At 36.1% G+C, this 72,089-nt stretch overlaps 1 protein-coding gene across 4 annotated transcripts; it reads right to left on the bottom strand.

Annotated features, from left to right (window-relative positions):
* Positions 1–31,135: 31,135 nt before the first annotated feature.
* LOC131044333 (haloacid dehalogenase-like hydrolase domain-containing protein Sgpp) lies at positions 31,136–61,747 on the bottom strand. Of its 4 annotated transcripts, none has more exons than XM_057977635.2 (6): positions 61,503–61,747; positions 61,016–61,217; positions 32,265–32,379; positions 31,992–32,146; positions 31,582–31,843; positions 31,136–31,483 (listed from the first exon to the last, which is right to left on the bottom strand). In XM_057977635.2, exons 2-6 carry the CDS (start codon positions 61,210–61,212, stop codon positions 31,328–31,330), a joined length of 885 nt encoding a protein of 294 aa, XP_057833618.2. In that variant the 5' UTR covers positions 61,213–61,217; positions 61,503–61,747; the 3' UTR covers positions 31,136–31,327. The 4 variants fall into 4 exon arrangements, with proteins under 4 accessions (XP_057833618.2, XP_057833622.2, XP_057833620.2 ...); XM_057977639.2 differs by having other exon boundaries at positions 61,016–61,120; positions 61,503–61,740; XM_057977637.2 differs by lacking the exon at positions 61,503–61,747 and adding an exon at positions 61,333–61,352.
* Between the last annotated feature and the right edge of the window lie 10,342 nt (positions 61,748–72,089).

The following is a 72,089-nucleotide window of genomic DNA, read 5'->3' as shown; positions in this document are numbered from 1 at the left end:
AATGCATTCAAGAGAATCTTCAAGTATATGCAAGGAACTATTAGTTACAGCCTGTGGTATCCAAAGAAAGGAGACTTTTCTTTGCAGGCTTATACTGATGCGGATTGGGTAGGAAGTATAGATGATAAAAAAAGTACAAGTGGAGCTGCTTTTTATTTAGGAGACCGATTAGTATCATGGCACAGTAAGAAGCAAGATTAAGTGTCATTGTCGACTGTTGAGGCAGAGTACATAGCAGCTGCTACATGTTGTTCATAATTTTTATGGATGAAGCAGACACTGAAAGACATACAGGTGGAGATACCGGAACCCATTCCAATCCGATGTAATAACTCAAGTGCAATCAAAATCTCCAAGAATCCAGTAATGCACTCAAGAACAAAACATATTGCAATTAAGTATCACTTCTTGTAGGAGAAGGCAACAGACAAGGAGGTCATAGTAGAGTATGTTCCCACTGATGAGCAAATTACTGACATATTTACAAAGCCACCTCCCCTTGGCCCATTTGAGTATTTGAGATAAAAGATGGGAGTTGTCCCACCAACTGGCAGCACTTGAATGCATAGGATACTACATGATTCAGGGGGAGTCAACCATTGCTACTATCTTATGACTCATGAACCTTGAAGCATGGACATAGGGGGAGAGTGTGTCTTAATCAGATGTAGTCAAGGGAGATATTATTGGTATCACACTAAGGTTCCCTTTGCCATTGATGTCAAAGGGGGAGATAAATAGGAAAAGAAGATGTTGACATCAATACCAAAGGGGGAGATTGTTGGCATCGAGTTGTCATTGATGTCAACCAGTATTGCAAGTAGGCTACCGATAGAGGTATGTCATCCGGTATGAAGAAGACTGTGCCAGTATAGTGAAACAAAAATAAGGTATTGATAATATTAAATGAAGTCTTGTCAACCGGTATGGTGAAAAACAAGTAGTTGTTGAGACTTCTAGTGACTTCACCGGTATGAGGTGAGCTGCATGTGTATGTGAGCATGTTGAGTGATAACCGGTAGAGGTTAAACTGGTCTGGTGTTTGGCTACCTATTTATGATGAAGAGGAAGAATGGTAAAGTAATCACAACCCACCAGAGGTGAAGATGTGCTACCGGTGTATTGTGCACTATCGGTTAAGAAAGAGAAGAAGGTCTCACCGGTAAAGGCCTGTACCGGTATGAGTTTGTTGAAGGTTTAAGTGTAAACCGATTGTGTGCTGATGAGATAAGTGTATGACCATTGTGATGCCATGTGGAGCTAAGGTGGCACACATGAAAAGGTTGGTGAAGCCTTCATCAACATGGTTGTTGAAACAGCTAGTCGACATTAATGAAATAGCCAAAAATCACAGGATTGTAACTAACTGATGCAGCTTGAGGAAGGAAGAATAATAGAGGAAGATCAGGGAGTATTTGGCACCTAGATCAAAGCAAATGAATTAGATTGCAAGAAGATCTCGAGAAGGAAACAACTGAGCTTTTTATGAGTCGACAAATTTCAAGGTAGAAAATCATGTACGAAATTGCTATCTTTAGCAAGTATGCATTGGATAATGGAAAACATGTAAAGATGCATTTCTCGAGTACATGTGATCGATCATACTAAATCGTATCTCATGTAGGTTGTGTCAGGTAAAGGAAGCCCTAACCGCCCCAAGTTTGAATTGATTCTTGGTGGGAAAGTTGAATTTTAAATATGATGACATGAGACTGTGATCACTGCTGCTGTAGAGTAAATACAAGTGTAAAATTGTTATCTGAGAGATGAAGAGAGAAACACTTCAAGTGTTTATGAGCAAAGGTCTGACTGATAAGGAGAAGCAGAGTAAACCGGTGTAAGGAACAACTAGTGGAGTGTGCATTGACAACAAAGGTGACAAACCGATAGAAGTTGTGCTTGATTAAGAGTGATCAATTGTGAATTGAAGGTGAAAAAACATTGTGAGAGGGGACTTAAACAAGTGGTCAACAAATTCAATTTGCAGAGTGAGTGAAGAGAATACAGACCGGCAAGGCTGAAATCGACAGAGGGCAATATTGTAAGGTTGCAAAACTTCATTAGCAACAGTGATTTCATTTGTATATTAGAGTTTTATGCAGTTTTCACTAAGTTGCATCTTAGTGCAGGGGTTGTATCTCCTTTAGGTTATAGCCTATAAATTGTGCAGGGGTTGGTGCTCCTTTGAGTTGGTGCTCATAAATCAGGGGTTGGTTCTCCTTGGGTTGGTGCCCTAAATATTGTAATCAGAGTTTTATTGTGAGGCTGGATTGGAGCATAAGATCTCCAATAGCTATTCTCACTGAGGTTTTTCCCACTTTGGGTTTTCCTCATATATATCTAGTGTTGTGTGTTGCATATTTGTGCATGCAGTATATTAATGTTTTAGCAAATACTTTCACACACCTTGTTAGCACTTTTTGAGCTATCGATTAGCATCTTGTTTGTTTTATACATTACCAGTATCTCCTTATTGAATGAAAAGAGTTTAAATCACTAATTCACCCCCCCTCTTAGTGATCCATTATGTCCAACAATTTCTAGCTTGGCCCCCTGATTGGAGTCTTGGTTTGCAGGACCAAGGTGCACCACACCCTAGTCCCAAATCGGGACCAGGACATACCACACCCTGGTCCTAAATCAAGTGCAAGGCATATACACCTTGGACCTCCTAATCAAACACCAATTTGGCCCCTCTTAATGGTCACATTATGAGAGCGATAAATTAGATCCCATGTGGGCTTAGGTGAAAATTTTAATTCATTTTTTTATAAGAAAGTATAAAAGGAGGTCTACCCCTCTCATTTTAAACCTAACAAATTCAAGATCTCAATTACAATCTAGAAAATTCAAGTGAGAAAGCAATCAATCTTCTATGAAGCATTGGAGCAGATGTGAAGTCAATATTCAAACATTGGAGATGACATTATGTTCTATATTTTATGAAGACAATCTACATGAAACCCTAATTCCTTGTGAAGATAAACAAAACGCCATTAAAGGTATATCATTAATGTTTCATTCATTTTCAATCTTTCCTTGAAAAGGAAAGTATTTTATTGCAGTACTTCATTTACATGTTCAATTCAATTTCATGGTTACTTCTAAAACTGAGGTTTGACCTAAGGCAAACCCCTATTCCCAAAATTCCCCCCTTTTCACTGTGTGCAGGAACAAGTGCAAAGTTGCATTAGGAGGATCGACAAGATTTGTAGAGACAAACAGGTTTAGCTTTCGACCGCAAGAAATTTGGAGGACCATGGTGAATTGATACTCACATCCTGAAAAAATAGATCAAACTTTTGGGAACATATCCAAGTCATCTTCTTCCACTCATATCCAGGTTGGTGGCTCCATACGACATTTGTAGCTCACTGTTTCTATCAAATTTCTTCAATAATTCACTATCTTTCCCTAATCTTTAACAATTCAATTCAATTTAAGGAGGATTGAGCCCTATCAAAGAAGCCAGGAATCTGATCAGAATCTTGTTATTTCAAGGCTAGATCTATTAGATTCCTCTCCTTCTTAATGTATTGGTAAATTAGACTTGTTAGTGGTTTTATTATTCCAATATAACCCTAACCCTAAATTTTACACCAATATAGTAGTATGGGATATTGATCTTGTCGATTGTGAGATAGATTTGGAAGGGGAACTCTGATATACTCTTGATGATATAGATTGTGCAAAATATCAAAGTGAAGAATATAAGAATAAATTCAATAAGGCTGAAAGGATAATTATCAAGATAAAAACTCAAATTGCAGAAAATAAGGAATGCAGAGACAAACTTTGTAAAGAAAATTTGCACTATCTCCCCCACTAGATTAGTGTTAGGAAGCATTTTTTCCACCTTAGCTTCCTTTCATTTTCCTCTTCTAATTCTTCAATTTATTTTCTAATTTCTCCAACTCTTCTTCCAAAACGGTTTTTTACACATTAAACTTTTATCTTCTTTATTTGCTCTTTTATCAATCTTTCCCATAACTATTTAATCAAATGTCAATAATAGCCACAAATAGAATTTCTTCTATAACTAGAACCTCTTCCCCTTATCATGTATCGTTGATCCAAGAGGATATTCTCCATTAAAATAGTTCCAAATTTCACATCGTACCCACATGGCGAATAATTCCCCAACCACTCAACCTCCGATATTGCCTCATTACCATTGCACCACGAGATTCGTGCTAGTCTAATTGGGGTGGCCGTTTTACTTAAACAAACAAAGTTTTGGTTCAATATGAGCCAAAAGGGGAGGCCGACAGTTCAACCCACCAACCTCTCCACTCCATGTTCCACTCTTAACCACTGTCGTAAGCAGGATCTTCGGGCCTAAAATTGACTTTTTGAGTTTTGTTGAATGGTAAGCTGAGAGTTTAGAGATCGAGCCAAACCCCATTCGTCCCCCATTTGCTAATTTAAACAAAAATCAAATAAATATAAAGTGCCTAATTCAATAAAGTTTGAATTACGAGATTTTTTAAGGATTATAAGGGAATTTTAAATGGCATTGTAAAGCCCAAAAATATAAGGGCCATTATTTTAAAAGGGGTAGGTTTATTTTGAGTGTTCAACTCTATGCACCAAAGGAGATTCATATTATTGCACTCGAAGGAGAAGAACTTTGTAACTCTTTGTAATTGGGAGACTTGGAACTTTGTCCAATTGAAGGCCTTCTAACCACTTTTGGAGCATAATTAAGGATCGATCACTCTATTGGAGAGAGACCCGGAGACATAGCCATGTTGGTGAACTCCGTTATCGACTTGTGTTCTTGTCTTCTCTCTTCTTTCCTTCTTTTGTTAAATTCATCGCTTTATTATTGTTGTGTTTCTTTAAGCATTTCAATTACACTTTAAAATCCTTCAATTTAATCGTTGTATAAGTTAACATTACACATGAAACTGTCATAGATCCTAATATAAACAGATCAAGTGGTATCAGAGCTTGTTGTGACTAGCGTTTGCAGAGGTGAATGATAATGAGAGCCAAGAGCCAACAAGGTGAAGGCACACTTGCAGAATACAACCTAAAGATCAGAAAAAGAAGGATTTTCCCACGTTCAGAGATGGCAGGTGAAGAAGGCCAAACCAAGTTCGATGGGGAAGCCTTGCAAAAGGCATTTATTGATATGAAGTCAATGGTTGAATTTCTTTTCCAAGAAAGACAAGAACGGCATAAACAGGAGAAAGGAGGCATGTCGAAACCAGAGGATAAAGCCAAAATATCAAAAGGTGGTGATTCCCCACCAAAAACTCCTCCTTCTCCTTATTCTTCTCCTTCTCCCCCTTCTTCTCCATTTTCTTTTGTTAATCATTTTAAGGGCACACATAAGACTGTAATCAAACTTGATGTAAAATTTGAATTACCTAAATATAGTGGGGAACTAAGTGCTGAAAAACTTAATGACTGGATAAAACAAGTAGAGTTTTACTATAGGATACAAGTCCTGCTAGAAGATTCCTCTAGGATACAGTTGGCTACTCTCTGTTTAGGAGGTACTGCTCTCACCTGGTGGGAGATTAGGACACAAGAGGAGATTTCCCATCATGGTAGAGTAAGGATGTCTTGGATGGACTTTGTTGATGTTGTTAAAGATCAATTCTATCTTTAGGATACATGCAAGAGTATGCCCACGAGTTTAGAAAATGGGCAATAGCATTGAATGTACCTTTGTATACCCAAGATACCCTGCTTAAATATATAGGTGGTTTACATTCCTACCTCCAACACACTATCCTCATGTTGAATCCTAGTAATCTGGATCAGGTATGTGCCCAAGCTACTCATATTGAGTCTAGGGGTAAGAACAGTTTTAGTGAAAACTTTGCTAAGAAATCATCCAAGAAACTACCAGAGGGAAAACAAAAGGATAAAGGTAAAGGGAAGAAGACAGCTACAGTAAAGAAAGAGGATGTTAAGCCTATGTGCTCTCATTGTAAGAAAGAAGGGCATAAATATGCTAAGTGTTGGAAGTTACATTCGGAACTAAGGCCGAAGCGATACGGAGGTAACAAAGGTCTGAAGAAGACTACTATAGTGATCCAACAAGATCTTGGATCTGATTTTGGAGATGAAACTCAGATAGTTGCTACTGGGATCCAAGGTATAGTGAAAGGTAAAAATCTCTCATCAAATGCAATTGTTTCTAATGTATGTACAAGTAAAGAAAATTCTCTTCCTAATGTGGATAAACAAAGGAATAAACTTTTTCACGTTCATTTGGTAACTAAACACACAAGATTGATACTCCATTTGATACTGGTTCACAAGTCAACTTAATTTCTAAAGAGGTTGTGAAGAAATTGAATCTAACTACTACTCCTCATCCTAAGCCCTATCCACTTGGATGGGTATGTAATGATTCACAATTGCAGGTGACAAAATAGTGTAAACTACATTTTGCCATTACTGCTAATTTCATTGATGAAGTAGAAGTAGATGTTGTACCTCTAGATATTTGTGGGCTTGTTTTATGAAGTCCATATCTTTTCGATAGATAGGGAATCTTTTATAGGGGGGAGAATAAGTATCATTTGGTCAAAGATGGTAAAGAGTACATAGTTAGATCGCATAAAGTCAAAACTAATATTGCATTAGTAAATGTTGGTCAAATGAAAAGATTAGTAAATGCGAGTAAAAACTTTGTACTTGTGCTTGTAAAATCCAAGGATGATGATAAATCCGAGTCATTTAAGGGGTGTAAACCATAACATAAGGCCGAATTGGTCAAAATTGTATCTGTATATGATGGCCTTTTTTAGGAACCAAAGGGATTGCCCCCCAAGAAAGAGATCCAGTGTGAGATATATTTGCAGCAGGGGGTGCCTCTTCCTAATATCAACATGTATCACTTATCTATTGTACATAATGAGGATATCAAGAAACGGGTTCAAGAGTTGGTCGAGAAAGGAGTAATTTGACCAAGCACTTCTCCATGTGGCTCGCCAATTGTCCTAGTAGCGAAGAAGGACGAGTCCTAGAGGATGTGTATTGACTACCACACCTTGAACAAAATCATGGTAAAGAACAAGTATCCTCTTCCTCGTATTGATTATTTACTTGATTAGCTAAAGCATGTGGTTTATTTTACTAAGCTAGATTTGCAAAGTGGTTATCATCAGATTAGGATTGCAGAAAATGAGATTTGGAAAACTGCATTCAAGACTAACCAAGGACTATACGAATGGTTGGTAATGCCTTTTGGGTTGTGCAATACACCAGCCACTTTCATGTGTGTAATGAATGATGTATTTTGTCCTTTCATTGACGAATTTTTAATAGTCTATCTAGATGATATCCTTGTATTTAGTAAGTCTTGGGATGATCATGTAAGTCATGTAAAGAAAGTTTTTGATGTTTTGAGAAAAGAAAAACTCTATGTAAAGATGTCAAAATGCGAGTTCGCAAAGACATCTCTAGTGTACTTAGGCTGTATCATAGGAAATGGTCAGTTGAAATTCGACCCTATGAAAGTCGAGGTCGAGGTAATTGTAAAATGGCCTAAGCCAAGTACAGTAACTGAAGTTAGAAGTTTCTTAGGTGTTGTTCAGTACTAGAGAAAGTTTATTTCTAACTTCTCCTATATAGCATCATCGTTGCATGCATTGACAAGTACAAAGACAACTTTCTAGTGGGGAGGACCTCAACAGAAGGCTTTCAACACTTTGAAGCAGAAGTTGAGCATTGCACCTGTTCTAACTTTGCCATATCTACAAAAACCATTTGAGATCGAAATTGATGCAAGTGGGTTTGCCATGGGAGCAGTTCTAATGCAAGGAGGTAAGCTGGTATGTTATCACTCTAAAAATTTCACAGCTACAGTCAGTAACTATCCTATTTATGATAGGGAACTCTATGCACTAGTTTAGAGTGTTAAAAAATAGAAGCATTATCTAATGGGAAAAGAAAAAATCATCCACACTGATCACCAATGACTTCAATATTTGCATTCACAATCAAAATTGAAGCAAACTAGGCACTTTAGGTGGATGGGATTCCTTCAAAAAATTTAGTTAGTAATTAAGTACAAGAAGGGTGTCCATAATAAGATAGCAGATATGCTTTCTAGGCCTCTTGTCATGAATGCTTTGGTTATCCTTCAGGGAAGTTCCATGGTTCACGAAAGTTTTCAAGAACAATATGTCATGGATGAAAACTTTAAGGATATTTATGCAGCTCTAATCAGAGACAAACAAGTAGAAGAAAAGAACTACTATTGTGAAAGATAAACTATTGTATAATTTAGGAAAGTTATGCATTCCTAAAGGTGAACAAGCACAAGTAGCTAGAGAATCTCACACATCATTGATTGTTGGACACTTTGGTGTTAGCAAGACAATGACTCAGTTGCAAAAATATTGTTATTGGCCTCACATGCAAAAAACTGTAACTAAATATATCAAAGGATGTATAATGTGTGCAACCAGTAAACCCAGTAACAAGAAGTTTGGGTTGTACACACATCTTCCTGTTCCATCTCAACCTTGGGAAAGTGTTTTGATGGATTTTGTTGGAGGACTTCCCATATCTAAAAAGGGACATGACTATCTATTTGTAGTAGTTGACAGATTCAGCAAAATGTGTGTTCTAATGCCTTGTAAGAAACAAATCATAGCCGAACTGACAGCTCATTTACACTTCCAATATGTATGGGTCCATTTCGGGCTCCCTACTTCCATTGTATTAGATCGAGATTCTCGATTCTTAGGAGAATTTTGGTCCGCATTGTGGGATCTCATGGACACAAAGCTAAAGAAAAGTATAGCTTTCCATCCTCAGACTGATGGACAAATACAAGTGTTCAATAGAACAGTTGTACAATTGCTTAGAGGCTACTACAACAAACATCCCAAGTTGTGGGATGAGAGTCTACACTATGTGCAACATGCTTACAATCATGCAACACACTCTTCTACAAAAAGATCTTGTATGTGCCAAGAACACCAATGGACTTCGCCTTTGGAAAAGATGATGTTGAAGATGGACGTCATGAGGCAAAGAAGGCTTTGAAGTTCATTCAAAAAGTCCAAGCAGTTCATCGAGTAGTAGAAGCTCAATTGGAGAAGAGCCAAGCCAAATACAAGGCTCGACATGACAAGCATCACACAGATCATCATTTTTTCAGGTTGGTGACCATGTTTGGTTACATATCAGAAAGGAAAGAATGCAAGGTGAAGGTAAAAAGCTTAAGCCTATCAGATATGGTCCCTTTGAGATCTTGGAAAAGATTGTTACCAATGCCTTTGACCTTAATCTTCCTCCATATATGCAAATTTACTCAGTTGTAAATGTAGAAAATCTGAAGTTGTACGAGCCTCCAATGATTCTGGATGAAGAGGTTGATGTTCAGGTCCCATCAGTTGATGACCTTTCACTTGAGTATATGTCAGAGTTGCCAGAGGATGTCATTCTTGACAGAAATGTCAAATCTTTGAAAAGAGGTGCTATTGAGTACCTTAAGGTTGGACGTAAAGGGATGCATCCTGGAAAAGCACAATGGATGGAGGTTGAAAGAGTGAGGGAGTTGTATCCTCACTAACTTTCCAAGTAATCAATCTTTCGGAGGTCCAAAAGCTTTCTAGTGGGGAGGATTGATCCAGGAGGATATTCTCCATTAAAATAGTTCCAAATTTCATGTGGCACCAACATGGCGGATAATTCCAAACACAACAATTTCTAGTTGTATTGTTCCAAAATGTCAGTTGGGGGATTCAAAACTCCAACCACTCAACCTATGACATTGCCTCATTACCATTGCACCACGAGATTCGCACTAGTCTAATTGGGGCAGCTGTTTTACTTAAACAAAGTTTTGGTTCAATATGAGCCAAAAGGGGAGGTTGATGGTTCGACCCACCAACATCTCCACTCCATGTTCCACTCCTAACTACTACCGTAATCTTCAGGCCTAAAATTGACTTTTTGAGTTTTGTTGAATGGTAAGCTAAGAGTTTAGAGATTGAGCCAAACCCCATTCGTCCCCCTTTTGCTAATTTAAACGAAAATCAAATAAATATAAAGTGCCTAATCTGATAAAGTTTGAATTATGATATTTTTGAAGGATTATAAGGGGATTTTAAATGGCATTGTAAAGCCCAAAATATAAGGGCCATTATTTTAAAAGGGGTGGGTTTATTTTTAAAGATTACATGTTGTAAATAGGAGATATGGATTATTTTTAGAATCATTTGGTTTTAAGCCAAATTAGGCAAAAATGGTATATAAAAAGAGGGGTAAGTGGGGAGTTTGAGTTAGTGGTGAGTTGTGAGAGAATTTTTCTTGGAGAGTTTGAGTGTTCAACTCTGTGCACCAGAGGAGATTCATATTGTTGCACTTGAAGGAGAACTTTGTAACTCTTTGTAATCGGGAGACTTGGAACTTTGTCCAGTTGAAGGTCTTGTAACCACTTTTGGAGCATAATCAAGGATCTGTCACTCTGTTGGAGAGAGACTCAAAGATGTAGCCATATTGGTGAACTTCGTTATCAACTCGTGTTCTTGTCTTCTCTCTTCTTTCTCTCTTTTGTTAAATTCGTCGCTTTTTTATTGTTGTGTTTATTTAAGCATTTCAATTACGCTTTAAAATCCTTCAATTTAATCATTGTATAAGTTAACATTACATGTGCAACTGTCATAGATCCTAACATAAACAGATCAATCATACATGTAATTTTCTTTTAGAAATGATTTAAAGTTTAGCCTCTTCAAAATGTATGATCCTTGGTAGCTATTTTCTTTGTCCTTCATTATGACTTACTTATCTCTTATAGTTTAGAATTATTGTGACCTCTACTTTCAAGAAAGTAACTCCACATGGAAAAGAAAGTAACTCCACATGGAAGAAAACTAGAATTTTATTTTCTCAAGAAATGTGTGTATTTTCAATTACCAAATACAATACAAAATCGAAGAATATAGTTGTAATTACTATGTGTTTTATCAAAGAAATGGTTTGAAAATCGTTTGGTTTGGCTCTTGCATTTAATTCCATCTAGCAAGTTGAATTTCTTAGGATGTCTAAGACAAGCTGATCCCTCTTTTGTTCAATTCAATGTCGGAATACTCAACAAAGGTAGACACACTTTACACAATTTTATGTTTCCAATTATGATTACACAACCTGTGGCTTTGTGGGTGGCTTCAATAGAAACTTTGATCTATTAATATCTCATCGGGGGTTTAGTTTTATTTAGATTAATTTTTCATTAGTTTATTTTATTAGGTTTTTCTGTTGCGACAGTTTTGTATAACAGTTTACAACTGTTTTTGCCTCCTCTTTATATCTGCTTGTTTATTTTATTTTGTAGTAACATTTTTTACGGGAATACAAATTATATTCAAATTGCCATTCTTTCCATTCTTTTTTCTATCTGCTAACAGAGATTCCAGATTGTTATTTTCTACCTGGGCTATCAGTGGTATCAGAGCTTTGGAGTTTGGAGTATATTTTTATGTGAAGCATCTGAAGATTGCAGCTTTCTACAAAATCAAAATACAGAAACAAAAATTGATTCAGGTGAAATCAATTTATTTATTTTTACAAGAATTTTATATCTTGTTATATTTGGTAAAGTTTGGCAAGAGATTTTGAGCAATCCTATAAATTTGCAAATTGTGCAAATTCTATATACATTTATTTTCAATTTACAATGTAGTCTATTGTTTCATTGATTTGGGAAATATTAACCGGAAAAGATATTTGGTTGGAATGGCATAAAAAAGTGGAAAATGCATTAATTTTTAATGATTTATGGTATAAAATATGTGATGGAGATACCCAACCTATAGAACCAACAGATGTTAGGGAAAAAGAAATTTGGAATTATAAAAATTCAAAAGCCTTGGCTTTGATAAGAGCTTCATTTAATGGAGATGTATATCGCCATATACAAGGATATTGCAAATTTGCTTGGGAAGCCCTTGACAAGTTAAAAAAATTATTTGATTCTCATTCAAAATTAGAATTTATTCAGTTACAATTAAAATTGTTCAATCTTGAATTAAAAAAATGTGATGTTATGAGTTTGGCTTCTGAAATTAGAGCCATAAAACAAGATGTTAATGCTGTCGGTGGGAAAGTTGATATTTATCTCACTGCTTTTATTAAGGCACTCCTTCCAACACATTCTACTTATCTAGAGTCCCTTCAAGCAAGTAACCAATTGAAAACCATTACTTTTGATTTATTGGTTGAAAAAATAGTTGAACGTGAAAAAGCTTTTGGAAGAAAAATAAATAATACTAATGAAAATGTTTGTTTTGCTCACTAAGAAAAACCTCTAAATAAGAGCTCTTCAAGAGGAGGTTATAATTATAGAGGCAAAGGTAGAGGTCAATGGAGGAAAAATGATAATCAAAATGATAGGCAACATTTATATTGTAAAAGATGTGGTAGAAAAGGAAGTCATGAAGCACATGAATGCAAGTTGTCATGGGATAAGACAGAAAGTTTTAAAGAAAATACTTTTAAGCAAAAAGATAAAACAAAAGTTTATAATGATGATAAACATTCAGATGATAAAATTCCAGGAGAAGCCCAATTCACTTGTGATAGTGATGGTGATCAATATGTGCTTTCTATTTCTAACTTTGCATCTAATTCCTCATGGTATGATTCTTGGATCTTACATACTGGAGCCACACAACATATGACATTCCAATGTGATTACTTTGAGGAATTTCATGAAAGTGCATGTGGTTCAATTTATTTAGCTGATAAATCAAGTCTCAAACCTATTGGAAAATGAACTATTCGATTTAAGTTGCCTAATCTTCCAGACTTTGTGCTTCATGATGTATTGTTTATTCCTCAATTGCAACATAATTTGTTATCACTAATATTGATTCGACAACAAGGCTACTCTATTTTGTTAAAAGATGGGCAAGTTGTGAAAAAACAATCAAATAATCAAGGTGTATTCACTCGATGTGAGGATGGGAGATTATTAAAACTAAATGGCACTTTTTTTCCTAAAATTTTTGCATATCTTACTGAAGAAGGTAGTCTATCTCCTGTTCTTTTATGGCATGCAAGACTTGGGCATATTGGTTATGATAATATTCACATCCTGCAAAAGAATGGTGTTGATGGCTTACCTGTTTTGCCTAAAACAATTGAAAAATGTGAAGCATGTATTCTTGCCAAGCAACATAGAAATTCTTTTCCTTGCTCCACTTGGAGAGCACAAAGAAAATTGCAGCTTATTCATTCTGATTTATGTGGGCCTTTACCAGTAAATTTTGTGGGAGGATCTAATAAGTATTTCATGTTGTTTATTGATGATTACAATCGCATGACTTGGAATTATTTCTTGCAGCAAAAATCAGAAGCTTTTGAAATTTTAAAAGGTTTCGTGTTATAATTGAAAAACAAGCTCAATCTCAAATTGGTACTCTTCAAATAGATAATGGTGGAGAATTTACTTCTCTAGTTTTTTAGGACTATCTATGTCAAAATGGGATCCAACATCATCTTACTGTTCCAAGTACTCCTCAACAAAATGGTGTTGTTGAACGAATGAATAGAACTATCATGAATATGGTTCGTGCAATGTTATATTTTACATTTTTGGGCTGAAGCAGCAAGAACTACAGTTTATCTTCGTAATAGATCTCCATCATCTGCATTACACCAATTTATTCCATATGAAGTGTGGTTTGGATATCCTCCTTCTATTCGAGATCTTCGCATTTTTGGTTCCACTTGCTATGCTTTAATTCCCAAGGACAAAAGAAGTAAGTTGCAACATCATAGTATTAAGTGTATTTTTCTTGGTTATTCAGAATCTTCCAAAGCATATAGGTTGTATGATGAAGTCAACAAAACTTTCTTTATTACATGTGATGTTGTATTTGTTGAAACCTCCAACATTGCTGAAAATGATGAATGCAAATTCAAACAGCTACAATTACAAATTTTTCTCCTTGGATAGAAAACTCTTGTGAGATTCCACATATAGAATCTATATCTCCAAGTGATCTAATTCATGTTGCTCCATCAATAAATGACCAAGAAGAAACCCTTCATGATGAGCTTGAACTCTCTGAACCATTAACCACTAATACAACATCTAGTAATGAAATGGTCACATCTTTTGTGCAACCAAAATCTTCTCATAAGTGGGCAAAATAGGTTCAACAAACATTGAAAGATTTAAGACCTGATGAAATAGGTAAAACAGGTACAATAAGCTCTTACAAAGCAAGGTTCTAAGCTCAAACCAATAGTGCAGATAACTTGGAGACCATTGGTAAACTCAATCTCATAATTGACTCTAAACCATCATCCTATAATGAAGCCAAAAATATTACAGTATGGAGGAAAGCTATGCAAGATGAGTATGATGCTCTTTTGAAAAATGACACATGGGAGTTGGTTGATCCTCCACTTGGTTGTAAACCTATTGGCTGCAAGTGGATTTTCAGAAATAAATATAAAGCAAATGGTACACTTGACAAACACAAAGCCTGACTTGTTGCCAAAGGTTATGCTCAAAAGGAGGGCATAGATTATGATGAAACCTTTGCACCTACAGCAAACTGAACCACCATTCGTGCTTTGTTGGCCCTTGAGCTCAATATGGGTGGAAAATTCACCAAATGGATGTTAAAACAACATTCTTAAATGGTGATCTCAAAGAATCAGTTTATATGACTCAACCAGATGGGCATGCAGTCAATGGAAAAGAAAATCAGGTATGCAACCTTGTCAAATCATTATATGGTTTGAAACAAGCTCCTCGAGCCTGGTATGAAAAACTTACCAAGTATCTCTTAAAGTTGAATTTCCAACATTTTGAATTTGATGATGCCACACTTTTTGTTAAAAAACTTGATAACATTATTGTCTATCTTGTTGTTTATGTGGATGATTTATTTATCACTAGTCCTATTGAGAATAATATTCAAAATGTGAAAGAACAACTGAAGCAAGGTTTTGATATGATTTGGGCCAATCTTCATTACTATCTAGGTATTGAGGTAGCTCAAACACCTCATTTTATTTTTATCACCCAACAAAAATATATTGGTGAACTTTTGCATAAGTTTGGCATGGTTGATTGTAAGCCCCTTAGTACTCCTATGGAGCAAAACCTTAAGCTCTCTTTAGATGACCCTTCAGCATTGGTTGATGCAACTATCTACAAGAAACTTGTTGGTAGTTTGATTTATGCTACAACTACCCGTCCGGATATTTCTTTCTTTCAAGGTTTATGCAACAACCTAGAGAAACTCATTGGTTAGCTGCCAAACACATTCTTCGCTATTTGCAAGGTACTCAACACTATGGGCTCAAATACTCCAAGACAAACCAATTTTCTTTGGTTGGCTATTCCGATTCCAATTATGCAAGTGATTCCACAGATGGAAAATCTACATCTGGGTATTTAATGTATCTTGGATCTGCTGTCATCTCTTGGAGATCTAAAAAGCAATCTATTCCAGCCGCCTCTTCTTCCGAAGCTGAATATATGGCTGCCTTTGAAGCAACTCGGGAAATCTTATGGCTTCAAAGAATTCTTGAAGACTTGCACACACCACAGATTTCATCAACTCCACTCTTCATTGACAATCAACGGAATGGCTAAAAATTCAGCATTTCATGATCGCACCAAGCACATCAATACAAAGTTTCATTTGATTAAGGGGGGGATGTTAATATCTCATCAGGGGTTTAGTTTTATTTAGATTAATTTTTCATTAGTTTATTTTATTAGGTTTTTCTGTTCCGCCAGTTTTGTATAACAATTTACAACTGTTTTTGCCTCCTCTTTATATCTTTTGTCTCCTCTTTATATCTATTTGTTTATTTTGTTTTGTAGTAACAGTTTTTACAGGAATACAAATTATATTCAGGTTGTCATTCTTTCCATTCTTTTTTCTATCTAACAGAAATTCCAGATTGTTATTTTCTACCTGGACTATCATGATCATCTTCGCACAGTGGTGGCCTTTCCTCTTATTCAAATTAGCCCATTCCCCACTATTAGCTATGGTATTCACTGGGGAACCTTCGTCTTTGACAAATTGCAATCTATCTTCTTTTTCAATCCATCTTTTGGTTGTAATTTTCAAACGAAGGCCAATCTTCAGGCAAATTTTCCTTCGTAAATCAATTATCAAACCCTTTGTAATTACCATTTCTCTATGAATTTGACATTTCATTGATCCTCAATGTTTCTAATTTGCGACCTAAACTCTCTCTAATTTTAGCTGTGCATTTCCTTATTTTCATTCCAATGGCTTTTTAATAATGATCTTTTTTCCCTTCTATCCTTCCTTCAACAATGCCTCAACCCAATCTTCAATCTGCACCTTCCACCTTTCAATTTTCTGCAGCTTCAAGAACCAATGCAGCGGCCTCAGACCAGAATTTATAGATACCAAAGAATTCTACAGATTGTCTAAATAAAACAGCAACCAAATTTATTTTTTTTCTATTTTTGGTCTTGATATCAATTGATATATGAAGAATTTAAATTGGTATTCTTCATATTCACAATATAGAAAGATGTGTCTCAGATATTTCTCAGATATGTTTGGTGTGATTAGATATAATTTATATATTTTGAACATTCCATGCTATTAGTTCTCCACCAAAGTTAATGAGCGATATATATCAAGAAGTAGGATTCAAAAAGATTGGTCAGTCATGCCATTGTTTATTTGAAAGTTAATGAGTGAACATGGAAGGATTTATGATTCAAAAAGTTGCTCAGTCATACATGGTTTCAGTAGTATTTAATGAGTTAAATAATGTAATGTATTATGTTCACCCAACTGTTTACATCCTAGAAACTAAGAGTTTTGCTAAATTTTTAACCACGTACCGTACAAAAAAATCAGGAGCTTCTTTGGGCCAATGGTCATATGAAACTTTTTGTCTATGTTGCTTATTTTTTTGTTGCTTGTTACTATGTTGTGGAAGGTTTTGGAGATAAATTTTGGATAGAAAATTGGAGTTAGATATGCAAGGGGAATGTAAAAACTGATGAATATAATCTTAACACGTGGGAAAATTAATGTTAAGTAGTGGCTTCACAATGTGAGTCACCCTCCATCCATAGCTGAAATGGTAGATTCTAAACTGTTGCTACTCCACTATTCTTGCGGAAGATTTTAAAAAATGGACCGGGCTATTTTTATTTATTATTTATTAGTGAATCAATGGATCACCTAACCCTTAAAAAAGCTAAACAGTTTTACCCTCACACGGGACAATATAATTCAACAATTTTACAAAACATGGAACTAACAATTGGAAATTTATGCTCTGCAAAAAATATTAGAAAATTTATTTGATGGCAACACACACAAGAGCACAAGAAACAAACGTTAGTGTTAGCAACAAAAGATTATCCTAAACAGGCATATCAAGAGAGATATTAAGCATGAAATAGAAAGCATATAAACATAGAATAAAATAGCTAATCAAGATGCTCATAGTTGCTCCTCCCTTGTTCCTCTCCTCTCCAAGTCCCAAATGAGTGTAGCTCTCAGCTTTTAACACTAGCCATGGATGCCATATGGAGATTCAAGATAGTTGAATATGATAAGCAAATGCTATGCAAGTGTAGATAGTGATGCTATGAGAAAGCTCTGTGCTAATGCCAGTATAACAACAATACTCTAATGCTTCCTTTTTTGCTTGAGGAGAAGGGTTCTATTTATAGAAGAAATGGGGAAATGAAGGGTTAAGATTGAGTAATCTTAACAAGGGTTAGGATTGAAAGATATTCAATCCATGTGAGACTTTCAACCCAATCTCATGTTGACAAGTGTCACCATGAGGAGACTTGAGAGGAGTGATAAGGAGCATTAAATGCTTGAGGGGACATGATGGTTACCCTAGTCAAAGAAATAAATGCTTTGAAGAGACACATGGGTTACATGAGGGTTAAGTTAGGGGTCAAAGTCCTTAACCATGGGTGCAAATGGAATTAACCATTAATGGTCATATAAGAGCCATAAGTGGTTTGGAAGACTTTAGAGGTTAATTTGTTGAACACACAAAGCATTAATTGCTTTTCAAAGACTTTGGAGTCTTTGAGAAGTGACTCCAATTTGCTTAGGAATGTGACAATATTTAGGAGATGGATTAGGTTAATTAGGAAGGGTTTAGAAGAATCTAGAAGGGGTTTAGGCATGCAAGTGGATTTTGTAGGAAAATGCAAGTGGGAGAAATTTTGGTATTTTCAATTAAAATAAAATCATTTATTTCAATTAAATGGTGTAATTTGCATTTGGATAAATATTCAAATAAATATTAATTTATTTAAATGAGAAAAAGGAAGATAAAGCATTAAAATGCTTAAAGACTTTGAGGGAAACCATAAAAGGCTTGAAGACTTTAAGAAAAACCATTAAAGTCTTAAGAAGACTTTAAAGGAAGCCATTAAGTTTGAAGACTTTAAAGCCATCAAGTTTGAAGACTCTAAGGGAAACCATTAAAGGCTTAAGAAGACTATAGAAGGAAGCCATAAAGTTTGAAGACTTTAAAGCCATCAAGTTTGAAGACTTTAAGGGAAACCATTTAAAGGTTTCAAGTGGGTGAGGATGAATAGGATTTTAAATAAATAATTTATTTAAAATAGTTGTGCAACTTGCTTTTGTAGGAAAATACAAGTGGGTGGAGGATAAAGGTGATTTAAATAAATTATTTATTTAAAATAATTGTGCAACTTGCATTTGTAGGAAAATGCAAGTGGGTAGAGGATAAAGGTGATTTAAATAAATGTTAATTTATTTAAATGTGAGAGGTGGGATTTTGGGGGATTTAAATAAATATTAATTTATTTAAATGTGAGAGAATATTTAATTAAATAAATATGATTTATTTATTTAATTAATGGTCCGAATTTGGTTAAGTGAATTAAATCAAATAAATTGAATAATTTATTTAATTAATAGGAGAAGAGGGTTAAGATGAATTAATTAAATATTAATTTAATTAATTATTAATTGATGGTTAAATAATCAAATAAATACTAAGTATTCATTTAATTAAGTGGACAGATTTATGTGACTACATTTGCCCCTCTTTGAGACGGTGCAGTTTTATCGCATCGTTTCAAAGAAAGAAAAATAGGTGTGAAGAAATGCCCCATAAAATGTAAATTTAATGGGTGGTATGCCCCCTCGAGAGATGGGCCGAATCTTTTTTTTTTTGAAAAATCGGGCGGTCTCTCAAAAAAGAATGAAAAGTGGAGGGGATGTAGAATAGAAGAAATTAGAACTAACGATGAAAGAATGGGACAAAATGGAGTGAATATGAAGAAACAACAAGCCAGCAAGTACCCTAAGGTCATGCAAGAGATACATAGCAGATGTAGTGTGGGGTTTGGATTGATGCTATACAATTGATCAAAATTGGTTGGACAATCTGGTGCAATCGGTTTAATTGCCCCAGTCAAGTCAAAGCATGACAGTTGATATCAGTTGGTCGCTTGGACATGATAAAGTCTGAGTAAGTGAATCAAAGTGACCTGATGTGACTTAGACAATTGATATAATTGCCTGATGAAGTCAAGGTATATGAAGCAAAATACTCGTTGAGACGTAGACAATTGATGTAATTGTCCATTGGATTGTGTTTGATTGGTTGATCAATTGATAGTGTGTGTGTGTGTGATGGATGGTTGTGGGGAATCATGGCAACCCCGTTGAGACTAGGTCATTATGATAAATGTCTGATGTAGTCTAGGATTACCATGATCGATTACCTGTTGAGACCCAAAGATACTTGATCAGAGTATCTGTTGATAGTCTAGGTGTGTGGAAGTCGATGTATCTGTGTAGACAGAGTAACTAGCTTAATTTTGTGGATGAGTGAGGATGGGAAGCGATGAAGGGATTAGGATGATGTTGATGATCAAGATAGGGAGGGTGAGGGGGGATTTGATGTTAGATAGAAGATATGGAGGACTAGGACCGAGTCCTATGGAAGAAGATGAGTAAAATAGAGTATGCATTATTATGACTATGTATGCATGATATGCAGCTATTATGAATGTATGGATGGGTGGAATGCAACGAAATGCAATATATACAGATGAGATGGAATGACGATCCATGGTGCTTTATTTTTCATCATTGAGCTTTAAAATGTTGTAAGAAAATACAAGCAACTTGACATAAAGATTCAAGATGACCAGAGTATTTCTTACATGGATTTGATATAGCAAGTTAATACAAGCAACTTGATATAATGGATCAAGTTGACCTGAGTATTGCTTGTGGAACAGACAAGGATTATCTCCTTTCATGCATAACTTGGATCGTCCTCCTTGATCTTAGGCTGATCATATCCTGAGACAAGTGCATACCGTAATAAAAGATAAAACCTTTATCCAGTTTGGATGAGGTAGGAGGAACCAAAGAAAGAGCATTGTACCTGCAAACAAACAGTATATACATAAAGAATAAAGAATAAGGATCCTTGGTAATAGTTCATGCTCATATGGTCGAGGTATACGCTGTAGTCAGCAAGCCGTAGTGATCTATGACTGCATTTTGCATAAGATCACGTAGCTTGGTGAACTTCCCACGTAGACACCATTAGTACATGCCCCAGTACTTCATCGGAATAATGTGTCGAAGATACACAAACAATATCGTAGGAACCTGATATAAATTACTAGACCATAAATCAACCAAGTATTTGATAGCGTAAACAGAATTTTCTTGTCAAAGAAAATGTCATCTTGTCTTTGTTTTGGTAAGGAAGGATGCATCCTTGTTGAAGACAGTTTTGAGTGTTGATGTTGATTGTGTGGTCGATTGATAAGTGGTCATTTTGTGGAGTATATCACAATGTTTGTTTGGTATCTGTGCGGATGAGTATGTACAATGTGTTGCCATGTTTTTGTTTTATTTTTGATGTTTTTTGATGTTTTTGGATTTTGTGAGACCTTTTTGAATGTTTTTGTCAATGAATCACCAGTAATGTAGAATCCACTTCCATCATCTATATTTTTTAAGGGTATTGCCCCCAAGTGTAGACATGACTATGAAAAAGTGGGATGCAAGACGCATGAAGTACTATCTTTGATTACAGATCAAATAACAAGCCATGGTTTGGATGGATGGATGTGTATATGTATGAATGTGATCGCAACGAGCCTGAAAGATGCTGGAGCCATTGTCTTTACGAGTGGCGCCTGTTTGCCAGGTTTTCACCATCGCACTTACCCAAGGTGCCACCGGAGTGGTTGTTCACCATTTGGATGCATGATTTTTCTTTACTTTTTGAATGTTTTTGTATTTCTTTAGGACATTTTTCTGAATGTTTTTGGTATTTTTTGATATGCAGGGGAGCCTAATGCTCTGTACAGCTTAGGTATAAAACCATTTGAGGTGCATGCTGTTAATTGGATCTGCGAGCGGTTCTCCTTCTGATGTAGCCAACTGATATGCCCTGGACCTGAATACGACAGTGACAACATATGAGCCTAGCTAGTTTGATTCAAACTTTCCCTGATGTTCTTTGTGTGGTTGGTTGCGAGGATTCTCTCGTAGAACAAGATCACCTACCTCAAATGTACGAGATCTAACTCGGTGATTGTAGCTTCTACTCATGCACTGCTGATAGGCTTTGAGGTGATTGTATGCAGCTTGTCGTTTCTCATCAAGTAACTCTAAGTCTTGAAGATGGGATACTCTGTAGGCTTCGTCATCGATGAGATTATGCAAGGAAACCCGTAATGATGGTATCTCGACCTCAATAGGCAAGATAGCTTCTGCACCATAGACCAATGAATAAGGAGTTGCACCTGTAGGGGTTCGAATGCTAGTTCGATATGCCCATAGTGCCGGATTTAGTTGAACATGCCAGTCACGGCCGACATCATTGACTGTCTTCTTTAGGATCCTCAATATGTTTTTATTGGATGCTTCGGCCTGACCATTGCCTTGTGGATAATAGGGAGTGGAAAAGCGGTGTTGGATATGAAATTTCTCACAAAGTTCGCGGACATCCTGATTTTTGAAAGGAAGACCGTTATCTATGATGATGGACATGGGTACACCATACCGGCAGATGATATAGTTGAGGATGAATGAGGCGATCTGCTTGCCGGTGACTTGGGTAAGTGGAACAACTTCGATCCACTTTGTGAAATATTCGGTGGCGGTAATAATGAATTTATGGCCATTGGATGAAGATGGACGAATCTTACCCACAAGGTCAAGGCCCCATTGACAGAAAGGCCATGGCGTCGTGATTGGTTGCAGTTCCTGGGCCGGTGCATGTATTAGGTCGCCATGAACTTGACATTTCTTGCATTTTCTGACAAAGTAGTAGGAATCCTTTTCCATAGATGGCCAATAATATCCAGCTCGCATGAGTTTCTTGGCTAGTGACGGACCACTTGAGTGAGTCCCGCAAATTCCTTCATGTACCTCTTCCAAAGCCTTTGTTATCTCATCTTGTTCCAGACATCGAAGGAGAGTACCATCAAGACCGCGTCGGTATAGGGTTTCGGCAATAATGGTATATCGAGCAGTTTGGTGAATGAAGGTTTTACGTTGGTTATTTGATTGGTTGGGAGGAAGGGTGTGATCGCGGAGATAGGTGTAGAACTCACCGTACCATGGGGATTCAGAACCGACAAGGCGACATATCATCTCGGATTCAGGGATATCATAAGCGGGGATCCAAAGTTGTTCTACCAAGAACTCGTAGCGTGTTGAATTTTGTGGAAGATCTAGGAGAGATGCGATGGTAGCCATAGCGTCAGCAGCTCGATTCTGATCTCTTGGTATTTGCTCAAAAGTGATAGTAGTAAATGATGTCTTTAGAGTGTCCACCATTTGCTTATATGGCATGAGTTTATCATCTTTGGTCTGATATTCATCTGTTGCTTGTCGAATGACTAGTTGGGAATCGCCATATACTTGCAGTTCTTGTAATTTCCATTGTACAGCTAACCTGAGTCATGTGATCAAGGCCTCATACTCTGCTATGTTGTTTGTGCATGGAAATGTGAGCTTGTAAGACTTCGGGATGCTATCACCCCGAGGTGTGATAAACAGAATGCCTACCCCCGAGCCGTGCCTAGTGTATGAACCATCAAAATATAGTTTCCATGGTTGTGCTGTTGTGAACATGAATATCTCTTCATCTGGAAAATTGGAAATGAGAGGATGATCGCCTATGAGTGGTTTATTGGCCAACTGATCTGCAATAACTTGACCTTTGATAGCTTTACGGTCCACGTACTCAATGTCAAATTCACTTAGAATCATCACCCATTTGGCCAAGCGGTCTGTCAATGCTGCTTTGTTAAGTAAATACTTGAGTGGATCAATCTTTGCAATGAGTTGTACTTTGTGTGTTAACAGATAGTGCCTCAATTTAGTGGCTGCTAAGATTACTGCTAAGCAAGCTCGCTCAATAGGTGTGTAATTGAGTTCATAGCCCACCAGTGTGCGAGAGATGTAGTAAACAACACACTCTTTTCCGTCTGCATTATGTTGTGCCAATAGTACACCCAATGTTGTACTTGTTGCTGAGATATAGAGTAACAACGGTCTACTTGGATCTGGTGGGATCAGCAATGGTGGTTTCATGAGATAGTCTTTAAGTGTCTGAAATGCTTGCTGGCATTGGGCATCCCACTGAAAGTGGATGTTCTTGTGTAGCAGGTGTGTGAATGGGTGACACTTAATAGCCAATTGTGCAATGAATCTTCGGATGGATTGAAGCCGTCCTTGTTTGCAATATCCCAAAGCACTCTGACCATCATATCCCATTCTTTGCATAATGAGGAGACCTTTGCCATACTGATCCGTAGGAAGTTTAACTTGTGGTAGATCAGTGGTGATGGGATCTTTATAGATCCATTTTGCTAAGTCCTCATCTTGGGTTTCTTCTTCTTGACTCTTTCCAAGGATGAAAGGCGTCAAAGCACATGCAGGCATGATTAGTGGTTGCTGGAGTAACTGCTGTGGTTTACCATGTGTTCTAGGAGAAGTGGGCATCTGTCCCACACAAAAGAGTTGACTCAAGTTGTATTCCCCGGGACCTTCCTCTACTATTTTCATCTTAAGCTTTTCTTGCTTTGGTATAGTGGTGTTTGAACTGGCAAGAGAGGCTGGACTTATATATGATGTGGAGGAAATGGCTTGTCTATTATTAGGAACAGTAATCTCTGGTTGATGGCTGATATTATGGCAAAATGCAAAGGGGTTTGCATCGCCCAGAATTGTGATCTCTACACCGTTATGTGGGAACTTGATACATTGATGGTAGATAGATGGAATAGCTTGCATGGCATATATCCAAGGTCTCCCTAATAATAGATTGTATGGCAGAGGAAGGTCCAGAACCTGAAAGATGATGTGATTTACCACAGGGCCCACGCGGATTGGTAGTACCACAGCTCCTTTGGATGAACGCTCTGCATCGTCATAGGCTTTGATTGTGATCTTCTTACGAGGATCCACTGATTCTACCGCATAGCCCAATGCTGTGACCAACTGTAGTGTACAAATGTTCAGGCTTGCTCCATTATCGATCAAGACTTGCTTGATCCTGTGTTGGTTGATAAAGCCTTCAATGTGTAGCGAAGCGTTATGAGGTTGCTGGAAGGAAGAGTTGTCACTTTCGGAAAAAGTGAGACAAGGTGATGACTTTAGACTTCCAACCATTGCTTGAAATTGGTCTGTATTCAGGTTTGCAGGGACTGACGCCTCTTGGAGTGCTTGATCCAAGATAGTTTTATGAGATGGCGATAGACACAAAACCTCTAAAATGGATATAAGCGCAGGGGTTTTGTCTAATTGTTCCACAAGATTCTACTGCTTTGGGATGGAGGTAGTGCCTTGTGGAGCTACCTTTATGGTAACTTTGCCGCGACACGTAACAACATTGCAATTTGAGTTGGGATTTTTGAAGGTTATAGTTGCAACTTGTTCATTGGCATCATACAGATGATTTACAGTGTAATTATACGCAGCTTGTGTATAATCAGTGGTATCAGTGCCTCGCCTAGAAGTGGAAGGACCCCTTTGATCTTGTGATGGAAGTGGATTTTTGAACATCAGATGATCATTATTTGTTGTTTTTGGGTCATGTCCTTCAATTTCAATTTCTCCTCGATCAATAAGATCCTGAATGAGATCTTTCAATCGGTGACAATTACTTGTCTTGTGCCCTCTTCCTTGATGGAATTCACAGTGTTCAGTATCTCTCCACCATGCCGGTTTGACCTGAGGCTCATAGTTTGATAGTTTAGGTAGAGTGACCAAATTTTGAGAAATGAGTTGTCGCAATACTGTTTCAATGGGTTCCCCTAAGGGAGTGTATGTGCATTTCTATTTTTGCTGACGAGGTCTAGGTTCATCGTGAGATGTGATGCGACCTTGATTAGAAGGAACATTTGTGTTGTTTTGAGGTGGAGGATTTTGTCCTGCAAACCGAACCACAAGTTGTGCGTTTTGGATAGTCCGGGCATCCACAACCCCATCGTTGACGATATTCTTGTTTTTATTCCAGAAGCTTGGTTTATCACTATTGAAGCGTGGGCGAGGACCATCTTTTGGTTCATTAAAGATTTTGATGAGTCATTTCTTGATGAGTGCCCGTTCACATTTTAAACCCTTGGTGATCATATCATTAAAAGAGTCTGTGTCTTTGACATCCAGGTGAAATTCCATTTCTTCGTTTAAGTTGGAAATGAATATTTCCACTAGTTCTCGTTCAGGTAACTAAAGAGAACATCTGCTAGACATTTGGCGCCATCGTTGCAGGAATACTGAGAATAGTTCACCTGGTTTTTGTTTGGTGTTGCACAGATCAGCCATGGTGATGTCGCGTTCAATGTTATGAGAGTAATGAGCGAGGAATTTTTGGATAAGTTCCTCAAATGTTCTAATGCCACCTGGTAGTCGAGAAAACCATGATGTGGTTGTTCCTCCCAAGCTTTGGGGAAAAAGGCGCATTAAGTATGTGTCTTCATATGCTACTTCGAGACAAGCGGAATGAAATTCTCGGACATGATCGCGGGGATCCCCCTTTCCTCTATATTTTTCAAATTTGGGTGTTTCGAATCCTCGTGGAAATGGTGGCATGTAAAGATTCCTATCAAAAGGATAGGGACAGATGTCATTGAGTGAGAATTGGTTAGTCTTGACACCACTATGAAGCTGTTGGGCGAGATTCTCGACTTGTTGCCGCAACATCTCCATTTCATTTGGAGGAGGAGGTGGTGGGTTACCTTGAGGAATGTTATATCTGATGGGATCTCTACCTCTTTCCTCTTCATGGCGACTTTGTCTTTTTGATGCTTGTCTTATTTGGGCAAGATCAAAGTCAGAGGGGAGTTTTGCTCCTTCTTGAGCGAGTCTTAAGAAGTGAGCATCCGCATTGCTCCTGAGTATTTCGTCAAAAAGTCTGTTAAAGAGAGGGTTATGCTGAGCCCTTTCTATTGCTGCAGGAGTGGGAGTACTTGGGTTTTCGTCATTTGCATTTCCTCCAAGTGCTTCTTGAAATTCATTGAGATTTTCCTCTTCTTCTTCTTCCCTTTCTATTTCTTGTTGCCTGGACTGTGATCGGGTTTGGGCCATTTTGTTTATAAGCTTTTTGTTGAAGTTGTGTGAAAATGATGATGAGTTTTTGTTGAAATAAGAGATTGATGGTTGGTGAATTGTGTTGCACGTGGATCTCTAGCACCTTTAAGGTGGATGTAACCGAAATTCCTTCTTTGAATTGCTTGTTTGTTTGATAAGTTTTGATGTGATAAGGTGTAGAGAAATATGAGATGTGTTACAGATTTAACTACCTAGTAATGAGAGGATTCACTCATGAACTAGTTTTAACCTGCGTAGATGTGTCTCTTAGGATGAGCTTATCCTAGATGTAGAAACAATCTAAAAAGTGATGTGACGTGTTTGATTTCAAGCAATATCTAAAAGAGAACTTGGGACAAGAACCTCTTAATGTTTTGAGAGTTGGGATGGATTGATGATGAAGTGATGATGTATGAGTGAGATGATGGATGAAAATGTTTTCAACTTCAATATGTTACAAATGGGACAAACGCTATCTCTTCCCTTTCGGGTGTTGGTGGTATTTCTCGAGTTGTGTTGTATGTGATACAGACGTTTGGGAAGAAGTTGGGATTAATCTTTCCTCCTTGGTTTTTGTGATGACTCAAAGCTCTATATTGCATAAAAGCTCTGCGGTTCAATGATTCTGAATCAAATTCGTTTGTTTTGCCTTGAAGGTAGAGGCGCATGTGACGCAGAAAGACTCTATGTGAGACAAAGATTTGTCTATTTATATAGAAGAATTTCCTCCTTTTGATCAAAGCCTTTCAGCTCAATGGTCTTCTTTTCAAGTTGATATTCTGATGACGCTTCTTCTTTCGCAAGATGTGAAGAATGGTCATAAAATTTGACTCTTTGTTGTTTCTACCTTGTTTTTTATTTTTTTGGTTGTTTTGACAGATGTTTGGTTGGATGAATACTTTGTTTTTGGGAAGTGATTTTCTGATTTTTCTTTGACAAGAAAACAAAGCAAGCACACAAACACAAGAATGTTGCCCCAAAGGCACAAATGAGTATGGGTCTAGATCAACCCAATCCTTGGATTTTTATATAACTCTTCCTTTAGATGTATTTTAAGGTGTATTTCCAAAGCCTGAAGTCGGCTCAATTTGCACTTGGTCTTGACTAAAACGAACACACTTCAAACACTTTTTATCCCTAAGGTCAAATGGCCAGTTGTGATAAATTTAGCCCACATCTTGATATTTCTTCGACTTTGGTACTACATACCTTATGAATCCTGCCTTGGCAGGTAAGGATGTGATATACTAAGTCTTGCACGAGCATAACAAATAGATGATCCCTATGATGGGGGAGTCACCACTTTTATCAAGCCACAAGTGACTTTTCAAAAAGCTATGTTTCTACTCAAGGAAATATGTATGGTGAGTATCTTGGGAGCAAAACCATCTATGCTCTTGCATTAAATTATATCGCAAATATCCTCAATCAATAGAACGGGTAGGCTACTACTTAAAAGTGTTTAGTCATGTTCGATGTTTTTGGACATAAGTTCATTCTACAGTGACTCACTTAAGAGCTTTGTAACCAGTGGTGGGGCCCATTTGTCCTTTCGGCCAGTTACACTGTAGGAGCAGCTATACCCAAGGCTACAGCTTTCGCTCACACCTGATTTCTATAGCAGCTTGAAGAATTTACTGCTCGAGGTCGTTCCCAAGAGTATCGATCCCTTGGAATGCCTCTTTTAAAAAGATAAAATTTGAGTGTTACTAACACTTTTCTCTTGCACCTAGGACCACGAGAGCCAAGGGAGAGGATAGTGTGTGTTAGAAGTAGGACCACTCGACCAACTCTTTTGCACAAGTGTGCCGAACACAAAATTCACTCGTTCCTTTTAACTTGTCATCGCAATGATTTTCTATCTATTTGGAGATGTTGCTCCAACAATCATGGTGTTCTTTTTAATTTTCAAAGGCAATTGTTTGAGTAAACTAGAATTTGAAAATCCTAGTTAACTTAATGAAAAACACGTTTGCATGAAGTAAAATTGCTGTAAAAATGAGACAAGTTGATTGTGAATTTTATTTGCACCAAAAATGGAAGTGTGGATTGTGAGTTTTAGCTTGATGCAAGAAATAAAATTTGCCTTGTTGATTTTAAGCACCAAAAGAATTTGTTCCTAACTTTGCAAAAAAAATAAATTTGCGTGTTTGTTTTTGTGATTCTTTTTAACTTTGAACAAATGTGATTCTTTTTAGAGCTCTAAACGAAAGATGTGGTTCTTTTTAAAACTCCAAATGAATGTGTAGTTGATTTTAACCCAAAAGGAAAATGAATTTATTTTATCCTAATTTGAAAGACGAAGTTAGAAATATGAACAAATTTATTTCCTAAGCTAAAATTGCTAAAAAATCCTATTGTAGGGGTTAGTTAAAACCTGCACAAAAGATAATTAGTTAGAAAAATCCGCATGTTTTGGTGGGCTTCTACAAGCCTAAAATTTTTGGTTTTCGGTTACGAGGAATTTTCTTACAACTCTCTGTTACAATAGCTCTACTCTGTGTGAAAACAGAAGTGCTATTTAACATGAAAGTGCAACAATATAGACAATAGCGCTAAAGTATCAATTTGTGAAGGTGCTAAATTGAGAACAAAAACGCAAGAGAATGACCTGTGTGTCAATTAAAACATTCAAAAGTTAGTAGTCTTCAAAATGATTGCTCTCTGATTCACGTCGGGTTCACCAAATGATGCTCTGCAAAAAGGATTAGAAAATATGTTTGATGGCAACACACACAAGAGCACAAGAAACAAACGTTAAGATTATCCTAAACAGGCATATCAAGAGAGATATTAAGCATGAAATAGAAAGCATATAAACATAGAATAAAATAGCTAATCAAGATGCTCATAGTTGCTCCTCCCTTGTTCCTCTCCTCTCCAAGTCCCAAATGAGTGTAGCTCTCAGCTTTTAGCACTAGCCATGGATGCCATATGGAGATTCAAGATAGTTGAATATGATAAGCAAATGCTATGCAAGTGTAGATAGTGATGCTATGAGAAAGTTCTGTGCTAATGCTAGTATAACAACAATACTCTAATGCTTCCTTTTTTGCTTGAGGAGAAGGGTTCTATTTATAGAAGAAATGGAGAAATGAAGGGTTAAGATTGAGTAATCTTAACAAGGGTTAGGATTGAAAGATATTCAATCCATGCGAGACTTTCAACCCAATCTTATGTTGACAAGTGTCACCATGAGGAGGCTTGAGAGGAGTGATAAGGAGCATTAAATGCTTGAAGGGACACGATAGTTACCCTAGTCAAAAAAATAAATGCTTTGAAGAGACACATGGGTTACATGAGGGTTAAGTTAGGGGTCAAAGTCCTTAACCATGGGTGCAAGTGGAATTAACCATTAATGGTCATGTAAGAGCCATAAGTGGTTTGGAAGACTTTAGAGGTTAATTTGTTGAACACACAAATCATTAATTGCTTTTCAAAGACTTTGGAGTCTTTGAGAAGTGACTCCAATTTGCTTAGGAATGTGACAATATTTAGGGGATGGATTAGGTTAATTAGGAAGGGTTTAGAAGAATCTAGAAGGGGTTTAGGCATGCAAGTGGATTTTGTAGGAAAATGCAAGTGGGAGAAATTTTGGTATTTTCAATTAAAATAAAATCATTTATTTCAATTAAATGGTGTAATTTGCATTTGGATAAATATTCAAATAAATATTAATTTATTTAAATGAGAAAAATGAAGATAAAGCATTAAAACGCTTAAAGACTTTGAGAGAAACCATAAAAGGCTTGAAGACTTTAAAGAAAACCATTAAAGTTTTAAGAAGACTTTAAAAGAAGCCATTAAGTTTGAAGACTTTAAAGCCATCAAGTTTGAAGACTTTAAGAGAAACCATTAAAGGCTTAAGAAGACTATAGAAGGAAGCTATCAAGTTTGAAGACTTTAAAGCCATCAAGTTTGAAGACTTTAAGGGAAACCATTTAAAGGTTTCAAGTGGGTGAGGATGAATAGGATTTTAAATAAATAATTTATTTAAAATAGTTGTGCAACTTGCTTTTGTAGGAAAATACAAGTGGGTGGAGGATAAAAGTGATTTAAATAAATTATTTATTTAAAATAATTGTGCAACTTGCATTTGTAGGAAAATGCAAGTGGGTAGAAGATAAAGGTGATTTAAATAAATGTTAATTTATTTAAATGTGAGAGGTGGGATTTTGGGGGATTTAAATAAATATTAATTTATTTAAATGTGAGAAAATATTTAATTAAATAAATATGATTTATTTATTTAATTAATGGTCTGAATTTGGTTAAGTGAATTAAATCAAATAAATTGAATAATTTATTTAATTAATAAGAAAAGAGGGTTAAGATGAATTAATTAAATATTAATTTAATTAATTATTAATTGATGGTTAAATAATCAAATAAATACTAAGTATTCATTTAATTAAGTAGACAGATTTATGTGACTACAGAAATAAATTTAAATGGTACTACTTAGAACTATGTCCCGTACTACTTTAACCATGTGTTTGAATTTATGTTTGGACTAAGCCAAACTATTTCCATTTGAGTCCGAGGTTATAACCATCCCAGATTTGAAAGAGTCCATACATAAATTTTAAAAAATTGAATTTATTGTTCCTTATGTTAAGTACTACTTATAATTAGACTCTCGTTGACAAATGCATCCATCATAAATAGTAATAAAGGCAAATTGTGAATTCACTATTAATCAATTTCATGCAAATTCCTCGCAATTATTTCTGAAATCCATGTCTATATTTCTATGACTCGAGTGCATTCCAAAGGTCAGGGTCCTCAAAATCTTTGATTAAGAATGTGGCTCCCGCTTCAAGTAGTGCCTGTCCAGGGTTCCTAGTGGTTATCCCCAAAACTGCCAATCCTGCTCCAACAGCTGCCTTCAAACCTGAAGTAGAATCCTGCAAAGTAAAAAATGAAGAAAAAGGAATTAATCAGACAAAGGTTCAAAGATTTTAAAAATGCCACAAATGAAAAAACTGTCCTTCTAAGACCAAACCTCAACAGCAAATGCTCTATGGGCTGGAATTTTGAAATGTTCTAGGGCCTTCAAATATGGATCTGGGAATGGCTTCGCCTGTTCACATTCACTCCCAATAACCACAAGCTCAAAGAAGTCGGTTAGACCTACAAGAGAGATCATGAGTTCAGCATTTTCTCTTGGAGCATTGGTGACGGCAGCACGCCTTAGGCCACGGCTTTCAATCCATTTGCAGAGTTTATGTAAGCCATTTATAGGTTTCAGATGCTGAGGTGCCTTACTGCAAAATGATGAAACAGGGTGAGAGCTATCAAATCATTCATTCACTTAGAAACTAAATACATGATAGCTGAAAATATATTTAGTATTTTGAAATACTATTTGAAATTAAATTTTTATTTGACATGATTAGGTTATTTTATCCATACCTTCGAAACAAAGCTTCTTTATCATCAAAAAATTTCTTACATTTGTTTCCATCCCAATCAGGAAAAAGCGTAGCTCCAATATCATCATTATGCTTGCCACTGATGTTGTTACTAAAGAATTCCTCAGTTATAGGAACGCCATCTTGAAAACCAACCTGAAATTGTTCAAGTTGATTATTATATCAGAGTCGTCTTACGAAACAAGCAAATAATTCAACACAGACAAAAGAGATAAGTGCTAAATACAGCCTGAATTTATGAATTTAAGCAAACCTCTTGAAGCATATCACGAAAAGTTAAGTAATGCAAAGGGTCCGAATCGCATAGCGTTCCATCAACATCAAATAATACCGCTTGTAAATCTGTACTAGATGGGAAGGGAACCATCCTGTAATTTCAAATTAAACACTACTGAGTTCCTTGACATAAGGTAAGCATAATAAGTACAAAATGCAGTATGAAGCATCCACCATTCATCCTTGATAGATGGATAACAGAATGCCTTCACATAGCTCTAGACTCTCGCAATGAATAAGAAAAAAATTCCACTATTCATTTCATTTAACAACCATCATTAATAGTCAATAATCTGCAGATGAGAAAAACTTACGGCCTCTAGTCATATACTACAATATGTTAAAAAAGATTGTAATAAGGATTATACTCGATTTGTATCTCTTGTTACAGAATATTTATGATTATGGGAAAAATATAAACAAAATGTCTATATCATGTTGAATCTCTATATGCATGAGCCTTAGACTGAAACCTCAATTATCATTAATAGCCAATAATCTGCAGATCAAAAAAACTTACTTCTCCTACTCATATTGTACAATATGTTCAAAAAGATTGTAATAAGGTTTCCACTCTCATCTCATAGTTGTTGGCTATGATGATATTATACTTGATTTGTATCTCTTGTTAGAGAGTATTTGTGATTATGAGAAAAATATAAACAAAATCTTTATATCTTGTTGAATCTCTATATGCATGAGCCTTAGGCTGAAATCTCTTTGGCTAAAAGTCAAGGACTGAGGGGTATCCATTCTCGCCCAGCATCCCTTATGGTGTTGGAATTCATTAAGAACCTTTCGACTTCACCAGCAGATCAAGAGTCCGTTAACATTTATTTTCATTTACTAAAATACATAACTATTTACTATTTTATTCAATTATTAGAATCTTTTTTACTTAATTATTTTTACTATTCTATATTTATATAAAATTACATAAAATCTGCTTATTTATATTATAGACTAAAATATTTAGATTTTAATTACTATTTTATTTCTACTTAAATCTAAAAAAATTCTTGCTCTTTAATAGAGCTATATATTTAAATAAGCAATATGTTTTGTTTTTTTTTAATTTCGAAAAAACTAAATTTAAAAGCCATATATTTTATTTGTATTGTATTTTTATTCTTTGTTGACTGTTTAATAATTTTTGGTAACATGCTTAACTCTAAAATAAATAAATAGTTTTATGTTGATATGTTCATCTCTCTAATATCGAATTTGACTGTATAATGCAATACCTGATAGTGTGACAAATCCTCTCAATCTCTCTTTGTGCAAGATTTATTTTGGTGGTTTCCTTATTAATCACGAAAAGGCAAACAGATCTCCAACTAGCTACAAGGATTTCATGACAATTTGAATTGATAATGCGAAAGCACATAAAAAACTAACCATCATTTAGGGTTTCAAGCAAACAAAATGCATTGAAAATTTCGCTTGTGAACCCTACCCTAATCTGCAAGCGAAGTGTTTCATTATCTAATCCTAGGATCTTTAGTACCTGGAATTGATCTGTTTCTGCCAATTGGGTAACACTGAAACAAAGAAGAAAATTATATTAATCTTCACAAATAACCAAGAATAGGTCAAAAGAACTAGAATGTACACAAGTTACAAAAGGAAAGAACTAGGGCAAAAGGGAGAGCCCTAGACTTGAAGCAAATGTAAAAGAGCAATAAAAGTACGAAAAAGAAATAGACACATGGGGTTTAACCTAAAAAAAATGATAACCCCAAGCAAGTACAAGTATAAAAAATGTGCCAAGGAAGGTCCCTGCAAAGTGGAAGTGGATGAAGATCACCAATGTTGGCATTGTGTTGCCATTGATGTCAACCGGTATAGGATGGCAACTGGTATGCTAGTATGATGCCATCTAGTAGGATTCCCACCGGTAAATGATGTTGTCCCTGGAAGAAGAGAAGACTGAAGTTGCACCTGCTCAAACAGGGAAGCAATATTGGTGCAATGCCGGATGCAGATGACAAGGATCCACTCCCACCGGTTTGTGGAGCTTATCTCCTAACATGCATTGGAATACATTACATCTCTCCGGGATAGGTTGCCAAGAGTTAAAGACAGAAGAGTAGAAGGCAAGTGATTGAAGGCTCACACCGGATCAACTCATGAAACACTAAGTTGCCTTAGGTGCATGAAATCAAAGATGTGCACCGGATCAGCAAGGGCAGACATGATGAGTTGCCAATACAGAGAAGAAAAGGATAGGTTTGCCACTTTGACAAACCAGTTGATTGGAGAACCGGTCTATTGATGAAGAAGGCAAAGTTGAAGCAATTGCAGACCAAGAGTGCAACCAAAATGAAGATGGAGTCCGGTGCCATCGGTGTGCATGGTATCTTACCAGTATACATGCAGAAGATACTACCGGTGTAGATGTCTACTAGTAAAGATGACAATGTGACAAGTGAAGAGCTCTTGTCCAATGAAGTTGAGTATGTTGCGGCTTGGCATGTGAAGTGACCGATTTAGGTGTTCCACCGGAAGAGCAGCAAAGTGCAAGTCTGAAGGCAGATCGGTTAGGGTTTAACCGGCAAGGTTAGAGAACAGGTAGATGAACCCGGTTGTGTGGTTGGTCGGTGATCTTGCCTAGACCGACACAGCAGTCTACGCTGAGGTGGATACCGACAAGGGGGCCACGTGGAGTCGAGGTGGCGGACATGCATGTTGTAGTAGATGGAGTGTGCACCGACGAAGCTGTTACAGAGTCAGTCAACATTAAATGCAAACCCCGTAAATCATGGGATATGTTGCAGGTGTGTGCGGCTCGAGGAAGGTCGAACAGAGGTGATCAATGGGATGCATCGATCGATGCAGAATGTCCAGGTGCAGAACGAGGTTGGTGATGCAATCTACTGAACCATTTATGGTGATTGACCAAGTGCCATGCCGACGGACTATCCGTGTTTGCTAAGTATAGCAAACGTGCCTTGGAAGAAAGAAGATATGGTAGGTGATGCCTAATTGCTTGCAAGTTGTTTATCTTCGTGCACAATGAGATCTGATTGGATCTGATAGTCCTAGAGCTCAGTGGAAGAAACCCTAGCGCACCAATAGTTTGAAGCTGCATTTTGGGGGGAATGCTCAGCTATAAGAATGGAGGCAGAAGACCGGATTGGATTGATGCTGCTAGATGGCGTGATGCCAGTTGAATGAAAAGAGTCAATCTAACTGAGAGAGTGAAACAACTGAGCATTTGGAGGTGCAACTAGTAAGAGGATTGAAAGTGGTTTAACCTGTAAGGCCAAGGCAACCGGTAAACTGTTATAGAGTTTAACAGTAGTATAAACCGGTAGGGTTTGCACCGGTAAGAAGCAGGCAGAACAGAATAAAGCATGCAGAAAGAGTGTTGAAGGAGATCCAGCAAGGTATAGGACAGAGCAAGGTTGATCTGGTACTGAGGAAGTCACCGGTAACTAGGTGCAAAGACAGACAACCGGTAGAGCCTGGACTGGTAAGGTAGCAGCAGCAAGCTAAGAAGAGAGTAAGCAAAGATCAAACAAGGAGGCGGCAGTGTGTCAAGAGATGGCAATGAACCGGTAAGGTAGTGGAATGTGAACCAGCAGAGAGGAGGTAGACTGGAAGACAGAGAACACTACCGGCAAAGCTGAGTAGGAGAGAAACCAGTAGAGAGAGATTACTTGCAGAGGTTACATAACTCATTTGTAACCAGGATTCAACTATTGTATTATTTTGATATAATGTATTGTTGTCACTGAGTTGGAGCTCGGTGCTCCTTGGGTTGGTGCTCTTTGGGTTGGTGCCCTAAAACAGGAGTGGTACTCCTTGGGTTGGTGCCCTAAATGTTGTAATTGAGTGTTTCATTGTGAGGCTGGATTGGAGCAGTAGTCTCCAGCAGCTCCTCTCATCGAGGTTTTTCCCATCTTGGGTTTTCCTCATATATACCGGTGTCATGTGATGTGCCTTTGTGTGATTGCATTGTGAAGTCTTACATTATCTCACCGGTAGGTTTAGTCGTGTTTTCTTTGCTAACCGGTACTCACTCTTAGGATCAAAACGAGAAAGAGTTTTGGAAACCACTGATTCACCCCCCTCTCAGTGGTACATTGTGTTCAACAACCTAGTCAAGGAACAAAAATGAGGAATTGTCTATGCAACATCAAAAATGTGGAATTGTCTATGTAGGCATCAAAGGGCTCCTGACAAGAAAATTTTATTGCATTTAACAATTAAATTAAAAATCAAAATATAAATGTCCTCTGATTTTTAATTTAATTATTAAATGCAAAAAACTATCTTGTCGGAAGCCCTTTTGATGCCTAACAAAAAATAAAAATCATCAAGCGTTGATATCCTAAGATGTGTCACAGTAGCCAACAACATTATCATCAATCATCATAGGAGTACCAATGCAAAGTCTGAGAATGCTTATGGAAAAGCCCCATACAGAGAAATCGGTATAATAGATGATTATTAATGAGTACATTGGTCATATGAATTGATCACAAGACTGGGAACTTTGAGCAACCAATAAAGAGTATGTTAGCAGATGTGAAAAGATGCACTTAAACTAAAGACAACGTTTGAAGCTTACTATTTGGTTGCAAGGGTTTGCAGGTGGAATTCTATTTTTCTTTGGCATAACAGCCCTGCTATCCAGATGTTTTGGTTGTCAGCAAGAAGCATAGAAAGCTAATTACAGATGCATTGAATTCTTGTGTATAAATGGTTCATATTTCATACTGTAAAGTAAAAAACCGACACATGACAAATGTTTTATTTTCAGTTAAGCTTTCTTCTATTTTTATGCCATTGGCCACCCAAGTGAAGCTCGAAAATTGTGGAAGTTAGCACACACATGATATTTTCGATATTTGGTATTAAGTAAAATATTAGCATAGAACAAGAGTAAAATGAAATTACTAGTGTTTAACTGGTGCCCAGCATCCAGGCTTTTACCAAGTTAAACTGGCACGTTAGGGTTTCCAAAAACCCAGTCAAACCTGGAAAAAAAAAAGCGAGAGAGAGGGACTACTGAACCAGTCTATGAGTTATTGAATAGCACATAGGTTATATAGCTATGTTTTTACATTTCTGCATCTTAAATAAATATTTTTCTGTTTTTTGAATGTCATGCAAATGTAATACTACTATGCTAAGTATCATGGGGACTACTGAACCAGTCTATGTCTTTATTTTAACATACAGGAAATTCTATGGCAGGTCCAGCAGCAGTGAAGCCATTGGTCACTGGCTGCCTTGCATTTCAAAATACATATCAAAAGCGTTGGAAACATTGCCTTTGAGTTGCTAGCATTTCCAGAAGGGGAACTGGCAATAAACGGAAGCTTCATTGGCTAGCTTAAGTTTTTCAGTTGTGTTTATGACAGCAAAATTGGAATAAAATCACAATCATCGCATATCTTTTGATACTATACAGTTAGTGACATGCAAGAATTGTAAATATGAATGGCAAGTAGTTTTCCTGGTTGAGTGGTACGGCAACAAGGAAGGATACGAGAAAGGATATTAATATGGTGGAGTGTAACGGTGACAGAGAAGGCATTTTGTTCATAGTCTAGATAAAAAGCAGGCCTGGAACATTTGCAAAGAGACTCTGCATCTACTCCAAACCAAACTGGAAACAAAAATACAACGGATAGGTGGTTTGCTTGGTGAAATAAGTTGAAGGGGAGAATTCCTGCAAGGCTGGATAGATTCTATGGTGTACATTCTTGAATTTCTCTCAAACTTGCAACACTCTTACTTATTGAAGGAGATGATTTTGCACGCTCAGAAGCCTTATACTCTGCATACTCAAGGATATTGAAGAAAGACAAGCTCATTTGAAATGCGAGAAAATTATCAAAAGCATGGCAAGTTTGTATTGTCTATGCATGGTTTGACCTAATATAGTGAGCATGAGCTTTACTAAAGAAAATTGGGATATAAGGATTTATACTGAAAAGTATGGTAACTCTAACAAGTCTGTGGAGACTCTTGCTATGTTGATGGATTCTAATCAAAGGTTTGGACTAACTGACAATTCACTAGCAAAAGATCATCTTCTCACACCTAGAAACCTATAAAGGCAGCAAAGGTGTGGAGAAGGTATGGAATTTGGTTCCTTATCAAGTGCATTCTAATCAATCGATATCTTGGTAGGAAGGTTCATTCCACAGGAAAGTCTAGTTTTTGAGGAGTCAGGCACAGCTCATGGCCAGGTAAATAAGAGATAAAGTATAGAACCTTCAATTTGGTCTTACAAATAGCATGAATTATGAAATACTACCTTCCTCGTACATGATGTGAATGAAGCAAAAAATATTATAAACTTAGTTGAATATCTCAAGCATAAGCAGAGCTCCAAAAGCATCACGTCTTTAAATTATAAAGATAGCAGAGTAATGGAGCAAGAGGAGTAGATACATGAGTCAAGTTTTTCCAATATAGTGTTGATGATTTATAGCTTCGGTCGGAGTAATATCATAAAATCATATGTATAAGTAATGCTGATTATATCTTCAGTATGATTAATGATTTGTTGATATGAATAATACATATTAATATATGTAATAATAATAAGTGTTCTTATTATTATTATATATATGAATATTTATATATACATAATTAATGATTGAAATATTAAATCATTAATCATGCTGTTGATAAATCATTTAGATTAAATTCATGTTAAATCGATAAGTAATATCGATTTATATTAATCACATTGTTATACCAAATTGAATATGAGCACCATATCTATATGATCATAAGTATCGATTATATTGATCAAATGAAATGATCAATATAAATCGATTCTCCACATTAATAGTTCGATATCATTTATCGCTGTGTATATTGACTATAGTCGATCTCCTTCCAAAATGATTATGTGAATCGTTACTTGCAGATAACAATGATAACCAACGATTATGAGAATCATTAACTGTTGTTAATCGATAACAAACGATTATGAGAATCGTTGTCTTGCAAATCAGTTAATTGTTTTGGTATGTTGAGAGGCATCTCAATGAAGAGACATGTTTCCACGTACGTGGAGGCATGTCTATTCATCAACATGTCTCTACGTACATAGCAACATGTCTGTTCATTGACATGCCTATACCGTAAGATATATATTATGATGGAGTTCGATTCTAATAGGTAAGTACAGTAATCGAAAGTGCAAGGCATTAGATATCGATCTCCTTCATTTGCAGTCCTGCAAATACTTTATAAATTAAGTTGTGTTCTCTTCATATAAGCAGCAACCTGCACATAGAGTTCATTGTCATATAGTTTAGTTGTGAACCAAGTATTAGAAATAAATTAGAACTACTCACATATCTAATCTGATCCAAACTTTAACATGGTATCAGAGCTAGTTTCAAGAAAAGATCCGATCAGATTTGTAAAAGGGAAACAACCAATCTCCATTAAAGGTTCTAGAATTCTATACTTGACAAAATGGTAATGGAGTTAGACATGAGGACCGACTTGAAGGAGCTGCAAATTTTGTATCAAGGAAGTTTAGAATGATGCTCACATTAAAGGAACATGAATTGAACACTCTTGTGGAAAAGGCCTTACCCATGCCCGATGAAGAAGACGAAAAACTCCTATGGACAAGAAATAATAATAAAGCTATGAAACTATTGGTGGATGGAGTGAAAGATCATGTTGTCCCTATTATCTCAAAATTAGATGCTGCTTATCTAATGTTTTCAACACTAGAGAACATGTTTGAGATAAATAACACTAGTAGGGTTCTTGCTCTAAAACAGCAACTCCACCACATCAAGATGAACCAAAGTGAAACTATCACTTCATATTTCATGAGGATAACGGAGCTAAGAAACCAATTATCTACAATTGGTCACACATTCGATAGCAAGGAGTTGACTATGCTGGCACTCAACGGACTTCCTACTTCTTGGGAATTGTTTATTCAAGGAATTAGTGCTCGATCCAAACTCCCCAAATTTGATTGGTTGAAGACTGGTTGTATACAAGAAGAATCTAGATTGATTACTAGAGGGACTGGAATTAACTCCCAAAAGGAAGAGATGCAAGCCCTAAACTCTTAGTTTCACAAAAGAGGAAAGAGGAATAACTCCAAGAAGAGGAGAGGCAAGGACTCAACTAGGAAGCAATCATTCAAAAGGAAGAGGGACCTGTCTAAAGTACAATGCTTTAGATGTGATAAATATGGTCACATTGTTGTAAAGTGTCCTGACAGACCTGAGCCTCAAGCCTCGATTGCTGAAGTCAATGAGGCCAACACAGACTCTGAAAGACTTGTATTCTACTCAGCTCTATCCAGTCAAGTATCAACCAACCTTAACACCTGGGTAATAGATAGTGGGGCATCTCGGAATATAACAGGATTCAAAGAGCACTTAGACACTATGATAGAAAAGTGATGATGAAGTCACAATTGGGGATGACTCAAACTACCCTGTACCATTCAACTAAAATCAAGCATCACCCTTCAATTAATAGGTGTACTATTTGTGCCAAGTATCAAACGCAACCCGATTTCCATATCAGCTCTTGAAGACAAAGGATATAGAATCACCTTCATGGATGGAAAAGTCTTAGCCTGGCCTAAGAACTCAAACATCAAGAAGGCACACACCATTGGAATTTGACATGGGTGCCTGTACAAACTCTGCACCTCTCCTTCACAAGCACTTATTCATGAATCTTCTAACACTTGTGAATTATGGCATAGAAGATTAGGGCATCTTCATTTTCGTGCTTTACCCTCTATAGAGAAAATGGTGACAGGGATACCTAAGCTGACTCAAGAACATGAAGGAATCTACAAAAGGTGTGCCTTAGGGAAGAATACCAAGGGCACATTTCACAATAGTGAAAGTAAATCCAAAAATGTATTAGAAATTGTTCATTCTGATTTATGTGGACCTATGTCAGTACCCTCCTTATGAGGATTTTTGTATTACGTTATTTTTGTAGATGATTATTCTAGGAAGACATGGATATAGTTTCTAAAGTGTAAAGAGTTTGATGAAGTCCTTAAAAGGTTTAAGGAATTCAAGGCTTTAGTAGAAAATATATCAAGTAAAAGTATAAAAACCCTTAGATCAGATAATGGGGGGGAATACATCTCTGAAAACTTTTTAAAAATTTGTAATAATGTTGGGATTAAGAGGGAGTTCATTGTTCCTTACAACCCTCAACAAAATGGGGTAGCAGAAAGGAAAAACAGAACTATAGTAGAAGCAGCCAAAGCCATGATGCATGACCAAAACCTTGATACCTCATTCTGGGCTAAAAAGCCTCTAGTGTTGCTGTGTATATCAAAAACAAGTGTTCACATTCCTTTCTTGATAACAAAACTCTTGAAGAAGCATTCACAGAAATCAAACCTGACATAGGTCACTTAAGAATTTTTGGCTGTCCTGTTTACATTCACATCCCTAAGGAGAAAAGATCTAAATTAGAACCCTCTGGGAAAAAGGGAATCTTTGTTGGGTATGGTGAAACTTCTAGAGCCTATAGGGTCTATATTCCAGGTCAAAAACAAATTGAACTAAGCAGGGATGTAATATTTGAAGAGGATGTTGCATTCAAAAGATCTAAGGATGTTAATGAAACAGATGATGAATCCCCTCAATACAGTGAAAAAGATCACTCCTTCGACATTTAGATTGAGACTCACAAATCAATTGAAGGCAACAATCACATTGAACCTATGGACTATATGGATGAACCTAGGGACACTAATGTGACTAAGAAAAGACCACTATGGGCCAAGAAGATGATTGAGGAGGCTGAAAATTATGCAGCTCCAAAAGGAACTTCCAGGGAAAGTAAAAGACCTAATAGATTCTCCAACTATATTGCACTAATAAGTGAAATCATAAATTCAGAGCCTTCTACTGTTGAGGAAACCTTCCAACATCAAGCCTGGAAAGAAGCCATGACAGAAGAGTATAAGTCTATTCTCAAAAATGATGTCTGGGACATAGAAAAGGCCTAAGGACAAATCAGTAGTGTCTTCTAAGTGGCTTTTCAAAATCAAACATGTTGTAGATGGAAGCATTGAAAAACACAAAGCAAGGTTTGTCGCCAGAGGCTTCTCTCAAAAAGAGGGAATTGATTATGAAGAGACATTTGCTCCTGTTGCCCGATACACTTCTGTCAGAGCTGTGATTGCTATTGTTGCATCAAAAGGATGGAAAATCCATCAAATGGATGTAAAAACTGCATTTCTAAATGATGTAATAGAAGAGGAAGTCTATCTGGAACACCCTGAAGGATTTGTAGTGCATGGACAACATTCTCATGTTTGCAAATTGAAGAAAGCTTTATATGGGCTCAAACAGGCTCCCCGAGCCTGGTATGAAAGAATAGATCACTATCTATCAGGACTTGGCTTCTCAAAGAATGATGCAGATCTAAACCTTTACTTCAAGGTAATAAATGGAGATATGTTAATTCTTATCCTTTATGTTGATGACTTGTTAATAACAGGCGAAGAGCATCTCATCATCAAGTGTAAACAAGACCTTGCATCCGAATTTGACATGAAGGATTTAGGGCTTCTACACTATTTTCTCGGTTTAGAAGTATGGCAGCAGACTGATGGGATTATCCTAAATCAAGGGAAATACACTATTGACATTCTAAAACAGTTTGGAATGATGGATTGTAAGCCCATGTCCACTCCCATGGAAACAAATTTACACAAGTTAAGAGAGGCAACTGCAAGTTCTGAATCAGCAGATTCCACCCTCTACCAGTAGATGATTGGATCATTGATGTATTTGGTCAATACTAGACCAGATATTTGTTATGTTGTGAATGCACTCAGTCAGTTCATGTGTGAACCGAAGCAGTTACATACAGTTGCAGCAAAACATATCTTAAGATATCTTCATGGAACAATTGGATATGGCTTAAAGTATAAAGATGTAGATCTAAACTTATATGGATATACAGACTCAGATTGGGATGGAAGTGTGGTGGATCGTAAAAGCACATCAGGGTGTTGCTTCAGTTTAGGATCAGCTATGATATCCAAGTTTAGCAGAAAGCAATCTTTAGTTGCTCAGAGCTCCACAGAAGCAGAGTACAGACATGGGAGCACGAGAAGCAGTATGGTTGAGAAAACTCCTTGTAGCATTGTTTGGATAATCCTTAGATCCTACCATCATCCACTGTGACAACCAGAGTTGTATAAAGCTTTCAGTAAACCCAATATTTCATGACAGATCCAAACATATTGAAATACCTTATCACTATGTTAGAGACATGGTGGAGAGAAAGGTAATTCAATTGAGGTATATTAGTACTGAAGATCAAATAGCAGACATTCTCACCAAGCCTCTCACCAAAACAAAGGTAGAACACTTCAGAGGTAAGCTTGGTATGATTGAAATGTAAATTCTGAGTTTGGGTCTCAACATTATTATTGTACTAATATATTCTAAAGATGTTTAATATAAACTCTTTTTGTCACTACATGACTTTATGGGCACTTGTGTGCATCATTAAGAAGTGACGACTTCTGAATGATAATCACTTGTACTTCTAGTAGTTATTGGAAGGTGACGACTTCTGAATGATAATCACTTGTACTTCTAGTAGTTATTGGAAGGTGACGACTTTACAATAACTCTGCAGTCTATCATGATACATATCATATGGTTGATATCTGTGAACATGTCATGAAAGTTCATACCTCTTAAAACAATTTCAACTATATATCATAAGGTTGATATCTTGAATTGTTGAGATATATCATGGTGGATATTAAGTGCTTAATATCTATGGGTATGCCATGATCTTCTATATCCCTATGGTAGGCATCATATGGTTGATGCTAGTGCACATACCATAATGGATATGGTGAGCTTTTGGTGAGTATCATAAGTGTTGATATTTGTAGACCATTGCTCCTGATATCATATAATGATATCTTGTGATGTCCCCTTCCAGTTGACATCTGTCAGCTGAGTAGATTAGCCTATCACTGACCCTCGTAGGCTAATGAGGTTGGTTAGAGGGTCCTCCGGAGTTCTGGTTCGTCATCTTCAGAGCGAGCACTCCAGGTCTGGTTTTCGTTTGAGGTCTCCAGGACTTCGTTTGAGATAATTTCTATTTTTAGCAGTCCTACTATTTATAGCCAGTGGGTTGGGCAGGGGCAGAGTAAGGTTTGGCAATCTCCAGTTCAGACGGCAAGCAATTCTGATGAATATTTGGAGAGATATTAATATTTAATTATTTTTAATTAAATATTAGATGTGCGAACTTTAATGTTTAATTGTTTTAAAAGTCACTTTAAGTCATAACTTAAATGAGGGTCTATCACTCATCAGATGGGGGCCAGTTTTATATTAAATAGAAAAGTGATTTATTTTTTACACTCAATAGTCAAAAATTAAATATTAAAAGTTAAACATCATTTAATGCCAAAATCGTACCCTTCTTGGGAATTGCGCCAAACCCTAAGTGGAGAGGATTAAAGAAGATTTTAGGTCTTCTTTTCGGTATGCTGAGTTTTGATATTTTATTTTGGAGCTCTGAGAGGAGTTTTGGCCAAGGGTTTCAGCAAAAGATTTTTCTGCAGTGATCAGAGGTATCGGTACAGGAAAACGTGGGATTCTTGTACAACAGCATCAGAAGCTGTGAAATATCAGTTGATCTTGCTCTTCCAGTTGGTTTCATTCAGGGACCAAGTTTGTGCTTATAAGTCAGAGAGGCACCATTAATCTTCAGTATTTTGTTGCAGCAGCAAGCAGGGAAACAGAGGTACACAAAGGAGTTATTTGTTGGTGGCTGTACGGCTGTCTGGGGAGTAGCGCCAATCACCTAAGGGTCTGCGATTTGCATGTTGGAGGAATCAAAAAAATATTATAAAAATAGCTGAAGGTGCACCTAGCCTAGAGACATCTATTGAGCTATCATGTCAATTGTTCGGGTCAGACTAGAGTAAGTTACAGCAGACTGTCATAATGGACCGTGTATGACCAGCAAGGAAGAAATAAGGGTTTTCAGAATTTCATGGTATTTTTCAGTTCCTATCTAATAATGTTTGTTTATGTATTGAGGGTAGATTAAGGGTGAATAAATATAATTAGGGTTTGATCAGCCTACTACTGAATTATTATTGATTTCTAGCGTTTCTCCATGGTTGCTTTTTTGAGCTTGTAATAGTCAAAGTATACTTGTTGTTCAAAAATTTGCAAAGAACAAACTTAAAACGCAACAGGGTCAACTAAACTACAGTTGTCAGAGTTGAGGGCCTTTGAGGTTCTTACAGTGGTATCAGAGCTAAATCCTGCCATCCTAAGGGTTTAGCAATTACATGCAGTCACAGGATACGGATTCATATAGGTATTACACTCGCATCAGAGCCCTCCTTGAAGGGGAACAAAGTCTTAACAAGCAATCAGATACTATGGGTGAAAGGCATACAGGCAGCCCACCCAGAGGCCACAGAACTGAGGATGAAGAGACTAGAGAATTTTTTAGGACTATGGCTACGAGGCAGCAACAGGTTGCTCAGGCTTTATAGGCACTCACCACCATGATGGAGCGTATGAATCCTCAAAACCGAAACAATCAGGAACCAGAAGACAATAGGAGTGTAGTCAATATTCCTAGACCTCACAAGGTAGTTACACGCACAGTTGACAGGCCTTCAAGGCCTAATTTCTTGGCAGAAGAACCTGAGGATGTTGCTAGAGCTGAGGCAGAGTCTGTCTTTGTTGATAATGTTATGACGGTACATGATGAGTGGAGTCTTCTCCCCCCTGATGTTAGGCAGAATCTGAATTTTGATCAGTTCATGAGGCAAAAACGGGAGGTAGAGAGAAACAGGCAAGGAGGAGGCCACATTTCCAACATAGAGATCTTGAGTTTGCCACAAGCAAGCTCACTCTACCTTATTATGATGGCAACGGTGCAGTTACAGCTAGGTCCTGGATCCATAAATTGGATACATACTTCACACTGAGACCCATGATTGAAAGGGATGCAATTAAGTTTGCAACCTTACACTTGGATGGTACTGCACATGAGTGGTGGCATAACGGACTCATCACTCTCCAACATGATGAGATTACCACCTACCAGGAGTTCGTTGATTTGTTAGTAGAGAGGTTTGATAAGAAAGATCCTGAGTCTTACTTCCGGGAGTTGGCACAACTGAAACAAACAGGGAATTTGGAGGCGTATGTTTCAGATTTTTTGAAGCTGTCATGCATGGTAAATAACATGTCAAATCAGCGGTTAGTAGTTTTGTTTATAGAGGGACTCATGGAGCCTCTGAGAGGTTGGGTGAAGGCATTTGATCCCCCAACACTTCTACTTGCCATTAAAAAGGCACGGAGTATGGATGTGACAGCCACTCAGAATAAATTTGGGTCAAAAGGGTCAACATCTTTCAAAGATAACAGGAATTTCAGCAAAGGGAAAGAAAAATCAGACTTTAGAAATGATTACAAACCAAAACCAGCAGCTCCTCCCTTGGATCGTGAGACACTTAACAATTTAAGGCAGAAGAAACTTTGTTTCTATTGCAAAGGTCCTTATGATGTCAACCATGACTGTCCTTTGAGGCCTAAGGGCAGGGCAAACAAAGTAATGTGGGCATATTATGAAGATTCAGAATCTGATCATGAAGGTCAGCCTGCTAGTTATGATGATTTAGAGGCTGAAAATGACACACAGGGTCCTCCGAGATTTGACAAGATGGATGCAGAAGGTGATGAACACCTTAAGGAGGCACTACTCACGAGTATTCAGCAAGAAGGGTCATTCAGAATGAGAGGAGTACTTGCTGGTCAGAAAGTTATTACTCTGCTGGATACCGGAGCCACACATAACTTTATTGATGCCAGGTTAGTGGAGAAGAGAGGAATCCAAACAGAGGAGTTTGAAGGCATCCGTGTGAGGGTGGCAGATGGTTACACATTAAAGTGTAATAGGATGATTACACAACTCCCATTACGTGTAAACAATTATGAGTTCAAGACTGATTTCTATGTGGTTCAGATGGGAGATATAGATTTGGTCTTTGGTATGAAGTGGTTGCATGAACTAGGGAAGTTTACACTTGACTTGCAGGAGATGGAGATGTCTTTCACCATTGATGAAAAGACACGTGTTGAAAGCAATTAAGGACAGCAATTTCAGAATGATTACACTCAGGCGGATGGAGAGGCTCGTATGCCATGATCAGACTGAGTGGGCAGCAGAGTGTATGATCATGCCCATACAGTAGGATGCTTAGAAGGTTGAATATCATCCTGACATTCAGATACTGAGAACCAAACATAACAAGGTTTTCAGTGACATACCATCAGGAAGGCCACCAAATAGGGGTTTTGAGCATATCATTGAGCTAGAGGAGGGGGCGAAGCCAGTAATGATTACTCCATATAGACTTCCGAAGCGTCTGAAAGATGAAATAGAGAAAACCATACAGGAGCTTCTGGCCATGGGACATATTTGGCCTAGTAAGTCCCCCTTTGCTTCTTTAGTTGTTTTAGTGAAAAATGTTGGTGTAAATAATTATTCATCATGGATATTATTACACTTTACTTAAGTTTACTTAGGAAATGCATTTCATAGTAGTTTGGGTATGAGACACTTGGGTGTTTGTGCCATATTGGGATAGTGTGTGTAGGAGAATTTCCACCTTTTATGGTGTTGATCTTGTTGTTACACTCCACATTCAGTGGGTGATCCACCTCATGTGGAATATTATATTGTTTCTCCTACCTACCCACACCTATTTCCTACCTACCCTTGTTTCTTATTGAGCCACATGTCATGTTTGTGTGCTCACATATCCATATAGCCTTGCCTATATAAGCAGGCTCATATTCATTGTATGTAAGAATGCTTAATGATCTAGTTGATCATATTTTTCATCTTGATAGAATACAGTTTATTTCTATCATCTATTTTGTTCACTTTTATTTGTGCTTTCTATTGCCTCTTGATCTTGGCAAAATCTCACATGGTATCAGAGCCATTAGAGTGTCATTGGTTTGCTAATTGAGAGAAATTGATGCTATTTGGTATTGTGTATTTTGGAGTTTTCTATTGCAGGTTATTATTGAAGCTTGATGGGTCAAATCTGAGGTTACCATTGGATTGAGGAGGTCCAAGAAAGTCAGTTTTGCCTTTTGTTTCATCTAAATCGAACTTCAGAGGCCAAATCTAGAGGCATTTGAAGTTTGACGCTGCGGCAGAAATTTTCCAGAAATTATAATTTTGCAGGCAATTTTCAAATAGCGATATCTCACTCATCCGGACTCGTTTTTACGAGCAATTTTTTTTGTTTTGGGGTAGAATTTCGTGATCTGTACAGTGGTGCAGAATTTTTCTGATTTTCGGATACAGGTTTTTCGAAAATCGCGAAATCCCGATTTTTACAACTTTGGAGGCTTCGTTTGGGCTCATATGGACTCCTTTTCAGGTGCAATTTTTTTTGAAAGTGCATATTTTTTCATCTACTTTCATAATCTGTCATTTGTTTGCAGTAATTTTAAGTAGAAATTGTACTTTCATTATTTGGCCATTTTTGGCATATTTGGAACTTGCATTTTGCTTGGATCTCAGTTTAGATCACTAGCAGTATTTGTTGAAGTCTCTTAGATCTCATTTTGAGAAGTTGTTAATTGAAATCAGAAGTCCACCTTGCCATTGTTTGCAAGTGGCCTATTGTACATGCACTGCATATAAAGTACCAAAATCATTATTTTGGGGGGTACTTTGATTGAGTGAATTTGGGGGGTGTCTCTTGTGCTTTTGTACTCTTGTGTTCCTTCCTTTATGCTGTTATGGGTTCTTCTAAGTTTCCTCTCTTAACTCCTCATAATTATGCTACTTGGAAAATTGATGCATGGAGTAAACTTATGGAAAAAGGACTAACTCATTACATTGATGGAACTATTGTTGCTCCCGCTGATCCTAAGGTTGATCCAGTTGGTCACTTGGATTGGCTTACTAAAAATATCATGGCAATTGGTATCTTAAGAAAGTATGTATCAAAGGATCTCATTTTTCATATTGAGAAGTGTACTCTAATCAAGGATGCTTGGCAAAAGTTTCAAGACTTGTATGGTCAAGTTGATGAGATTAGGGGATATCAAATTGATAGTGATCTCACCATGTTGGATCCCAAGAACTTTGATACTATACAAGATTATGTCACTGAGGCAAATGAGTTGAGGGCACAACTCAAAGATTGTGGCATTGATAAGAAGGATACTCAATTGATCTTTAACTTGATGGGCAAGCTTCCACAAGAATATGCAACATTTGTTTCTAGTTTCCAAACCCATAGGATGACAATGGGTTCAAGCTACACAATGCCTACATTTGATGCTTTCAATGAAATGTTGATGATGGAACAAACTAAGTTGATAAGCATGGGCATTCTTAAGGCTTCTAAGTCTCAAGCATTAGTGGCAAATCAAGGGAACAAAGGAAATCAAGGAAAGGATAACTCAAACAAGAAGAAATGACAATCAAAACCTAAGGACAAAGCATCGTCCTCTCCACAACAAGGAGATACATCCTCTTCCAAGAGGGATAACTCACCAAAGAGGAAGAAACCTACTTGTGCCTATTGTAAAAAGTTTGGTCTTGAGGAGCATCGTTGCCATTTTAAAAAGATTGATGAGCTCACACATATCATCAAAAAGCATAACATTGATATGCCTAATGTCTACAAGAAGGATGATTCATCAACTTCCACTTCCTCACATTCAAAAGGAAAAGAGCAAGCATTCATGGCTTCTACAAATGGGAAGACTCACTCTTTTGGGACAAGAAAAGGAAAAGCTCTATGTGCTACTATCAGTCATGATTCAAAGAGATGGCTTCTAGATTCAGGGGCTTCTCATCATATGGCATCTTCGCAGTCTATGTTCTCTACATTTGAGCCTTGCACCATGCCGCAGATTTTGATGGGCAATCATACATACATGGATGTGATTGGGAAAGGGTCTATTGACATTGGGGATAACTCCTTCAATGATGTGTTGTGTGTACCCCACTTGACAAACAATCTCCTTTCTATCTATCAAATCACACATGGCGCAACTAAGAGAGTTGTGGAGTTCACACCTGAGTCAATTTTCATTAGAGACTTGGAGACTAGAGCTATCATTGCGACTGGGGTGGTTGATCATGCATCTCGGTTATACTCTTTTTCAGATTTTGTTGATGATGATGATTTCACATTTGATGATTCTACACATGATGATCACACTTCTTGTGATGGTTCAGTTTTTGAGGAGAACTTTGGACACTTGAACATGGGGATTCTCACATGTGACCCCATTCTTGAGCCTTGTATTTCATCTCCTCATATTGATATCACATCACCTATTGCACCTGATGATGCAGATAGTGCGACAGTTTTGCCTTCATGTGATTCAGTGTAGCAGGATATTCATTGTCTTCCAGCTTCAGATTCATGGGATGATTACTTGACAGACATTGCAGGTTTGCTTGTGGAATCCTACATTGCAGATTTGGGAGACATCATTGATGACATTCATCTTCTCTTTGATGAAAATAATCCTTCTTCAATTGCTGCGAGGGCACACTCTGACCCTCTTGTTCATTCTCTACATGATCATTCTTTTGAGGTTGATATGATTGTGGATACTTATGTACAACAGTTGGAGGAGGTCTCTTTATCTTTTGAGGAGACATGTGAGTCTTTGGGACATGTTCTACATCCATCTCCACTAGATCTTGGAGTGCCTTTTTCAGCAGTGTGGCACGGTTTACCACCTTTGGAGGGGGTATCTTTCAGCATCGACATGGGGACACTTGATCAGTTTTCAGAGATTCCTTTCATCATGAGTTTTCTTCATACATATTCCCTTCATGATTGGGGAGACTTCATGGATACACCTTTGGTTTTGTTTCTTCCTAAAAGGAGGAATGTTGTTCGACATTCATGGAGCAGTTTCTTCATACATCGAGCTTCTATCATTGGTGCAGAATCTACATTGAGGGGGGGCTTCCTAGCTTCTCTTCTTCTCTCATATGGGGGGGACTTTTTCCTCACGTGGGGTTTTGTCCTTCACATACTTCTATAAGAGTTCTTTATATCTAGTTTTCATCTCTCTTTTGGGGGAGGGTTTTTTCCCATTGGGTTTTTCTCTCTTTCCCCACTTTGTGAGAGATTTCATTGCATTGGTTTTCATGCATTTGCATTTGTACATGGGTACCTATCATGGCCTAGTAGCCGGGACCCATCTTGCATTGCTTAGTTGCATTGTAAACTTAAGTGCATTCCCCTAAGTTGCACTTAAGGGGGGGTGTTGGTGTAAATAATTATTCATCATGGATATTATTACACTTTACTTAAGTTTACTTAGGAAATGCATTTCATAGTAGTTTGGGTATGGGACACTTGGGTGTTTGTGCCATATTGGGATAGTGTGTGTAGGAAAATTTCCACCTTTTATGGTGTTGATCTTGTTGTTACACTCCACATTCAGTGGGTGATCCACCTCATGTGGAATATTATATTGTTTCTCCTACCTACCCACACCTATTTCCTACCTACCCTTGTTTCTTATTGAGCCACATGTCATGTTTGTGTGCTCACATATTCATATAGCCTTGCCTATATAAGCAGGCTCATATTCATTGTATGTAAGAAAGCTTAATGATCCAGTTGATCATATTTTTCATCTTGATAGAATACAGTTTATTTCTATCATCTATTTTGTTCTCTCTTATTTGTGCTTTCCATTGCCTCTTGATCTTGACAAAATCTCACAAAGAAGAAGGATGGCACATTGCGGATGTGTATTGATTACAGGGTCCTTAATAAGCGGACGATCAAAAACAGATATCTCATTCCGCGTATTGATGAGCTCATAGATGAATTACATGGGGCCTATTATTTTTCAAAGATTGATTTGAGATCAGGCTATCATCAGATTAGTGTCCATGAGCAGGATATTGAGAAGACTGCTTTTCGTTGTCATTATGAACATTTTGAGTTTGTGGTTATGCCATTTGGGCTAACCAATGCTCCTGCTACTTTCCAGTCCACAATGAACAAAGTCTTCAGACATCAGTTGAGGAAATCAATATTGGTGTTCTTTGATGATATACTGGTTTATAGTTGTACTTGGAAGGATCACCTCAATCACTTAGATACAGTTTTGAGCATTCTGTGTAGGGAGTCCTTGTATGCCAAGGAATCCAAATGTGACCTTGGAATGACTGAGTTATTGTACTTGGGTCATATTATCAGTGCAGAGGGAGTGCGGATGGATCCCGAGAAGATCTGTGCTATTGTGGATTGGCCTACTCCAGTGAACCTTACTCAGTTGCGTGGGTTTTTGGGTCTATGTGGTTTCTACCGCCGTTTTGTTAACGATTATTCACGCCATGTAGCACCTTTGACAGACTTGATGAAGAAGGGTGCCTTCTTATGGACTCCTGAGGCCCAGGAGTGTTTTGATAGGTTCAAGGAGCTCATGACTTCATGTCCAGTACTTGCTACACCTGACTTCTCAAAGTCATTTGAGTTACAGTGTGATGCCTCTGGTGAGGGCATTGGTGCGGTGCTTATGCAGGACAAGCACCCTATTGCATATGAGAGCAAGAAACTCCGTGGACCTGAGAGGAGTTACAATATTTACAATAAGGAAATTTTGGCCATAATGCATGCATTGGCCAAGTTTAGACAGTACTTAGTGGGCAGCAAGTTTTGCATTAAGACTGACCACAATAGTTTGAGACATTTCCTTGGGCAGCGTAATGACAGGCAACAAAAGTGGGTTAGCAAACTTCAGGCTTATAACTTTGATATTTCCTATATCAAAGGCACACAAAATGTAGTTGCAGATGCCTTATCACGTCGTCCCCACCTGAGCTCTATGGTCCAGATAGCGGAGGATTGGCAGCATATTATATTGGCGGAATATGCCAAAGATAGCTGGGCTGCAGGTTTGATAGAGGGATCAGTAGTGGACAGTAGGTATACAGCTGTAAATGACTTGATCATTTATAAGGGCAGAGTGTACTTGATCCCAGGATCAGAGTTGAGGAGTAGGGTACTGCAGTTCTTTCATGATGAACCAATGGCAGGACATCTCGAGTTTTTCAAAACCTACAGACAGGTTCGTGAGCGCTTCACCTGGAAAGGGCTCAAGGCAGATGTCCTACGGTACGTTAGAGAATGCCCTGTTTGTCAGCAGAATAAACAGGAGCACACATAGCCTGCTGGTTTACTTCAGCCACTTCCGATCCCTGACAGGAAGTGGGAATGTTTGTCTATGGATTTCATCACAGGGTTGCCAAGGGCACAGGCACGGGATTGCATATTCGTGGTTGTGGATCGTTTGACAAAGTATGCCCACTTCTATCCGATCACCACCACTTATTCAGCTATTCAGGTAGCAGAGTTGTTCTTCAGAGAGGTATTCAGATTACATGGCTTGCCTTGGACTATTGTCAGTGATAGGGACACTCGGTTTTTGAGCCACTTTTGGCAGGAGCTCTTCAGACTGTGGGACCGAGCTTACACCGAGCACCAATTACCACCCTCAGACTAATGGTCAGACGGAGATAGTTAACAAATGGGTGGAGGGATACCTGAGGAACTATATTTCAGGGCAGCAAAAGGCGTGGGTGAAGTGGATTTACCTCTATGAGTATTGTTACAATACCACGCACCACATGTCTATTCAAATGATACCATTTATAGCATTGTACGGGTATAAGCCTCCTAGTTTCATTGACTTATTGTTGAGTGACAGTAGAGTGCCTAGTGCGGGAGACATGATTCAAGAGAGTCAAGACATTGTGAAGACTCTTAAGGAAAATATAGCCAAGGCACAGAATTAGCAAAAACAATATGTTGATCAGAAGAGGACAGAGAGGTCATTTGGGGTAGGAGACATGGTGTATTTGATGTTGCAGCCTTATCGATAGTCCACTCTCAGGAGGAGTGGAGCAGAGAAGCTCAAGCCATGTTATTATGGCCCTTTCAGAGTGACCCGGCGTATAGGTGAGGTGGCTTATGAGTTGGATTTACTGGCCGATAGCAGAGAACACAATGTATTTCACGTGTCATGTCTCAAAAAGGCGTTGGGACACCGTATTGAGCCTTCCATGGTTTTACCACTTCTGGATGATGAGGGGAAGTTGATACTCGTACCTGAGGCTATCATTGAGTTCAGGGAGAGGAATTTTAGGAGATGTACTATCACAAAGTACTCGGTGAAATGGAAGGATTTGCCGGTAGAGGATGCTACTTGGGAGAGCGAGGAGATTTTACAGCATCCGGAGTTGAGATTGCTTGAGGACAAGCAATTTCAGGAGGGGCTGACTGTGATGCCCCCTTCCAGTTGACATCTGTCAGCTGAGTAGATTAGCCTATCACTAACCCTCGTAGGCTGATGAGGTTGGTTAAAGGGTCCTCTGGAGTTCTGGTTCGTCATCTTCAGAGCGAGCACTCCAGGTCTGGTTTTTGTTTGAGGTCTCCAGGACTTCGTTTGAGATACTTTCTATTTTTAGCAGACCTGCTATTTATAGCCAGTGGGTTGGGCAATGGCAGAGTAAGGTTTGGCAGTCTCCAGTTCAAACGGCAAGCAATTCTGATGAATATTTTGAGAGATATTAATATTTAATTATTTTTAATTAAATATTAGATGGGCGAACTTTAATGTTTAATTGTTTTAAAAGTCACTTTAATTCGTAACTTAAATGAGGGTCTATCACTCATCAGATGGGGGCCAATTTTATATTAAATAGAAAAGTGATTTATTTTTTACACTCAATAGTCAAAAATTAAATATTAAAAGTTAAACATCATTTAATGCCAAAATCGCACCCTTCATGGGAATTGCGCCAAACCCTAAGTGGAGAGGATTAAAGAAGATTTTAGGTCTTCTTTTCGGTATGCTAAGTTTTGATATTTTATTTTGGAGCTCTGAGAAGAGTTTTGGCCAAGGGTTTCAGCAGAAGATTCTTCTGCAGTGATCAAAGGTATCGGTACAGGAAAACGTGGGATTCTTGTACAACGGCATCAGAGGCTGTGAAATATCAGTTGATCTTGCTCTTCCAGTTGGTTTCATTTAGGGACCAAGTTTGTGCTTATAAGTCAGAGAGGCACAATTAATCTTCAGTATTTTGTTGCAGCAGCAAGCAGGGAAACAGAGGTACACAAAGGAGTTATTTGTTGGTGGCTGTACGGCTGCCTGGGGAGTAGCGCCAATCACCTAAGGGTCTGCGATTTGCATGTTGGAGGAATCAAAAAAATATTATAAAAATAGCTGAAGGGGCGCCTAGCCTAGAGACATCTATTGAGCTATCATGTCAATTGTTCGGGTCAGACTGGAGTAAGTTACAGCAGGCTGTCATGATGGACCATGTATGACCAGCAAGGAAGAAATAAGGGTTTCCAGAATTTCATGGTATTTTTCAGTTCCTATCTAATAATGTTTGTTTATGTATTGAGGGTAGATTAAGGGTGAATAAATGTAATAAGGCTTTGATCAGCCTACTACTGAATTATTATTGATTTCTAGCGTTTCTCCATGGTTGCTTTTTTGAGCTTGTAATAGTCAAAGTATACTTGCTGTTCAAAAATTTGCAAAGAACAAACTTAAAACGCAACAGGGTCAACTAAACTACAGTTGTCAGAGTTGAGGGCCTTTGAGGTTCTTACATATCTACTACACTATGTGTAGTTCTTCTATGAGTACCTTGTGATCCTCCTCCCTAGCTAAGAGGGAGTGTTGATGATTTATAGCTTCTGTCGAAGTAATCTCATAGAATCATATGTATAAGTAATGCTGATTATATCATCAGTATGATTAATGATTTGTTGATATGAATATATACATATTAATATATGTAATAATAATAAGTGTTCTTATTATTAATATATGTAATAATAATAAGTGTTCTTATTATTAATATATATATGAATATTTATATATACATAATTTATGATTGAAATATTAAATCATTAATCATGCTATTGATAAATCATTGAGATTAAATTCATGTTAAATCGATAAGTAATATCGATTTATATTAATCACATTGTTATACCAAATTGAATATGAGCACCGTATCCATATGATCATAAGTATCGATTATATTGATCAAATGGAATGATCAATATAAATCGATTCTCCACATTAATAGTTCGATATCATTTATCTCTGTGTATATCGACTATAGTCGATCTCCTTCCAAAACGATTATGTGAATCATTACTTGCAGATAACAATGATAACCAACGATTATGAGAATCGTTAACTGTTGTTAATCGATAACAAACGATTGAGAATCATTGTCTTGCAAATCGGTTAATTGTTTTGGTATGTTGAGAGGCATCTAAATGAAGAGACCTGTCTCCACGTACGTGGAGGCATGTCTATTCATCGACATGTCTCCACGTACGTAGAGGCATGACTGTTCATTGACATGCCTATACCGTAAGATATATATTATGATGGAGTTCGATTCTAATAGGTAAGTACAGTAATCGAAAGTGCAAGCCATTAGATATTGATCTCCTTCATTTGCAGTCCTGCAAATACTTTTTAAATTAAGTTGTGTTCTCTTCGTATAAACAGCAACCTGCACATAGAGTTCATTGTCATATAGTTTAGTTGTGAACCAAGTATTAGAAATAAATTAAAACTACTCACATATCTAATCTGATCCAAACTTTAACATATAGAATATAGGATATCTTTGCCTCATCTCCTACCACAGGAAACTGCTACTAGATTAAAGAAGTCGTGCACTAATTGTTTCCATTAATGGAGTAGAAGACTAAGGTTCTATATGCTAACCTAATTAGTAAGGAGGTAAAAGCCACATGTGAGTCATGAAGGGTGGAATATTGGCACAGTGGGGGTTGGCTTGACGTGAAAATTTACAAAGCTTTGTGGCTACCATAAACAGTGACCTCTTTGAGATGTCTAATGAATTTCTTTGCATTGTTTGCCTAGAAAGAAGACTTATGCTGGTATTTTCATATTAATTGCCCATGGTTCTGACAGAGTGACACAAATAGCATGAGTAGATGGAGGCTAGTGACTCAACAATGTACCATATAAATTACTTGCTAGATCCTTGGCACAGAGGATTGACCATATGATCAAACGATTTGCACAACACAAAGAGAAGGCTTTACTTAAGAGGAAGTTTACCTTGGATGATATCATCTTAGCATGAAGCCTTTCCGTTGGATCCATGAATCTCAACAAAAGGTACATCTATACCTATATCTACTATATTTGTATTTCTATATGTATTATGTCCATGGATGTATCATAAGTGTGTATATGTATATATGTATAGAGATAGAGATATGTAGATGTCTGTGTGTGTGTGTGTGTGTGTGTGTGTGTGTGTGGGTGTGTGTATAACATATGTGTGTGTGTGTGTGTGTGGGTGTGTGTATAACATATGTGTGTGTGTGTGTGTGTGTGTGTGTCTAACCAAATTGCCATTGGGCTAAGTTTTATTTTAGAAATTTTACCTTAGCTAGGTCCCAAACTTTGTGCAGTTATTGAGTTGTTTGTCTCGAAAGCTTCACATGCAAGTTAATTGTAAGATTAAAAATCATATCATTTGGCAGAGGTCCATCAAACAAGTCCACCTGCCCCTCCTTTATTTAGGATTTTTGTGCATGACATGGGATCTTCTTCAAGAAACAAGAAGGAGATGTCCTCCCTAGAGGCCAAGAGTTTAACATTCACCTTCCAAGGATTTCAGCTCTATCCCAAAAACTTACTTTATTAATCAATCTAAGGGTATTCTGTGCACTTGAACATATTTTCTCATACTAAAGAGTTAGTGGCAAAATTGGCTTACTAGATACAATGATGCATACATGTTTTATGATTATCATCATAAATATTCATAATAAAGAAAAAGCTTAAATAAAAGAGTTGCTATCATCATATATATTAAAATCCACATGTTTTATTGTATGAGTAGTTAAGGTTAGTTTTAAAATTTTGGGTCAAATTAATTTGTGGAAAGTGTTGAGTAATAATGAATAAACCCAGATTCCATTGCTACTACTTCTTGATTACCTTGTAGTAGCCATTGGGACATCAAGAAATAGAGATCAAAATTATGGCAGTGTCCGACTGTGAACCTATCCCAGCCCTATGTCTCACCATAGAATACCTGAAGATGGGGGTCTATTGTAACCACGGTAAAGACCCAAGCCCACCTCCACGTTCTCTATGAGCTCTATCTTGTTAGCATTTTGGTTCTTACAGAACTTAGTTAAAGTAGAAAGTTTTTCTTAGATCGAATGCTCCAATGTCAACTCGTGACCTTCAAGCTTTTTGGTTCTTACAGAACTTAGTTAAAGTAGAAAGTTTTTCTTAGATTGAATGCTCCAATGTCAACTCGTGACCTTCAAGCTTTTTTTCTACACTGAACTGGTACTATGATTATTTGCTACAGGCATCTAATCTAGCCTGGTTTTTTTCATGTTTAAGTGCTTTTGGGTGGATTCTGATATAAGCAAATCCATAGGTCTGGTTTTAGCAGATATGGTTAAATTCTAGTTCTTCCTGTTGTAGCATCTATGCTTGCAGATAGATTTTATAATTGATCTCTCTAGATGTAGATGGGAACTCCCAATTTTTTTGGCATAGACTTTATAGGATCTTAGCAGAAAAAATACACTAACAAACATGTATTGATAACATCTATGAGGGCCTTGGATTAATGAATAACTATCTTATAAGCCCATCACTTTTACATAGCACCTGCCTTATCTCAAGGCATCCAAAGGTAATTTTACGAGACTTTTACCGCTTACTGAATGAAGGGGCATTTACCCCCAATTGGTTGCATGCCTGGGTCACAAGGACCATCTTACTAACTATCAAGGCATCTGCCAAACTTGCTTAGAATGTGGATATCAAATGAAGATAGGATAGTGTTTGAACCATAACTGTCATCACTTCTAATATGAAAAATGTGATCCTATCAGCAAGAAACTGTCTTACAACTAAGTCAAGAAACAGTCCATCAATCGCTCATAGATAAGGAAAAGATTTTGGTAAAAGCAATAATCTTCACTCTTACTCGGGAGATGTGTTGAGTAACAGGAAACCCCAGATTACTTTAAAAAACCATAAAAAATGGATATACAAGGTACTCACAGTTAAGAAAATTCATGATTGTATAGCACAATGGACTGGTTTCTAGAACATGGGTTAATCACTTTGTTCCTTAAGATAGAGTGGTTATTGGCCAAGACACTGATTTTGACGCTTGTTGCATTTATTACTTGTTACAGGACCTGGCATTTCAATAAGGAAACTGTTTGTCCATATGATCGAACCTGTCTTTCATATGGAAGTATTGATAGAGATCTATTAAACTCAAAATGAGACTTCGTAGATTTTTCTGAGACATAAATCTGTCTTAAAAAGTAAGCCTACCTCATGCTGCAGGAATAACTGAGTCAATATAAATGAAAATGCAAAACACCAGTCGATTGCACTGTGGTGCAGTAATAAAATGCAATACTTATTGCAACAATGACGCAGATTAGAAAATCCAGCTGCTGCCTGATGCAGGGGCATCCACTTCCTTCATGGGTTTTTGTTTGATGTTTCATTCTTCTAGTTTTGGTTTTTGGTTGCATTTTGGTTTCCCATCCTGTTCCTGTTGCAGTTTTGTGTGAGTCGTTCCTTGGTTCTGTTCCTGTCTTAACTATGACAGGAAGATGGGTTCTCAATGGTTTTCAATATCACAATTACCGATCGAAAGTTGCACACAGGTGGCAGTCGGTTGCAAAGGTTCGTGGTGGCAGTCGGTTACCAAAACGATGTTGGCAGCCTTCGCCAACAAACTTCTCCTCTATTTGTAAGTGGTATGTTGGTGAATCGGGGGTTGGTCGAGTTAGAAAAGAATCAGACGAAGAGCTGAATAAGGAGACAAGTGCAGACCGACTAGTTGTCATTGACATGAAGGGTCGAAAGAGCCTGTAAGGAGATCAGCCAGGCAGCCTGCTAGGAGTTTTTGTATTTGTAGATGTGTGATAGACCAATTCCAATAAGAATCAGGAAACCTTGTAATAAGTGGTGATTCAAATAAGAATATAAGTCTCCATTGTCCTGTTGTTGCATACGATGGATGCCTAAATAGGCACCATTTGTTCCCTGTCATGTTTGTTAGGAGACTGCTGATGTAATTATAGTTCTTCCTGGCTAATACCTGAACTTCCTATCATTAATTCCCTGTCAATTGCTTGCAAGTTTCTGTGTTTGTTTTATAAATTGGTAATCAGCAAGGCATGCCATCACTGCCCAACATTCATGTGGGTCAGTAGTTGTGGCAGAGTAGGTGGCTTTTACTGGAATCCAGATCTAATGAGGAAAAATGTAACATTAAGTGGTTGGGTTGGCCGCCCAGGGTCTTTAAAATGCATGTTAACCTAAGAAAAATGAGGAGGGCACTAAACATCAAATTGAAACTAATTAAAGATCATTAACAGGCAGGACACTAATAGACTTGTTCCCAAGTTGCTGAATTTAAGAAGTTCAACAAGATCATTTCGCCTACAAAATACATCAAAATGTATTTGAATAATGCATAAAACAGTTGCATATACAATACGTATAAAGATCTTCCCAAACCGACACCTAATCTTCACAAAGATCAACTTTAAATGCAAAAAATAAAAAATAAAAGGAAAAAGGAAAAGAAATTGCAGAGATCGACCTTTTATAATCCTCTTCACATTTTTTCTCTATATAGACAATATTCGTAGTGAAATTGTAAGTCCTGGCCAATTGCAGAGAGCCCTTGTGATGCTGGAATTGGCCCCTAATCCAGATTTTAGACTTATTACTACAAAATGCTCCATATTTTCTTGTCAAAATTGTGGGCTTGCAAAAGGTGTCACAAAAACTTTGCATTCTTCCTTCACAATAAAAATTTATAACAAATCAACTTCTCTGAGAATTTATTTTTGTAGGGACTATTTTGAACTAAAATCCACAAACATTTTTTTCACATTGCATGGCACGATTCCTTACGTGCAACAATGAAAAGCGAAACAGACTACAAACAGGAATCACCATAAAAGATTCCAAAACTCTGTAAGCATGGCATCACAATACTCAAAAGTGCATTATTCACAATTTGGTTTGAAAGGAAAAAAATGTAAAAGAATTGCAATAACTAAATACAAAAAACTGACTGTTACCTGGTTGCTGAAAATACCCCTAAGCGCGCAAGCAATGCGGTTGAAATGAGAAGAATGATGAGAAAATATGGGCTTACAACTGATTCGTGGTAAATGCATGCAGAGCTATGTATTATGTATTCCGTTGCCGAGCACGTTTCCAAATTCCATTAGGTTCCTTGGCGAATATTCCACTTCTTACGTGTGGACATGAAATACTGCTAACATTAGCTCCAAATTTCTGTGGAAAAACAATAGATTTTGTAGTTGAGCAGGGATGTTGAACAAAAGCTAGAGATAAAAAGAAACAAAAGTTAGAGAAACCTATCCTATTTTTTTCTTCATTCAATATAAAAAAACAAAAAAAATTTAGAGAAACGTATTCTATTTTTTTCTTGATTCAACATTAAAAAAAGAGAAAAAGAGTTGGAGAAACGCTGAATGAAATGTTTAGTAATTTAAATTCTTTCTTTTTTAAGATTTCTAACTTGAGTTGGGAATTTATAATTTTTTAAGAAAAGTTGAGGGACAGTTTATGATACTTTTGACTAGATATGTTATTTTTAATTTAGTCTTAAATCAGAGCATGTGGACATAAAATACTTGCAATCTTAATTTAGTCACATGTTTTTTCCATTTGTTTTTGAATCAAAGTATGTGGACATACAATTTGAGTTGGGTGAATCTTTGGACAAATTTTAAGAGACAACTTGTTATGCTTTGACTTCATAATGGTGAAATTAGTGATTTCATTTTTCATTTTATTTTTTTCTATTTTTTGATGGAGGTTCAGATTTACAAGCACGAACCCTGTAAGCCACCAAATATGCTTGGGGCACGATCCTGGCCTCATCCCTTATGATATTGAAGCCTTTGCACTCAGAAAGACTTGATCCTGGTGGGCTCCAAATGAGCCATTCAACTTCACCAATATTTTGTGAACAAGAAATACTTCCAATCTTAATTCCAAACTTTTGTAGATTCCCAATTTGGATTGGGAACTTATAATTTTTGGACAAAAGTTAAGGGACAACCAATCATGCTTTGACTTTATAATGGTGAAATTACTCGTGCGATTTTCTATTTATCTTGTGTTTGTTTTGATGTGATTATATATGGATAAGTGACATACACTTATGTTATATTTGGTTTACAATATGATTCATATTTTACCTCATTTCCATTAATTTCCATACACTTGTTACCTATTTCAAGATTAAAACACACACTCAAATATAGACTTCACACACAAACAATCTACACATAGAAAAGATACACGCATTTAATACAAAAATAGAAATTTGATGTCGCATATATCTCTAAAGGATGGCATCCATCTTAATGTTACACTACCTTGCACACAAACAGATAGCTAATCTAATGCAAACTTAAGTGGTGCATATAAGAAAAATAATTGAAAGTATACTATCTCCAAAAAAAGGCATAGGTTCACACCTTGAGACCTATATACATATCATGTCTAACACCACACTTAAACAAGCATGAACCAATAATATATTTAAGTTCATCTTATCCATTTCTTAGTTTCAATGCACAAGTATAATATAGAGGGAAAATAACTTGAACCAAACACTTTATTTCACTTTCTTTCCATAAGTTTAGACGATCATGAACCAGACACTTTAATTCACTTTATTTTCATAAGTTTAGACGATTATAAGCAAAGCGATATTATCATACAATAAACATTTCTTCTTTTTTATTGTTTAAATTAAAATATGTTTAAAAAAGGTGTAAAAGAGTTTTTATTCGGATACATATCTTTATGCATTTGAGATGATAGAATATAAAATAAAAATCATTATTATTTATTTTTCTTTCACATGTATATTAAATAATTTTTTATGTTCAAGAAGCATATATTTAACTAAGAGAAATGCTTAGATATAACATACATGAAAGTGTTATTTCTTTTATTTAATGAATAAATTCTAATTAGAGAATGTCTATACTGATTAAAAAAAATTCTAACGTCATAACCAACAATTAAACAATTGTGCATTCATTAGTTGTCTAGAAAGGAACATTTGTGTTCATTGACCTCTATACATGAGGTAAAATTAACCAGCTCTATTGAATTACTTTAAAATGATTCCAAAATTTTAGAAAAGTATTAAAGCATACTAAGATATACTAAACCATTCAAACAAGACTTTCACAACATGCTTTTCTAATTAATTCTTGCATAAACAAATTTTAAAATAAATGACTCGCAAATTTGTTAAAACTTAATATCTTTCAGTCTTACTCAAGAGAAACAAAAGAGTATAGAGAGTGTTGTCGCACATATGTCAAAGGTATCTAGAAAATAATATAGAGAGAACTACCAAAAATTTTAGTTATCTATTACAATTTTGCAATTTCTCACAAATGTAGATTATATTAAAAAAAATTAGCAGGGTCTCTAATATAGCCTATTATCCTTTCAAGGTAAAAAATTGTTAAGTTCTGCTCACTCTACACTACTAAAGGACCACCAAAATCATTAAAAGGCCAAATTTGTCATTCAAAGTTTTCATGAGTGCAATTTAAAAAAAAAAAACATAAAAGTAGAATGTTGACCTTAACTTTTGATAAAATGAACCTAGACCTACACTAAGCCCATTGGAACACAAATCTACCTAACAACTATCTATCCAACTAAATTCAAAACTTGAAAATAAGAAATTTTAAAATTTCAAGTTTGAAACCCTCTTCAAATAAAAGTCCATATAACCTTTATTGACCATTTTCTTAAATTAAAAATACATGCAATTTGACCACAAGTTCTATCCCTACACATCGAATTTCATAAATCAATATTTGTTACAAGTTTGAATAATAAATAAGGAAGTAGCCATTACAACTTATTAAATATTTTTTTTCTAAAATGAAGAGGCAAAACTTCTTCCAAGAATCCATAGCCTCCAATCAAGCCAATAGTAGGAAGGCTACCTTTTAGCCATGTGGAACAATAAGGTCCACCCCACCTCACTTAAGAGAGTAATATATATTGGACCAAGCGCACACCATTTAAATAATACACTTTTGGTCATATAAAGAAACACATAAGTGCAATGGTGTTTCAAAACACGTAAGTGCAATCTTTGAAGATTTACAAAGAAGGGTAGGTAGTTGACAAAAGACGATAAAGCATCTTTTACGAAGTACCTTCACATCCTTTGACAAGTTTAACCTAGAAACCATGATCTCAAGAAAAAGAACACTACTTAATGAGTGTTAACAAACATGAACATATCCCTCTTCTAAGATTGCAAGATTCAACCCCAATTATTATTTCCCTAAAAATATAAAATAGATCTCACTATTAGGGAAGAACCATACTCCATGCCTCCTACACATAGTAACAAGACTTGTTAAATACATAAATTCCTTATCCAAGTGGCTCTAAAAATGTGTTAGGAACACTTTTTTTTTAAGAAAATAAACATATTTTGAATACAATACTTCATTTTTTACATTGAGCACACTTTTTTGCAAATAAGATTCATCCTATTACCTACATATACACATACTCAAATCTCTACACATAAAAATCATTAGAACTCCATTAGTACACTTTCAATATTTCTTCTCAAGTACAAATAGAGGATAAGGAATTTAAGAATTGTTTCAACATGTAATGTGCTGAAATAGGTGCTCACAAGTTTATGCACGCAAACTATGAACTAGACCTATTTCAAAAAAGCATTGCATTAAAGAGAAATGATCTCAGTAGATTCAACCTCAATTCTATTGGGAAGAGGGTTAAATGCTAATTGGGCTCTACTCCTTTTGACTAAGTTGAAATGGATAATGCAAAGATGTAAATTGAATGTTAGATCTAGGGATAAGGGTGGAAAATTAACATAAACAAGTAGTTTCAAAATTTGTATGTAGACATAAACATAGATCTAGAATGAGGAAGATGAGTAGAACCTATGACTGGAATCTGATCCTGAAAATATGGGACAATGATGCTTTGAGTGACACTATCCTCGAAAGGTTAGATGCAAACAACAAAAGCCTTTTCCAGATCATAATGTTGTTCAAAATCTATATACTAGAAGTTTCACCGAAAATTTGTCAAACATAGGTGTGTGAGGCAACCTTATCCTCTGCCTTTCGCTCATGAAACGTTAAATCTAATTGTTTCTATATCTATTCTACCTAATTTTTCACTGAACCTATCACCTGCACATAGAAGAAGGAAAATTGTGTTGGGAATAGGGGTTTGCCTAAGTCGAACCCCAATTTTAGAATTAACCCTATAATTAAATTGAACTTGAATTGAATTGAAATGGAATTGAAATATAAAGCATGCCCTAAAAGGGTCAAAGGCTAGATCTGAATTAAAATGTTGAATATTGGAATGTGATACCTTGATGAACCTTGCTTTGAAGTCTTTATGCAAAGGTTGATGTTGTCATGTATGATATAGGCTTTCTTCAAAATGTCTTGATCATGGATGCTATCTTGAATGCTTGAAACTTGAGTACTTGACCTCTCCTTCAATGTCTTGAAAATGCTTGATTGCTTGCTCACTTGGATTGAATTGAATTTTAAATTTAATCATGTAGAGAGGAAGTAAGATGGACGTAAGTAGATTTTCAAATGAAGGGTTAAGGATTCCTTTTATACCTCTCCTCACCAAACATGTTTGAAATTTTGAGACAAGTCGACATGGGAAGGGAATTCCTGCTCAAATTTTATGACCATTGTGGGGACCAAAATTGGGCCCCTTTAAGTGGGACAAGGGTGCCTAGGGCACCTTTTTCTAACTTATCAAGGCTGAAAAAGGGACCACAAACTAGGTGATAGGTGAAAGTTACAATTTGAAGCTAGTGTGAGCATAATCAAACATGGTCAAAACATTGAAGGCTAGAATTTCAAAGTGTGGCCTAAGTGGGGATGAAAGTTGTAGAGGGATACAATTTACAACACTACATATCACACTTTTATAATACATATACATGAGGAATAACCATTCTTTTTCTTCACACAATAAAGTAAAATCATAAGAAATGTAAAGAATCATGTATAGGACTAGTTCCAAACTCCTAGTTCTTTTATTTATAGAAGATTTAATACTCTTGATTGTTTCTTCAAGAACAACATTTCCCTTCTACAAACTCAAAAGCGTCATCCCTAGCTCAAGACCACTCTTTTTAGTGCAAGAAAACTCTCAAAAATCTCTTAAACACTAAAATCATTTTTATATTTATTTTTTTAATCTCTTTAATTTCCAAATATAAAAATGAATAATGAGTTCAAAAAATACAACCTTAACCTATCTCATAGGCCCTCCCAATCACTAGATGACAAGTGCCCATTCTCACCCAACCAAATAAAAAGGTTAACAAAGGCATATTAAAAGATATATGAAAAATTTAAAGTAAATAAATAAAATGATTCAAATATAAGTATCTTTCAACAACAAACATTCAATGAACAAACAAATTCTACAAAATATTGAAATCTTAAAATATGTATGAAAAAAATCATATACACCCATGCTTTTCTATGTGAAGGGTGCATGGCCTCAAAAAATTTCCTATGATTTCATTAACAAACCTTTATTATTTTCATATAAATGTATTAATCCCAATAGACCAACTAAGGCCTTATAAAAGTCTCTAGATCACAACATAGAAAGTTGGCAAAGAGATGCCATCCCATGGGATGCAATAATATTATAAAATATATAGCTTACACCAAGATCTCAACATTGGAAACAAAGTATAGGCATTTATCAAAGCATATTAGAGAAGAGGTTTCTATCAAATATATTCAAAATATGGAAACATAAGAAGGGAATGTAGATCATTTAACATCCTTTAGGGAAATACAACCTCAATGGTTGTAATAGTTGCAAGATATACTAATGGATTTTTTAGAATGACTTTAAAGATGTTCGTCAAAGTGCGAGTTTTAGAAATATGGTCTTTACCCTCATTATCTATAGTCTATATTTAATCTAGAGTTATAGTCTATATTTAATCTAGAGTTTTAGAGCAATATATGGATAGCCATAAAGACACTAAGTATTTGAGTACTTGCAAAAATAAGATAACATCTGAAGGAATACAATTATTGCAACATATAGAAGTTATGGGCATCAATCACAATGCACAAAAAAGAGTATTTTAGTAGATATTTATTAAAAATATGCAAGAATAGAGTACATAAGATATTTGATATAATGTCATGAAGAAATATAACCTTGAATGCTTATATAGTAATATATGTTTGTAAATAATAGGATATGGAGCATGACACTAGTGGACAAGATTATTTGGATTCAAATGTAAATCAATTCAATTTCCATAGATATCCAATAGCATGACACTAGTGGACAAGATTATTTGGATTCAAATGTAAATGGTTGATATTGTTCAAGTTGTGACCATTACAAAAGACATTCATATATAAGTTGTAATGAATGTGTATTATTAATATGTCTTGAATGATAATGAACATGCTAATAGTGAAACAAGTCAACAATATCTAGAAAATTTAGTTTCTCAAATATTTACCCAAAACAAATATTCTACATATCCAAGCTTTATATAGATACAATTTCATAGCAAAGAAGAGCCAACATGCTTAAGAAATCATCTAAGTTATGGCTACAAAGTTCTTGACAAATTTCTTCAAGAATAATCACCTACAACTACAATGTGATAGTATGCTCATAAAATTTATGTGAAAAGCTAATATTTAATAAGCTCTTGTTATGACTTTTTATAATGAAGTGTTTTTAGAAGTATATTCATAGGAAGGTTATATTTTATTTCAAAAGTATTAATAAACTTCAAAAAGTTAGTTAAAAGGTTGTATAGAAAAATGAACAACTGTTTTCCTGATAAAATGAAAATTGATTTTGTTAATAAGCATGTTACAATGGGTTCGAACTCAAAAATGAACTTGGTTGTGAATTTGCATTTGAAATTGAACTTTTAGACTTCAATTCTTTTTGAGAAGCAAAAACACTATATCTAAAATAATGAATCTCTTGCAGTGTTGTTATTACATCATTTTTTGTATGTAGGTGGTCCCATAGTAATGGGTTACAAAATTTGGACATCACATTTTGAATTTGGATGGAGGCCATAAATTTCAAGGTATGTCATAACGTACCTTTGTTCAAAGGTGGGGCCTTTTCTTCAAAGTTTGACAACATTTGAACAAATACAATTTCTAAAAATGAAAAAAGGGAGCATTCAGATGTCTCTTTTTATTCCTTTTATTCGAAGGTCCCTTTTTTCCATTTTTAAAAATTACCTTCGTTCGAAGGTTATTTAAAAAAAAAAGTTATTGGATTGCAATACCTTCTCACGAAGATCTTTGAATACCTTCGAACAAAGGTCCTTGGCTATGCATCCTTCCCATCCCTCTTCAATTTTTCTCACAAATTTACTTTTAAAGCTCAAGTTGGACCTATAAATGGAATGATGTTGACAAATCAATTTGTAGGACCTCACAATGAGCTTTCTAGCAAGTATAATTGTAATATATTTTGGTTTTATTAGAAGTATATTTTTTATATTTTACTTAACATATGTTTGTCACCAAACATCAAATTCTTTGCTCTACACATGGGAAAAAAATAGTCAACTAGTGAAAAAAATTCTAAAAAGTATCTACACATTAATATACCTATCTTTAGAAGAATATAGGTAGAGTGTGAAAGATATCATATTTAATCATTATTCCACTTAAAAAAAATATTTTATATTAAAATTAATATTTAATCATTATTATATTATGATATTGTAATTAATATTAAATTATTATTAAGATATGATTATATGATTATGTTTTCATATATTCTTATTATTATATTTTTATATTTCTATTAAAATCTTAATCTATTAAGAGTGTCACACGATCATCATCATCATCATTATATCATTATATCATTATATTTTTATTTTATATTCAATCTTATTTTTATGCTTGAGAATAAAGTTAATTTTACGGACACTTTTAATTCCCCGTAACTAATAATATTATTTCTATTATATTATTGTTCTACTATTTTATTATATTATATATTTAAAATAATGTAACACAAATTATTTTTATATGTATCTATTAAGAATGCTAATGTACTAATCTTATAATAAAAATAGTATAAAGTTAAAAAATAATAAAATATATTTTTTGTTTTTCATGCATTTAAGTGTCACAAATTTGTCAAATTAAATGATATTTTTTATTGACAAAGGTTTTTGCATCCATATATGAGTGTAATATGCCTTTAACGCGTAATTAAATATCAATGTCCTTGTTTCCACAAAACAAAAAAATGAATTTTGATACATACAAAACAAGTTATGTGTGACATCATACATGTATGTCTAAATTAGGCCTCATTGAAAAAATGGATCTCAACCAAAACAAGCTCACCACAATTTTTTTAGTTACAAATGAAAAAAGTAAATTATTTATTAATTGATGAGCTCATAATTTGATACTTCTAATTATAATTTATGCTTAAAAACTTTTAATATTTTGTGAACTAATGTACCTGGCGGCAAACTTTATGCATGCATGTTTATTCCTTTTTACTGTTATACTCTACTAATTGGAAGGTATATTAGAAATATCATTTTGTGATTTAAATGTATTACTTTTGGTGATTATCAATGATGAATAGCCGAATATTCAAGATTGTTATCGTTATATCTTGTTCTATTTTCCTAGATATAATTTTATATGTGTTGAGAAATTACTGTCAGACAAAGTTACAAACTTCATGTTCAACTAGTGTGGGATGCTTGGTCACTCCTGATCGTTCCAGCTGGATGATGCCTCTGGTTTTCTCTAAGTCGGTTTCATCAGTTGTTTTGTTGAACTTCGACTTTCTCTAGAAGTAATGAAATGCATTGTAAAATCTTTTGCAGTTAGGTTAATAGTCATTACTCAATTAGGCAGGTAATTTTGTATTTGAATTCAAATAAGGATATGTATATATTTCCCATTTCTTTTAGCAGAAAGTGAGTGAGACAGTTATAAAGTTAGCCAACAGTTTAGAGTCTTATTATTGTAGTTCAAACTTGTTTTACTTCCTCTTGAAAGTCAATTGCAATGAAAATCTGAAGTTGATTTAAGATATCTGTGTTCATGGATCCTATCGGAGGGAGAGTAGGGCCTGCTCAACTAAAGGGAGGTGATCCTTGTTTAATTTCGTCTCCATTTCAGTTTTGAAAGTGATTATGTTACCTTTCTTCTGTGCGTTTGAAATAATCTTAAGAAGCAGAAGATCAATTGCAATTTGTAGTAACTTGTTCATCTGTATGTAGCAACTCTTTGATAGATGAATTTATGTAGATTTCAATTCACAATTTGTTAGTTCACTTCAATTTCATTAGTTGATGCATTTTAGTTTCATATTCATTTTTAATGACAATGGTGTTTGAGGTCAAGATTAAGACAAAAACTTTATTGGATTTGTTCATGTAATCTAGTTTGTTTTAAATACTTGGTAGAATAGATTTATGATTTACTGAAAGCATAAAATAGGTTTCATTTCCCTGCAAGTAATACAGATTTACTTTTCCAACAGATAAATTAGGATTTGAATTTATAAGGAAGTTTAAGTATGTTTTAGCTATAAATAGATGATTCCATGAATGAGTTTCAATTAAGTTTTTTTTAAACCTTACCAAAAGCACTAGTCTTCTTTAGGATATATTTAGTCTCTTTAACTTTAGATTAGGAAAGATTATTCTCAATAAATTTAGTCTTAGAAAGAGATCCTGAGAGCTCCTGACGAAGCATGACCGAAATAAAAGTCATTGTTTTCAATGCAAAACCCCCCCAATCTTAACTCATCCTTATCGCATACAGCTCTAAAACACCTGGTTTGATATTGAAAGAATTAAATGATGTGATTTGTGACACCAACGAGCTCACCCACCTTTAATTGTGTTTGAAATGTATTCCACCATGTAAACCTTCAAATCTTTCTTTCATAAACATTAAGAAAAAAACTTTGATAAACCTAAATAATTTCAGCAATGTGTTGGTATATGTAAGTTGGAATCATTTTAGTAATATATTAATATTGAGAGTGTATTTTAGAGATGTTTAAATAATCAATTTTTTTTTTATTTAAGAATAAAGCATCTATTCTGTCAAGATTATTAACTAGCACTTGCACTAGAAAGGGTGCAAGGATTACGTCGATAGAAAGGTACGTGTAAGTTAATATGATAAGAGGTATATATTTTGTATTGTCTCTATAATGTTGTAATAAAAATTTGAAATACAAACAATTAACATTTTCTAGTACACATTTACTTATACTTAATTGAAGGAAAGATTTGTAACAATTTTCTAATTTGAAGAAATTATTGTCAATGATTCCATGTGGAAAGAGTTTTTTGCTTCATTTTTTTGTTCCTACAAATTGAAATAATAATATAGCGGACTTATATCATAAATGCATAGTTGATCTTCTATTAAAGGTACATGGTGTAAAAAATGAAAATTCTATGCTAAAAAAAGAATTATAGGTGAGAAAATATACTATTGGTAGCATGGGAAAATTATTGAGCTTCTGGTGTTAAGGTGCTTTATTAAAAAAAAAAGAGTGTAATT

This window comes from Cryptomeria japonica, chromosome 6 (genome assembly GCF_030272615.1).
Source record: "Cryptomeria japonica chromosome 6, Sugi_1.0, whole genome shotgun sequence".
NCBI lineage: Eukaryota > Viridiplantae > Streptophyta > Pinopsida > Cupressales > Cupressaceae > Cryptomeria > Cryptomeria japonica.
Note: the sequence above shows the minus strand (reverse complement) of the source record. Positions and strands in the feature narration are given on the sequence as shown.

Coding starts and splice junctions, on each gene's coding strand:
- LOC131044333 (XM_057977635.2), bottom strand. CDS start 61,212: ATGCAAAGTTTTTGTGACACCTTTTGCAAGCCCACAATTTTGACAAGA. Junction 31,844..31,991: donor AAAGAAGCTTTGTTTCGAAG/GTATGGATAAAA, acceptor ATCATTTTGCAG/TAAGGCACCTCAGCATCTGA. Junction 31,484..31,581: donor ATAGAGCATTTGCTGTTGAG/GTTTGGTCTTAG, acceptor TTTACTTTGCAG/GATTCTACTTCAGGTTTGAA.